Source organism: Semicossyphus pulcher, unplaced genomic scaffold, assembly GCF_022749685.1.
Source record: "Semicossyphus pulcher isolate SPU_LCO1_2020_fin unplaced genomic scaffold, fSemPul1.0.p SCAF_24, whole genome shotgun sequence".
NCBI lineage: Eukaryota > Metazoa > Chordata > Actinopteri > Labriformes > Labridae > Semicossyphus > Semicossyphus pulcher.
Genome location: NW_027211698.1, coordinates 10053713 through 10111892, shown reverse-complemented (window position 1 = coordinate 10111892; position 58180 = coordinate 10053713). Strand labels below are relative to the sequence as shown.

General features: G+C 41.2%; 8 protein-coding genes across 9 annotated transcripts; 4 read left to right on the top strand and 4 right to left on the bottom strand.

Moving 5' to 3' along the window:
• Positions 1 to 2307: 2307 nt before the first annotated feature.
• On the top strand, positions 2308 to 7384 carry cyp4f3 (cytochrome P450, family 4, subfamily F, polypeptide 3). The gene is made up of 13 exons (XM_069675176.1): positions 2308 to 2588; positions 2836 to 2980; positions 3088 to 3141; positions 3307 to 3434; positions 4370 to 4491; positions 4570 to 4716; positions 5021 to 5135; positions 5213 to 5279; positions 6044 to 6173; positions 6258 to 6391; positions 6486 to 6550; positions 6628 to 6710; positions 6783 to 7384. Exons 1-13 carry the CDS (start codon positions 2400 to 2402, stop codon positions 7003 to 7005), a joined length of 1602 nt encoding a protein of 533 aa, XP_069531277.1. The 5' UTR covers positions 2308 to 2399; the 3' UTR covers positions 7006 to 7384.
• A 169-nt stretch (positions 7385 to 7553) lies between these two features.
• Positions 7554 to 13882, top strand: LOC138603767 (lymphocyte function-associated antigen 3). Its single transcript, XM_069675675.1, has 11 exons — positions 7554 to 7790; positions 9890 to 10045; positions 10141 to 10266; positions 10385 to 10533; positions 10608 to 10701; positions 10775 to 10888; positions 10975 to 10995; positions 12391 to 12411; positions 12503 to 12529; positions 12616 to 12675; positions 12755 to 13882. The coding sequence occupies exons 1-11, from the start codon at positions 7715 to 7717 to the stop codon at positions 12772 to 12774; spliced, it is 864 nt and encodes a 287-aa protein (XP_069531776.1). The 5' UTR covers positions 7554 to 7714; the 3' UTR covers positions 12775 to 13882.
• A 1823-nt stretch (positions 13883 to 15705) lies between these two features.
• Positions 15706 to 24995, bottom strand: slc19a1 (solute carrier family 19 member 1). Its single transcript, XM_069675378.1, has 6 exons — positions 24954 to 24995; positions 23476 to 24079; positions 20422 to 21169; positions 20096 to 20288; positions 18872 to 19013; positions 15706 to 17434 (listed from the first exon to the last, which is right to left on the bottom strand). The coding sequence occupies exons 2-6, from the start codon at positions 23752 to 23754 to the stop codon at positions 17231 to 17233; spliced, it is 1566 nt and encodes a 521-aa protein (XP_069531479.1). The 5' UTR covers positions 23755 to 24079; positions 24954 to 24995; the 3' UTR covers positions 15706 to 17230.
• Positions 24996 to 26355: 1360 nt separating this feature from the next.
• On the bottom strand, positions 26356 to 28099 carry LOC138603622 (C-X-C chemokine receptor type 1-like). The gene is made up of 2 exons (XM_069675492.1): positions 28087 to 28099; positions 26356 to 27502 (listed from the first exon to the last, which is right to left on the bottom strand). The coding sequence occupies exon 2, from the start codon at positions 27498 to 27500 to the stop codon at positions 26427 to 26429; it is 1074 nt and encodes a 357-aa protein (XP_069531593.1). The 5' UTR covers positions 27501 to 27502; positions 28087 to 28099; the 3' UTR covers positions 26356 to 26426.
• A 5463-nt stretch (positions 28100 to 33562) lies between these two features.
• On the top strand, positions 33563 to 42147 carry arpc2 (actin related protein 2/3 complex, subunit 2). The gene is made up of 10 exons (XM_069675517.1): positions 33563 to 33770; positions 34921 to 34955; positions 35320 to 35432; positions 36624 to 36669; positions 36935 to 37121; positions 37225 to 37318; positions 38822 to 38948; positions 39031 to 39131; positions 39849 to 39949; positions 41682 to 42147. The coding sequence occupies exons 1-10, from the start codon at positions 33697 to 33699 to the stop codon at positions 41701 to 41703; spliced, it is 900 nt and encodes a 299-aa protein (XP_069531618.1). The 5' UTR covers positions 33563 to 33696; the 3' UTR covers positions 41704 to 42147.
• A 1109-nt stretch (positions 42148 to 43256) lies between these two features.
• On the bottom strand, positions 43257 to 46964 carry LOC138603714 (keratin, type I cytoskeletal 18-like). 2 transcript variants are annotated; one of them, XM_069675609.1, is made up of 8 exons: positions 46593 to 46964; positions 46392 to 46474; positions 46137 to 46293; positions 45898 to 46059; positions 45692 to 45817; positions 45074 to 45303; positions 44424 to 44458; positions 43257 to 43631 (listed from the first exon to the last, which is right to left on the bottom strand). In XM_069675609.1, the coding sequence occupies exons 1-8, from the start codon at positions 46962 to 46964 to the stop codon at positions 43303 to 43305; spliced, it is 1494 nt and encodes a 497-aa protein (XP_069531710.1). In that variant the 3' UTR covers positions 43257 to 43302. The 2 variants fall into 2 exon arrangements, with proteins under 2 accessions (XP_069531710.1, XP_069531709.1); XM_069675608.1 differs by lacking the exon at positions 44424 to 44458 and having other exon boundaries at positions 43528 to 43631.
• Positions 46965 to 47326: 362 nt separating this feature from the next.
• On the top strand, positions 47327 to 51706 carry LOC138603269 (keratin, type II cytoskeletal 8-like). The gene is made up of 9 exons (XM_069674950.1): positions 47327 to 47505; positions 48461 to 48669; positions 48755 to 48815; positions 48897 to 48992; positions 50068 to 50232; positions 50342 to 50467; positions 50545 to 50765; positions 50854 to 50879; positions 51525 to 51706. The coding sequence occupies exons 1-9, from the start codon at positions 47347 to 47349 to the stop codon at positions 51704 to 51706; spliced, it is 1245 nt and encodes a 414-aa protein (XP_069531051.1). The 5' UTR covers positions 47327 to 47346.
• A 3333-nt stretch (positions 51707 to 55039) lies between these two features.
• LOC138603760 (G-protein coupled bile acid receptor 1-like) lies at positions 55040 to 56095 on the bottom strand. Its single transcript, XM_069675660.1, has one exon. It carries the CDS (start codon positions 56093 to 56095, stop codon positions 55040 to 55042), a length of 1056 nt encoding a protein of 351 aa, XP_069531761.1.
• Between the last annotated feature and the right edge of the window lie 2085 nt (positions 56096 to 58180).

The window sequence follows — 58180 nt, the reverse complement described above, 5'->3', positions numbered from 1 at the left end:
ACTTTGTCTAGTTTGACGTTTCCTCAGCCGTCTGTGTTATCTTTGTCTGTAGGATTCTTGACGCCATAATAAAACACGATTCTTGCTGCTACCGGCAGAGAAAGAGTTTGGCAAGTTTGCCGCTGAAGTTGTAGTTTTTATACTAAAGTTTTTGTACTGATGCTGTGAAATTTTAATGTTAGCTTTCCGCTAGCGATTGGGTTACTTTCCGACCTTTGGACAGAACCAAGCTAACTGTTTTCCCCCCATTCTAGACTTTATGCTAAGCTACGATAACCAACCCTGGCCTCTTTTCCATCAACCTTTTCTTCTAATCTTTGTTAAAATATATATTTCCAAGAATGCGGAACTATTCCTTTAAGAGACAATCAGCAAATTATCTCCCACCCCCCCTCAAAACTGCTGTCCAATCAGTTTATCCACAATCGCTTATTATTTTTGTATAAAAAGAAAAAGACAGAAAATTTAACAAACCCCTGCTTGCTTGAGCCAAACAGCGCAGCTTTGCCAGCACACTTCTCAGCTGCTGCGAACTTCTCCTGGCTCTTGTACCACTCGAGTCGGCTCGGCCCGGTGTGACTTCCTCCTCTCAGGACGAAATATCTCCTGTGATTGCGCTCCAGCTTCCCAAGGTAACCCTGTTTGATCACGTCACTCTGGGGCCCAGCTGAGCTGGTCATAAGGGCGCCAGCCAGAGGGACCAGGGCGTTTAAGGTCCGGCTGGTACAGAAGAGTTCCTCATAGAAACGAGGCTGAGAACTCATCCCAGCGTGATCCTCCTCCGTCCTACAATTATTCATCCAGGGGTCAACTGGCAGCCATGTTTGTGTGGAGCTGCAGCCAGGAGAGGAAAGAGGGGAGCTGGAGGCAGGCAGAGGTCTCTGTTGGTTTGCACTCCCCTCTGAAGTTGCATCCATCTCAACACCTGACACATGCACACACAGGGAGATTAATAATTAACATGATATTTCTACATTGCTTTAATATAGAATTTAACAAGTGAAAAAGACACTGCTCAATGTTTTTATGATTTCATTGAAAACTATGATGCCCTAAGTGTCTGATAGCTGCTTGAATCGTATAAACATATGACTGTTTTCATACCATTTAAAAGAGGTGGTCACACTCCAGTATTAGTATCAATGTCTAGTGATACTTGTCAAATAATAAATCAATTTAAAAAATAGAAATAGTACTTATCAAACAGAAGACAAACATTAGGCTTTTGCAGCGTTTCTCTATTTTCAAACGTTAGCATTATTAACAGATATCTTTGAGCGTTAAAATAGTGGTCGCAAAAAAATTAAATGAATTTAAGTACATTTTTCTGCAACCTAAAAAACTAAATTTAAATCGTGAAGAGTATATATGCGGAAGACTATTGCGGAATATGGTCGTAAAATGACGTAGAAAAATATACCCGGCTAATAATAAATTAAGCTAATATGTTAGCTAGCTAATTAGCTCAATGTCTTGTTTTCCCACATTTATAAGACAAATAATTAAATTAAAACTCACCTGACACAGACAGGTATTAATGTTATATCTGGAAATATGCACAGTGTCGCATGCTTTTCATTTCAGGTAGCCGGGTAGGAGTAAAACAAGTTATTTCCAAACTCCGTGTCACTCCCGTCTTTAGCCCGCTAGTAATACAGGTGCATCCGGTGCCAATCAGTGAGGCCTTCAGGAACTCCTCGTAAAAACTAACTCTCAATGACAGAAAAGTTGGACAAGTCGCTCATTTCGGTTTTTGCAACGAAAATAGAAATATCTGTGTACTGTAATATACAGTGATTAACAAAACAATAACTACATAAACACTGTCTTTGTAATTATATACTTTTAGTCCACATATTAAGTTAGGAAAAAAGGAACAAAACATGATTATGGAATGAAAAATTGGCTGCTGATCAATTTAAACAACTTTATTAGACTCCATGATACATGTCCTTGTACTTTAGGAACAACAGTACAAGACAGTGCAGTCTTATCAATAACAACACTAAGGCCCCACTGATAATAACTCAAAGCAACAACAAGGATGTGACAACTATAACATAATAGATAAATAAGCCCATGCAGATCTATATGGTTACAAAAATTAACACACTAAGATAGCTTTAAAGGGGTGTATTAATCAAGTTTGCTACCAGTCAACAAAAACTGAATAAAAGAGAAATCGCGTATAAATAGGTCAGTTGAGGTCGTGGGACATTGCTTGTTGTTCGAACCGACAAAGGAAGTGGTGTCACTCATAAAAGCAGTTGTTCCTGTTGAAAGAATCGCAATCAAGGGTGAAACACTTTGCTTTCAACACAACACAACAGCCTCTCATTGTGTCTGAGCAGGGCGAGTCTCGAGTATCTAGACCTCTCGCTCTCTCTTTCCGTCCCAGGATGTCCATCCTCTCGCAGGTCATCTTCACTGGCCTCTGCTGGGTCCTGTCTCTGGTCGGTGCAGGACTAATAGCTGTGGCTGCTGTTTTAACCGTGAAGCTTTTGGTGCGACACGCCTGGTACACACACAGGCTTTCCTGCTTCAGCAAGCCACCGACCAACTCCTGGCTTTTAGGCCACCTGGGCCAGGTAGGACACTCAAACCAAGCCTGGTAAAACACACACTCACATGCATTTTCAGCCTTATTTATCAGTTGTAAGGTAATGACATTTATCTCTTTCACACACAGGAAATATGTAGATTTCTCAGAATGATACAGGATGTGCTGCAGTGTTGTGAAATAATAGCATTACAAAATATCCTCTTTGAGTTCCGAACTCACCTTAAAAGTAAGAGTTAACCCATCCAGAGTAACAAATGTTGATTGTGCTGTAGATGCAGAGCACAGAGGAAGGCCTCCTGCAGGTGGATGAGCTGGTGCAGACGTACAAACACTCCTGCAGCTGGTTTCTCGGTCCCTTTTACCACCTTGTCAGAGTCTTCCACCCCGACTACGTCAAACCTCTGCTAATGGCACCTGGTAAATTAAACGTGACTTTTTGGCATCATTACTTAAAAAAAACAAAAACACTTTTCCCCCCGACTTTATTGAATACTGTTCTGTTGTCTTTCCTTTCATCCATCCAGCTAGCATCACAGTGAAAGATGAGCTTATCTATGGCCATCTGCGTCCATGGCTTGGTGAGTCATGGATCATGTTAATACACTTACAATTTAATTTTTTAGACCAGTAAATCAATTAAGTCAGTTAACAGGAGCTCCAATTACAGCGTGTAATGTATGTGCTATCTGTGTAATGATTTGAATAACCACCTCCAAACTGTCTCTCTCTCTCTTCCATCACAGGACAGAGTCTGTTAATAAGCTGCAGGGAGGATTGGTATCGCAGGAGGCGGCTGCTGACTCCAGCTTTCCACTTTGATATTCTGAAGAACTACGTTTCCACGTTTAACATCTCAACTAACACCATGCATGTAAGAACACAGACTGTATAAATAACTGTAGTTACCAGGAACTTTTAGTTCTTCAAGTAACTAAATGGTTCCTGTGGCACATTGATGTCTGCGTTTCCACAGCAGATTAAAGTCCCGGGAAAATGACTTACAACAAAGATGGCGCTATAAACCGCGAGGAACGGGCTGGTACATTTAGCCTGTTAGCATGGAGATGCTAACAGGTATGATGATATTAGTGAGCTTGCAGCTGCAGTCTTTTAAACATGGCGGGTGAAATAAAACGCTGCGAGTACTCGACCAGTCACAAACGATCAGCACGACAGGCCCCGCCCGACACATGGCATAGCCGACAGATGCAAACCATTCAAGTAAAACTTTATTCGCATACCGATAAATCACAACAACTGCTATCTCGTGAGACTTTACAATGAGCAACAAGAGAAGTCACTACGACGGAGTATTAGGGCCACATTAAAGAAAAAAAATTAGGATTTCGAGAATAAAAAAAACTTTATTCACGTAAAAATACGACTTTATTCTCTTAATATTAAGACTTTTTTTCCTCGTAAAATTATGACTTTAATCTCGTAATATTACGACTTTATTCTCGTAAAAATTACGAATTTATTCTCTTAATATTATGATTTTATTCTCGAAATCTTAATTTTTTATTTTTTTTAATGTGAGTTACCATGAATTACAGATGAGCCATGTATTTTGCCCTTCAGAAACACCATATTTTCCTCTTGTTAACTTTAGCTGATAAGCATTTGTTAACTGCTATTTCCTCTTCAGCACAACCCTCTTGTCCAAATATAGTCTCTTCCGGGTCCAAACAAAATACAAAAAACTAAATGTCTAAAATGACAAAGTTCACACTTAAAATTGGTCCTGGGTATGTTCTTATATTTTGATTTATACTATGCTATGTCCTTATTCCCTGTGTCTTTTAGGATAAGTGGCGCCGCCTGGTGGCAGAAGGCAGCACTGACGTAGAGATGTTTGATCACGTCACTCTGATGACGCTGGACAGTCTACTGAAGTGTGCCTTTAGCTACAACAGCAACTGTCAACAGTGAGGAAACCCTTAACCATTTTTCACCAATACTTTCTTCTTCTATAATTTTTATTAAGTCCAGTTTTCTGTCTCCAGGTCGACCAGTGAGTACGTGTCAGCCATAGTGGAGCTGAGTGACCTGATAATAGATCGGCGCCAAAAGATTTTACACCACTGGGACTGGATTTACTGGAAAACACGTCAGGGGAAACAATTCAAAAAGGCGTTACACATTGTGCACAGGTACAGCGCCTGCACAGGTGTGGCATCCTGACCTTTATGTTACAGTGGAACACAAATAATAGTCGACATATTATAAACAAAATTTCACCGCTGAATGTTGAAAAAAATCTGTTGTTTTGATTTACTTACTACGTTTTATTATATTGTGTTTGTATGTGTAATACTTAAATATTTTGAACTGTGTACTATAGAAAGATTACTATAGTATCTCATTGCAGTGATACATAATGTATTTTAATAGCCTATTGTTAAGTGTACAGTTACATTATGACTGTATTGTATGGTAATTATTTGTTGTTTACAGTTTTACCAGGGAGGTGGTTCAGAAGCGCCGTGCCCTGATCAGCCAGCAGAGGGCGACACAGACAGATCCACCCCAGAGACGGAAGGATTTCGTGGACATCATACTCCTGTCAAAGGTAGTAGAAGAAGAAACAAATGTTTAACTGATAAACATTAAGAAATAAAAATGTGTGTGAACATGTCTGTGGTGCAGGATGAGGATGGACAGGGCCTGACGAATGAGGAGATAGAGGCGGAGGCCAACACCTTCATGTTTGCAGGTGAGACATTTTCAAACAACGTTTTTAGTGTCTTATAATGCTAAATGCTACAGTTTAGCATCCCTTGATAGTCATTAAATTCAGACTCAGAAAATTAGCGAACTTAGTTGAAATGCCAGTTTTAAAGCAATATTTGCTAACATGCTAAAATTAGCGATCATAACAGACAGCAAAGCTGTCGCAGAGAAACGTCTGGATATACTAAATTAGCTCAACATGTTTTACTGATTATTAATTATTTTTTATTAGATATTGTATACAATTATTATACATATATAAATATATTATAGAGGGGGGGAAAGGTTTGTTCTAGCAGAAAAAAAGGCTTACTTAAGTTAACATAAGCTAAAACTAGCTGTCATACCTAGGAGTGGGAATCGCAGGGTGATACCAGACCAAGCTAAGCTGTAGCAGAGAAACCTGTGGGTATAATGAACGAGCTGTGGCATGTTTTACTGCTTATTAATATATTTATATTACATATTATTATAACATAGGCCTATATATATATATATATATTATAAAATGAAAAAACTTGCTATGTTCCGGAGAAATTTGCTTACATAAGCTAAAATTAGCGGCCATACCAAACAAAGCAAAGCCGTAGCAGCAAAACCTCTGGGTATGAATGAGCTACAGTGTGTTTTACCGCTTCTTAAATAGTTTTCTTTATATATATTATGTATTATAATCAATTTATATATATATGTATATTCTAAAAGAAAAACTTAAAATTGAAATGAAACCGTTCTTTCTCTCCGCAGGTCATGACACCACAGCCAGTGCGATTTGCTGGACGCTGTATAATTTAGCACGCCACGACCACCATCAGGAGAAATGCAGAGAGGAAGTGATGGATCTGATGCACGGACGAGACAGACAGGAAATAGAGTGGTCAGAAAACACACACACATTGCATGAATCAGTGAATCAGGAATATTTAATGTGAATATGTACGCAATATGTTTTTTTCTAAAGGGAGGATCTGTCCAACCTGCCCTTCACCACCATGTGCATCAGAGAGTCTCTCAGGCTGCACGCTCCTGTGCAGGCTGTGACCAGGAAGTACACCCAGGACATGGCACTGCCAGGGGGTCGGACTGTACCAAAGGGTAATTTTTGTCTTGTTTCCTGTTTATTTATTTGTGAAAGTATTTTTTAAGCAATTCCCATTTTCGTTAAACTAGCTGTTTCTTTCCCCTGAAGATGTAATCTGTTTGGTCAGCATTTATGGAACGCACCACAACCCGGATGTTTGGCCAAACCCAGATGTAAGAAATAAAACGTCCCTTTCTTTCACTTTGACACATCTTTGTTATGTTTGAGCTTATTGTTTCCTCTCTCTTAGGAGTTTCATCCTCTTCGTTTTGACCCCACAAACACAGAGGAGCGGGCTTCTCATGCCTTCATCCCCTTCTCCTCGGGCCCCAGGTACAGCCTCCGCGTTGCTTAACATATAAATAAGATCTGAATCAACACACTAGAGTCTGTTTGTGTTCACAGGAACTGCATTGGTCAGAAATTCGCCCTGGCAGAGCTTCGAGTCGTCGTGGCGTTGACCTTGCTCAGGTTTCGTCTGACCTTGGGGGAGGACCCCGAACTCGGGGCCAGCTCTGGAGGAGTCCGCCGTCTACCTCAGCTCGTCCTGCGGGCGGAGGGAGGTCTGTGGCTGCAGGTGGAGCCTCTGACACCGAACAATGTGGAGGAGGAGTTGCAGGAGGAATGATCCCGGAAGTTATGCTTACTGTTTTGTTTTCAAAATGCATTTTTGACTTTGTTTGTACAAAATAATTTGTCATCCTAATGATTAACTATCACTAAATAATGTAATAATTTTATTTATTTTTTTTTTTTTTTAAATTGTCTGTAGGACTTGGGCTGGAAACGACCTGTATTAATAAGTTCAGGTCAAGCTAGGTCCAAAACTTCAGGCCAGTGCTTTACACCTTATAAAATACAGAGCTGCATGTAATTTGACTTAAGGATTATTAAAGAGAATATTCCTGCGAGGACAAATGATGATTTATTGCATTTAATATATCACGTTACAGAGCATCTAAATGTGCTGTTCTTATCAAATGTACCATATTGATTGTTGACTAGAAGAAAGGCAAAAATAAATTATTATTTAAATTATAAGTATTTTTTACACTTTAACAGAAGTATATCGACGATATGTGTTAGCTAGTGTTATACACATAATGAATATACGAATATTTGTGAGTTTATTTTTGTATATTGGTGGGGGGCGGGGACAACATTCCCTGTGGAGAATCCCTGTCGACTTTCACTTTCGGCTGTGGTTTCTTGTAACACTATTATTAAGCTACAGTACGTAGGTTAGCTTATAATGTTATTATCTTTTAATTTAACGTATCTCTATATGGGTATTCACCCTCGTTTTTAACCGTGTAATTTAACTAACCGCAAGAGAAATGTGTTCGCCCGACTCATCCATGATCCTGGCCGGCTGGGTGTGTCTTTTCCTGGCTGCTGCGTCCGCAGACTCCGGTGAGTTTGTTGCTTGGTGCTAACTTTTAGCTTCCTTGTTTTTGTATGTTGTATCTTTTTGAGGGGTTAACACGTGTATATGTGCAGGCTGTGTCGCAATACAGTAGCTTTACACATCCTCGACCCCACCCAGTATAAACCAGTACGTTTATATTAACTTAGATGGTAGGTTTACAGTCACTGGAGCGTTTGCTAATGTCAACAATACAGTGTGTAAGAGGGCTGCTTGGTGTTACTTTAAACTTACTGAAGCAAAGTAAAACAGAACAGAGTAAATGGGACGTATTAAGATGTATAGACTGGCAAAACAGCAGTATAGCAACGTGATATATATATATATGAACATATGTAGAAAAGAAAAAGAGCTGTGCAGCTCTATATCACATTAATTGCGTATAATAGTGTATGTATGTATGATTTTGCAGGGTGGTACAGAATTAAAATGTGCAGGAAAAGATTATATAGTACATACAGCAGGACGGAACACAATGGAAGAGGTAGTTGTGGGTCCCACACTCTTTATAACACGCTGGACAATCTGAAGCAATTTTATCCGGCTGTTCCACAGAAGGATACAGGTGGGGGTTTCCTTCCTGCCTCAGTCAGGCTGTACAACACATCTGTAGGCCTGCATGCCAAACCTACAGCCACTGATCTGGACTCAGTATCTTTGCACTATTCGCCTGAATACTTGAGCGTGTCTGTATATACAGTATTTATATTATAATATATCCTATCCTGTTGTATAATATCTTATATCATATTATAACTATGAATCTAAATGTTTATTAGGCCTATTATTACTTAACATTTACTTAAAGGTATAATAAGTAGGATTTATCTTTGCATTTTGTCAACAACACATTTAAACTAGTCCCCTCCTCCTGGGCTCTCCGTCACCCTCACTCTCTCGTGCGAGGACCCCGCCGAGCTAACACCGACAGCATCACGGTTACCTTTACGCTAGCATGCTAACCACTGGTTACCGTTGCGCTAGCATGCTAACCGCCGGTTAGCTTGTCCTACCCGGTTTGAGGCACCTACCTGCCCAGAAAGAAAGCCAACTCTGCGTCGCTCTTTCGCCATGTTCGCCGGTCTGAATGGGGCCCAGTCGCTAATTTGAACCAGTCCCACACTCACCTGTACGCTGTGATTGGCTCAGGGAACCACAACAGCGCCCCTCCTGAAAACGTCCCGTACAAAGCAAAGCAACAGAATAGATGCAGAGGGAAGGGTCTCACAAGGGTCTGCACACACACTCACCAACACACGTGTGTCTAGAGAAGAAAATCATTTTACAAAATATTGTCACTTCAAAAGGATGATTTTTGTGTTTTTCTCCAATTTACAATCCCAAAACTCAAAGATATTTATTTTACAGTGATGTACCACAGGGAAAAGCAACAAATCATTGCACTGAAAATGTCAAAGCCAGAGAATATAAAGTGTATTTTCTAGTTTTCCCATATTGGCTGTTAGTACAGCTCGTATAGGCCTATCAAAAGTTGGGCAGCATCAGCGTCTACGCTTAATAAAATGCGCTTCAACAGCGTATGTATTTCCTATGCAGACTCAGGGTCTTTGGAGTGGAGCAGAACATTAGGGCTGTCTTGGAAAGTATCATAAGATACGGCATTACAGCCTGGTATGGTAACTTAACAGTGCAGTTGAGGTCACAGATAGCCTGCCTGGTGCAGACGGCCATGAAGATTATGGAGGTCACAAACCACCAGTCCCTCCAGATGCCTTATCAGGCAGGCACAGAAAACTGTGTCAGACCCAGCTGACATGCTATATCAAGACTTCCAGCTTTACCCTCTGGCAGGAGATTTAGGGTCCCAAGGTGCAAGCTGCAGCTACATACATGTTCCCTACAAAAACACACCATCAATCCATGTATGTATTTTATTACATTGTCTTTAATGCTGGCAGCACAGCACTTGTTTACGTAAACTATGATGTCATATAAAGTAGTAAGAAACTTTAGAATGTGGAAGGAAACAGCTTAACCTTCACGACCCTCTAACCAAAGTCCATTGGAAAAAAAAGCCAATTTAAGGAACACATTCGTCACACTGAGCTTCTTCTCGTCCGTGCAGGTGTACAGCTGTACAAGACGGTGGGCGATGATGTCGTCCTCAAACCAGGTGCGGCCTCTCAGCCGATCACCAACATCCTGTGGAAACAGGGTGCCAACATCGCCGCCCAGTGGGATGCATTGGGAGCAGAAATCGATCTCTTCCGTCAGTTCAAAGGTAAACTGACTTGGGTGCCAAATATGAGCTCCATTTACGAGAGATATATGTGTTTAAGTTTGTTCAGGAGTAACCCTATCCGTGTTTGTTTGAAGAACGTGGCAGCCTGAACACTTCAAGTGGAGAGATGACAATCATAGGACTGTCAGGAGACGACGCGGGGACGTACACAGCAGAAATCAACGACATGGTCGCCGGTTCAACGCATCTCATCATCATCTGTGAGTGCAGGAGTTTTACGCAATGCAATTCCTGATGTGTTTTAATCGAGGAAATCAGACAAAGGAAATACACATTCATGACTTCTAACTGCTGTTTTTGTTCTGTTAACAACAACAGCTCCCGTCCCCAAACCCTCCATAATAAAAGCCTGTGACAACGAGGGGGTCCGCTGTGTTCTGAGCTGCGAGGGAGACATCACAAGCGCTGGACCGGTCACCTACAAGTGGAAGTCAGGAGGCACAGAGAAGGAGAAAACCATTAGAAAGGTATTGCTCTTAAGGCAAGGCAAAGAAACCATTTACATCTACAACATGTGGCTAATATTTCCCTCTGCTCTCAGGAGGACACACTAAATTTAACAGAGTTCAGCTGTGAGCTGCAGAATCCCGTCAGTCAGGAGAGCAGCCAACCCATCTCCAACCCGTTCAACACAGGTGAGTTGTTATTACTTTGAAAGAGGAAGCGTCTCTGTAAAGTCCACTCATCGCGTCTGTTGTCGCCTCACAGCGCCTGAGACTCCAGAAGGAGCAGGAAATGTGAACATTTCCGTAGGAGTCACCGTCTTCATCTGCCTGCTGATGGCGGTGCTGCTGCTGGTTGTCGGTCACAGGGTGAAAGCAGGTGAGGCGTCAGGACATAATCACTGTAGATTAATGTTTAATGTAGTTTGTTGATTAACGTGGTGTTATGTTTTATCTTTCCTTCAGGAATGTGGTTCTTCCAAAAAGGTAAGAAGAAGTGAAGTCGTGTGGATAAAAACATTTCACAATAAGCACTAAAGATTTACATTTCTAATGTGTTTGCAGGTCTAAACTCTATGGAGGTTAAAACTGGCCGTGCTTGCAAGGTTTATTTTTTTCCGTTATCCCGAGTAAATAATTTTGTTACCTCAAAAGTCTTTTTGTTGAGATAATAAGATAATCAAGTGACACTGTTGCAGCTGATTTAAGCTGAAAATGTCAATCACACTGTACTTCAATCACTGTTCAGCTTTGAATCCAAACCATAGACTGTATAAAAAGATGGAGGACATAACAGCTCCCTAAAAGTGAAGCCAAACCCTCTCTATCGCCCCCTGCTGACTGGCTGAAATATAGCTCATAAAGCCCGCCTCCTCCATGTTAACAGATGGGACATGAGTCAAACTATTAAATCAAAATACACGTCAAATAAATGTTTCTCCAACATGGTTTCTGTCATTATAGTTAGTTCTTATCATGCTGATTTACGCTCAAGTGTTAATTTTTCTGACAAGTTTATTTTTAATCAGTTATTTGATGCTGTAAAAAGGATGATTGACAGCTCTGTTGACCAATCCGGCTCCTGCAGCCGATCTGTTCCGGATCAGCAGAGTAGAGGAGGAACAGCGAGAGGAAGTTTCCTTAACCATTGCTGTTAAATACATGCGGGATCTTTGTTTTTTTTCGCTAAGTTAACTGTGTGTTTTGGTTAGCGGAAGTGGCTACGCCCACCCGCCGATCTCTACTGTGCAGCTCTGGCTCCAAATGACGTCACCATCGCAAGATGGCAGCGCCCGTCACGGGGGGTATTTTGGCATCAATTTTGTACAATGAGAGCAGATGGAGACGTGTCGTCCATCTTTACGTACAGTCATTAATCTAAACTAATTGCTATGACAACATTTAGAAGGCGTAATCAACAAAGGCAGACACTCAATGAGTTTTAAATAATTACCCTTTGATCTTGAGAATACAAATGTCCTTTCACAGCGAATAAATACGAGAAATCGACTGTTTTTTCTTGACGAAAAAGCATAAATCATCCTCATTATCATGGGAAAAAAAGCGTTATTATTTGGACATTTATCTTGTGATTGCAAAACAATTGCAGCTTGGCCTGTCTGGGCTACCGTAGCAAACACAAGGAGCATAAATATGACGTAACATTGGACAAAAGGCTGTTAAGGTCTCATTTTCACCCACTCCATAATCAGTCAGTTACAGTCCGACTGCTTGAAAATATCATATTCCCTGTAAATCATCTGCTTTTTGTCCATCTGCTTTTTGTCCATCTCCTGTCAAACATATTTCCTTTAGCACTCAGCGACATTTAATTTAGATCTGATATCTAAGCATATCTTCTGCTTCATTCTCTCCCTGCAGCATCCATGCCATGGGAAGCAGGTCGGTATCGCAAATAACTCACACTGTCACACATATTTAAGCCTTAATAACCAAACAGACACAATAACAGACGTCTTCTACACCTCTACAGACTTCTGGACAAAGCAGGAGCGGTCGCGTAAGTTTCCATTCTAGCGTGTTTTTTCATGTAACTTTTCCCTAACATGTTTAACTTACATCCTTCTGTACATGTCGTTAACACAGCACGAGACGCTGCAGAATCTAACGGCACCTCGTCTCATCAAGACAAGGGACAGACGGACGGTACGATGCAACTGAACGAATGACATTGAGATGCATTGTAGCAGAGTGTGACTCTTCTTCTTCTGTGTTTGTTTTGCAGAGGAGGAGCCAATCGCATAGGGGGATAAACGACGACAAATGAGGCGTAAAAAAAAAACAACACTCCAAAAAAGGTCACAGTGAAGCTGAATGTAAAACTGAATGAACCAGACGGACATGTGCACGTCTAGATTTGTCCGTCATGTGTATATAATATATACAGGCCGTTTAAAACCCATCTTTTACGCTAGAAGCTGACATAAGAAAATTTAGTTTGCAAATTTAATTTAAAAAAGCACTTTTTCAGACGCCAGTGCTGCTGCTTGTTTCAAACAGAACACTAGTTTCTCCAGCAGCAACTACTTAACGTTATTTAATGCATTAAAACAACTTTAAAGTGAAACTAAGAAGATCAAACACTACAAAGACCACAAAGATATGTGATAAAAGTACTGACAGAGAAAACACATCTCAGTTCTCCTGTGACACTTCCCAAAGAGGCATTGAGGGGCCTCACACTTCAGACAATACTGGGAAACCCTCCGATGTGTCCTTTCCTGTCCGTACCTGGTGCCTCGACCTCATTAAACCGCCCCAGCGGAGGATGATTTGTGATTGGAAGCATGTCTGGTGTAGATTCCTGTAGGGAGGAACTGGACAGATAACACAGGAGGGAAAAAAAGGACGCCATTGTGTGCTGCTGGTTGCCAGCTCCGCCAACAATCAGGTCATTGTGCAGGACTTGTGTGTGTACTTGCTTGACGATTTTTAACTCAAACAAGGTCGATCAGTTATTTGTGTTTTAACTTTATTCTCATTTAACTCTCCTCTTTGTTTGGGGGTTCTGCTTGTAGCTTTAGCTTTGGAGGGGAAACTTGTTTCTGACACACTAAGGATCTTTTTTGTTTGTTTATTATCCTTGTACTTTTAGATACAAGGCACCTGAATGTGTTAGACTTTATATTACAAGAGTGTCACTTCTAAAGCTCACATTCCCCACTAAGGAGTTTTTGTTACTTTTAAAGTATCCACATTTTGTTTAACAAAAGACACTAGCTTATACGTGCTCCGTTACTGAAGTCTTAGATGTGTTTGGTGGCAGTATACGATATAAAGAATGTAGGAAAGTAAATGTACTCTAAGTGTTTTTAAATGGGTTGTATTAAATAAAACAGGCCCTTAAAATACGCCTTTTTGTGTTTTATTTTACTTGCCAGTTCTTCTTTGCAACAGTAGAATTAAGTATAAGTTCAGCCACTAGAGGGCAGCAACTCAACACATTTCACTGTCACTGAGTTGAGCGTGTTGACGGTTCGACCACTGCTCTAAAACTGCATTTGAGTAAAAAACAGCTGCAGCCTCTCAGAGGAGAACTGATAATGCTTTTATGAAGGGATATCATTTATAAAGTTGATAAATGTCAAAATTACGGAAGACGGTAGCGGACATGTACATCCGTACATTTTATTTACTCCGTTTTCCCGTGATAAAGAGTAATTTCCGGTTGTTTTCTCCAGTCTTTATTTTCTCATTATCTCGAGATAACAAAGCTTGTCGTCTCGTGATAACTGGATAATTTCCCAGCGATCTAGAAAACAAAACAACAGACTGCTCAATGTTGTATTACAGACCACGACATACCATGCTGCCATCGCCTACACCTACACATCGTTTGTTTTGCATCTCCGGAGAGACGAGTTAGGATCATCCGACGTCACGGGGGTGCCGTGTTATCGCGAGATAACGAGATGAATAACTCGGATTCTTTATCGGTTTCTTAGCAGCATTTGTTTTCAAGATTCGGTTCGAGTTTCATATAAACACTATTCTAAATTACGTTTTAGTGCTTTTACATTGGTGTTCTGCATAACTTTAATTTTAAGCTATGTTTTTGCTTTGCATTGTAAGAGTAGATAAGGTCTACTTTGAAATAAGCTGTGAGGATTATGAGCAACATCAAGGGCCTTCAAATTCAGATGCTTTACTCCTCGAAGTGAGGTTTGTGTTGAATTAAAAGGTGTACAAGGCAGTGACTTGGTGAAAGCGTAACGGCAGCCAAAAACATTAATATAAAGTCAGTGTCTTCAGCCTCAACAAAAATAAGTATGAATCTGGTGCCTCAGTGACTGACCATCTGAGTGAACTGCTGAGTCATCGCTTACTCAAACGATATCAAGGCTAAAGGCAAAACCACAGACACAGCTAACAACTCTGTAAGACAGAGTCTCCCACGTTTCCTTCTCTTATATAAATATTAAACTATGGACATACAGTTAAATAAGATAAAGAGGAACCAGGGCTTGTACGTGCCGTCAGTCCAGAGCTGCTTTGTGTCTAAGCAGAGGGGGGTCGTCAGCTGTTGAAACAGTTGAGCTTGAACGACACATGACCTCGAGCTAAACATGAATTGCAGAAAAACAAATAAGAAACAAAAGGGCTCCAAGTGTTCGTGCTGTGAGCGGGAACTGCAGCTGACCAAACAACTCTGTTAACAAACCCATGTCTAAAAAAATCTAGATTATTAACATGTAAAATACCCTGTTCAAAGGAGAGACTGTGCTGGAGAGAGAGATACTAAACAGTATGCTAACAATCAACAACAAAATCTATCCATCCGGTTTCTTTTGCTTATCTGGGGTCGGGTTGTGGTGGCAGCAGACGTCCCTCTCCCAAGCAACATTTTCCAGCTCCTCCTGGGGGATCCTGAGGCGTTCCCAGGCCAGGTGGGACATATGATCACTCCAGCGAGTTCTGGGTCTCCTCTAGTTGGACTTGCCCGGAAAACCTCCACAGGGAGGCGCCCTGGAGGCATCCTAATCAGATGTCCGAACCACCTCAACTGGCTCCTTTTATACTTTTTGCAGTGTTATTTGCAACATTTAGCAGCAGCCTCTTCATATATTTCCGCTCATGTAGCAAAAGCACTATTTTATATTGTAAAACACTTGATTTCTTTCTTCTTCAGGGCTCTAAAATGTGTCAAAGTCAGACAGGAAAAACATAAAGTTATAAAGTTATAAAGTTTATTATCAACCAAAAGCAATTTATTTGTGAATAAAAAATAAACACCTGATTAAAGCCAGTGTTTGTCCTTTTTTACAGCATTCAGACAGGTTCACAGTTATTACATTTGTCAGCCATTATTTCAAATCAAAGTTTAAAAAAATATCGATACATTCTTAATGTAGGTACAACTCAAAGCTATTATACGAAAGATCCTCTCAAGTCAAAAATCGAAGCTTTTTGAAGCAAACGTGTGAATGCGTGCACGTTTGCATCAAGTAACACTGTGTTCCTATTTGTAGAAGTGCGTCCTGCAGTTTTATTAAAGGATAAACAGCTGCACTATAGTTGAAAGTTAAGAGTTGTAGCCCTTTTGTTGTAGTTGGCGCCCAAGCCCAAGGCGTTGATTAGCAGCAAGACTAATAACTTGTTTGCAGGCTTTATATCCACCTGACGGTAACACTTTAAAGTCGGTGTGTTCCTATTAAAAAATATTGTCGAACGGCATCACTTTCACTTTTGATTTCCCTACACATTCAACATCTCAAAGAGGATAATTTCAGGTGATGCTGCTGCTTCTACATTACAAAAAGCAGCAACACTAGAATCATTAAATCTGCATTAAATCTGCAGTTAAAACAATCTGACACAAAGGCTGGGAGAGAATATACCCGTCATGTGTGATTATCAATAATGTAAAAACTAGACCTAAGAAGCTGATATGGTCCGTTTCCCCCCGTTTGAGGGCACTACACATATTAACACGGAGCTGTAACATCAGGTACAATCGGAGTGAACATGCAGACTGTTTAGACGTATTATTATCGATCGCTTTTGTTTGTGTGGCAGTGAAACCGCTCAGCATTTAACAGCTGCGAACTCTCCTCGTTTACTGTAAGAAAACACCACAGAAAGGCTCGACTCCGGCCCTTTAAGTAGCGCTCCCTCTCTGTGTTTAAGATGACTCGCCTAAATATGAAAGCTTAGAACCACTTAGTGCTTAGTATTAAATAAGAAGTGTATTTTTTTTAGAGATAGACCGATATGTTTTTTTTCAGGGCCGATACCAATACCGATTATTAGTAGTCAAGGAGGCCGATAACCGATATTTGAAGCTGATATTCATTTGCAGTAAAAGTGAAAATATTGGCGTCAAAATTTTGAATAATACAAACTCCAACACTTAACTTTGTTTAAATGCCTTTAAGCATATGCATCAGTGCCAAAATAACCCAGATTTAAATTGATCTCTTATCAGCCGTCAGATTAAAAAATAAAAAATAAAATAAAAAAGGCCGATGCCAATATGCGTCAAAATGCCGATAATCGGCCCGGTCGATAATCGGTCTATCCCTAATTTTTTTACTATTTCTGATTGACAAACTCTCCTGACACATGTCAGACACAAGACGCCTTGCAGCCTGTCCGACTGTAGTGCAGCAGCTTTAGGTCTTTAGGTAGGCACTTTTATGATTGAGGCCAGATCTCTCCACAGAGTTCATATGTTTGATCCCGCCAAGTTTTTTTTTTGTCGTTATGCTTTGGCGCTTTCGCCGTTAGACAAACATTCTGCCTCCAGATTTGCAGCGACAGGGCAAAGCTCTGTGGGCGTGGCCTGTTCGTCGGCCCCGCCTCCTCCTCCTCTGGGCTGTGTTCGGTAGTGGCGGATGATGACCACAGCGGCACAGATTAAGTAGACGGCGGTGAGGATGGTGAAGTAAATGAAGTACACCAGGAACTGTAAACAACAACAAAAAAAGCTTTAATTTGTTATCAGTCTGTAAACACACTGAGATTTTCTGAAACAAGACGCCTACATTCTGTACCCCTACACAAATTTAGTTATCACCACCTTGCTTAGCATCATTTACAGTTACAAAAACTCAGCTCTGTCCCTTTAAGAAACCCTGCCCTTCACAAGCTGGCTTTCTTCTGATTGACCAGCTCTCCGAAAGCCTGCTGAGGCTGCACCATAGACTGTATAAAAAGATGGACGACATGACAGCTCCCTAAAATTGAAGCCAAACCCTCTCTATCGCCCCCTGCTGACTGGCTGCAGTATAGGTCATAAAGCCCGCCTCCTCCATGTTAACAGATGGGACACGAGTCCAACTATAAAATCAAAATACATGTCAAATAAATGTCATTATAGTTAGTTCTTATCATGCTGATTTACTTCCAAGTGTTCATTTTCCTGACAAGTTTATTTTTAATTAGTTATTTGATGCTGTCAAAAGGATGATTGACAGCTCTGTTGACAAATACGGCTCCGGCAGCCGATCTGTTAGACTAGGAACGGTGAGAGGAGACGTAACTAAAAAAATCACTACAGTCATTGAAGTTTATCTGTGAACGTCTGCTTCAGACCAACACAAGAAGCTGTTTTGCTGTTAAACACGCCCACGTGCGGGATCCTTGCTGTTTTTTCCGGTAAGTTCAGTGTGTGTTTTGGTTAGCGGAAGTGGCTACGGCGTCTCCAAATGACGTCACCATCGCAAGATGGCAGCGCCTGTTGCAGGGGGGTATTTTGGCTTCAATTCCGTACAATGAGAGCAGATGGAGACGCGTCTATATATACAGTCATTGGCAGCATTTAAAAAAACTGTGTGAAACCTGGCGTTCACAGCAGACTGAGCGGAGAAGCCTGGGGATTACTCCAACATATTTTTACTTACAGATTTGAAACTTCACCCACTTTTAGTCTGGACATCCAACATTGTAAAAATCTATATATGTCTCAATGTGAAACAGCATGATACCCCCTCTTTAAACAAATCAGTTACATTCATGTACATTCTCTTAACTCTCCTGCTATACTGACAGTTAACTCAAGAGCGAGACTGCATTCTTAATAATTGGTTGATTTGAGTGACGCGTTTGCTTTGTAATCATCAAATCTTGTTTGCAGGCCTTTTTTTTCCACAGCAGAGAGTTTGTGTCATCATAGCCGGAGAGCAGCAGGTGGAAGTAATCACACTAACGACGATGACTGCAGAGCAACACAGCAATCAATGTCATTTGTTACACCTGTGTCTGACAAGCCGCAGAGACTGCTGCTCTATTCGTCTGTTACTGCACGCTGTATTTCCCCATAATATTGTCGTTTCGAATATAAATGAGTCTGCGTTCAAACTGTGACATCAACAAGATGCCAGTGTTGTGTGTGACACTTTACCTGAGAATGCACATCCAGCGCAAGGCCTCTCTTGTCTATAAATATCAGGTTGATGATGGTCTTCAGGATGGTCCCCAGGAAGGTGTTGATGCCGAACACTAAGGCGCAGAGCTCCTTGGTGAGAGACGAGGCAATCTGGAAACTATAGAGGTGATAGGACGATCAGAACGGACCAGACGCTCCACAAACACACAGCTTAGTGAGTGACGCTGTTAGTTAATAAGTGTTTAAACATGTCATTTTAATGTACTGTTAGTTTATAAATCACTGCAGCAAAGCGCAGGGAGTTCCGCGGGTCAGCAGCATCTCTTATAAAGTTAACTGAAAATTTAAATAAATAAATAAATAAATAAATAACTTCCTGAAGTTTTATTAAGTAAATAAAACAAAGTTAAATAAAATTTGCAAAGAACTTTTTCTCCTCTCCGCCATGTGTGTGAGCACTCTGCATGCACAGCTTTCACTGCTGATTGGCTGTTACCCGTGCCATGGCTCTGCGTGTAACCAATCAGTGCTGTGGGTGGGACAATGCTGGAGACAGAGTAGTGACTGCAGACAGAGAGGCGCGGCTGCATCAGAGCCAAAACAACCCAGTTTTAAATTGATCTCTTATCGGCCGTCAGATTTTAAAAAAAGGCCGATGCCGATATGCGTCAAAATGCCGAATATGAGCGCCGATAATCGGTCTATCCCTAATCACTGGTCTGGATTAAAAGATTAAAACCTTGATGTTGTGTGTATTTTAAAGCTGCAGTTAACAACTATTCTCGTGAATGTACATTTTCTTTATTCATTTTAACGTTTTCTGTCCATAAAACTTAAGAAAACAGTGAAAACGAGGTGTAAACAAACCGGCCGGCTCTGCTGTTTACACAGACGCCGTTTCGCCTCTGTTACCACCACCGACACCGGCTCAGAGGCGGAACGACTTCGCCCCACCGTTACGCCTCTGTGCGTTTTACATAGAAGACGGAACGTAACAATCCTGCTTTAAACTGGCTCCTGTCTCTCTTCAGCTGTCCTATAAATAAAGGCAAAAGCCAAAAAAACAAAAAAAAATCTTGTGTCTTTGAACAGACATTAATATTGAACAACGTCAAACCCACAAAAGCAGGAAATTCTCACATTTTACCTCCTGGAACTATTCATTAATTTGTCATATTTACTTGTTGACTGTCTAACCTTTGCAACTCTACTTAAGATTAGGATCTATTTGGCACTCACGTGGCGATGGGCACCAGAAACTGGTAGAACCCCCTGAAGAGGACGTAGGCCAGGTAGCAGACCCAGATGTTGTCTGTGGTGCTCATGAGCAGCAGCAGACCCGCCTGCACGGCCGTAATGACGCCGATCACCAGCTCGGACCAGACGTTCCACCGGATCTTCACGAAGCCGGCGGCGAAGGAGGTTATCGCACCTGAAAAACACACGTATTAAGAAATGTCTTAAAACTAATGATGACTACTGATTGCAAGGCAAACCAAGCTGCCGATAATACAACACATATAAGTAGAACTTCTTAGAGTGTCATAGGTGCAGAAAGGTCTCACTCAGCAGGGTAGACGCTGCCTCCACTCCCCCGTTGTAAACGTTCTTGTTCTGAGCGGCCAGGGAGACTTTGTTCCACAGGATGTGCACGTAGAACAGCACCAGGTAGTACCCCGTGGAGTTGAACACCCACCACAGGGACCAGAGCCGCAGTTTGGGTATCTTCATCACGTTTCTCACCTCCAGCAGCATCTGCACCAAGACGGAGTCCCTCCAGCGCGAGGAAGACACGCCGCTCTCTTTCGGGTTCATTTTGTCCAGTTCCGATTTTGCCGCCAGCTCCTTCTGCTCCTGAATCCGGTTGAAAAACAGGGAACGCTTCGGCCACGGCAGGCACAGCGAGAGCAGCAGACCGAAGCTGACGAAGCCCAGGGATATGGCGTTGAGGGTGTAGAAGCTGATGTTGCCGAAAGACAGGCACATCTGGCCCAGAACCGAGCTGGTGAACACCCCGAGGAGGACCGAGGAGCGCGAGTATCCGGCCACGCGCTGGTAGAGGGCCGGGCTGACCAGGGAGAAGATGTAGGAGGAGTAGGCCACCCGGCACGCCATGGTGATGCCGTAGAAGAACTCCATGAACTGCATCTCGATGAGGCTGCTGCCGAGGAGGAGGATGAGCCAGATGACCACCTGGCTGACGCCCTGGATGATCAGGACCGGCTTGTAGCGCAGGAGATCAGTCAGCAGGAAGGCCGGCACCAGCACGGCCATGTAGGAGTACGTCAGCACAGGAGTGATTTCATTGGTCACCTGGAAATGACAGGAAGTCAGTCAGTTGTTCGGGCATTGTGACTACTTAGTATTTTCTGGATTGATTGTTTGGTCAGGTCGGACAAAGAAAGGAAAGGTGGAAAAATGTCTGTCATAGTTTCCCAGAGGCCAAAGTCACATCGATTAGGACTTGATGTTCTAGATGAATCTACATGTCATGTAATCTATGAACAATTTCGTTGCGTCATCAGGTAATATAAAATCTTATCTCTGCAAATGACTAAATAATTAACCATGGCTTGGTAATAAAGAGATGAATATGTCAGTGATCTGTTGACCTTAGCTAATAATAAGACGTCACAAATGTTTGATTTAATTTAAATGAGTCATAATTCAAACATTCGGGGAAAATTTGGCCCCTTTTTTATGCAAATGAGCCTCGTGGCAAAAAGCACCTAATTCGCTAACAGCACCGCGCAGTGAGAGACAAAATATGACTCAACCCCGGCACACGGGCGGACTTTGTTTACATGTGTGGAGACGGCCTGGAGCCGTTACGCAGGGCAGGGCTTATTAAATCTGGATGAGCTCACCTGGTTTCTTTTATAATTAAGAGTTACCTATGCTTAATGCATACATGATAAAATTAACAAGGCTAGTAAAGGGGCGCTGGTTTAGCTCATAGACTGTATAAAAAGAAGGACGACAAGACAGCTCCCTAAAAGTGAAGCCAAAACATTTCGGGCGCCCCCTGCTGACTGGCTGCAGTATAGCTCATAAAGCCCGCCTCCTCCATGTTAACAGGTGGGACGTTTATTTTTAATGAGTTATTTGATGCTGTCAAAACGATGATTGACAGCTCTGTTGACAAATCCGGCTCCTACAGCCAATCAGTTCCGGGTGAGCAGAGCGGAGGACGATCCGCGAGTGGAAACGTAACTAAAACAATCATTACAGTCATTGAAGTTTCCATACCTGTGAACGTTAACCTGAGACCAACACAAGAAGCTGTTCTGCTGTTAAACACGTCGCTGTGCGGGATCCTTGCTGTTTTTTCGCTAAGTTAAGTGTGTGTTTGGGTTAGCGGAAGTGGCTACGGCCGCTTCGCTCGCCGATCTCTACTGCGCAGACTCTGGCTCCAGGGGCTATTTTGGCATCAATTTCGTACAATGGGAGCAGATGGAGACGCGTCGTCCATCTATATATACAGTCATTGGGTTACCTCAGTTGGTAGAGCAGGCGCCCCATATACAGAGGCTACAGTCCTCGACGCACTGATCGCAGGCTCGACTTTCAGTCTGCTGATCATTTGGTGCATGCCATCCCCACCTCTCTACTCCTAACACTTCCTGTCTCTCTTCAGCTGTCCTATAAATAAAGGATAATAAAAAAAAATCTTGGATTAAAAAAATAAAAGCTAGTAAACAAAAAATTCCTCCTTAAATCTTCCCCTTGCATCCCTTGTAGTCTGACCACATTCACTTGTTGTATTTAATCTTTAACAGTGATGAAAGAGGCAAAACGAGACTTACGTACATTTCTGCCACAGTGCATGCTGGGAGACTTCTTACACATCTACATGTATGGTTTCCGATTTCTTCTCATTTTGCCGTAATTTCAAAATAAAAGTTTTTAAAGATAACTTACAAATCAATCCTTAAACTGCATTTTAAGAAGCTTTAAGAATATTTGACTCATGCTAAACTAGCCTATAAATTACCCAAGGTATGCCACGTGGGTTGGACTGAGGAAATCCATTGCTTATTCAGTCACTTATTCACCTACATGGTGGAAATCTCACAGCATCAACATTTACCTTTGCACACACCCCCGTCATGTGCTGGATTTTAATTTCCTTTTCTTACTTTGAAACAGACAATCAATTACAAACGAATTAGCTGGATGTGAATAAACAGGATTATTTAAGCCTGATAGCAGCGTGTTAGCCTGAATTAGCTTAGCCACATTTGAAGAGATAACATTTTCTCCTGTTTGAGCGACACCTTCCGTACAAGGTCATGCTATAGCACCCGTGATCCTGTACCATTCTAAAAACCAGAGCCGCTGATGATACTGCAACCACTCCTCATTATAAACCTCCACAAGCCTATTACACTGACCCACTTTAGAGGAATGTGAACTTTGATCGCAGTTAGGTGGATCAGAAAAGTCCCCACAGGGCGCCCATAACGTCTGCTGTGTGATGACTGCTTTACTGCGAGGAGAGGAGCTTATGAAAGAGGCTTACAGGTTGACTTTCACTGCATACTCTTTTGCTTATTCGCTTTTTTTCGGTTAAAGATAAGATATTTGAAATTTGGTTGCACAAAACGTGACCAACTAACCTCAACCCGGGTGAAGTTCTTCTCAGGGCTGAGCAGGTACGGCGTAATGAAAGGCTCTCCAGGCTTTATCGACGCCATAAACCCGTAGAAACACAAGAATATCACGGCCCACTTCCACGTCCTGGGCTCCCTGGCTTCCTCCGGGGGACCTTCGCAGGAAGACGGAGCCATACCTACTTCTCCGTCTTCAGGTGGTACGCTGTCTTCAGATGCTGGCGCCTTCTGGTCCATCTCCGTGTCCGATTTGTCCCCGCTTCCTGCTGTGTCGTCTTCTCCCATTGTGTGAGCTTGTTGGTGGACCACTCTGTGATGTAGAGTGTGAATGTATACTGCTTTAAATCAGCACATTAAATTTGGTTTCGACTCCAAACGAACAAACCCAACTGATTGGGTTGAATCAAACCGTGCTGTCCTCTAAACTCTTCTGCCTCTCCATGCTAGAAAAAGTACTGAAACGGTGCGAGTGAATCACTCAACAGGGTGATGACATGGTAGTTAAAATGCTACATGCTGCCATTTGCATGTAAGAGAAAACGTTGACCTTTGCTCCATTCATTTCCTGACAGCAGGCTGTCCACCGGCCGGGTCTGGTGTCATTGTTAACCTGAAAAGATAACAATGTTGTCAGTTAGTCAGACTGTTTTGACACTGCAGACGCTGCAGCTGACATGAGAGCCAGGATTTGTTGTTTACTTTGGAAGCAAAACTGTGGCAGCCTATAGCATGTTGCTTTAACTCAAATCAATTATTGTCATTGCCGGTAAATCCGAGGCTTATTTGTCTAATCAATTGATTGCTTTAGTGTAAATAGAATCACAAACAATGGCCGTCACAAGCTTTCAGAGCCCAAGCTGGTGTCCTTTAATAGCTTATTAAGTCCAATACCCTTAAATTCCGACTCCAGTTGTAGAAAAGCATTTTTTCTTTTACAAATCTCTTTAAATAAAATAATAAAAAAATAAAAGATTAACACATTCTACCAAGATACCTAGATAGTGAAAACCTGAGTATTTAACACGCAGTTTGCTTTCTAGAAATAACGTGGCCTGAGCGACGCGTTAAGACTTTGGGGGTAATGCAAACAAGTTACACAAGGCATTCATTGGGTAACACAGTGCGTTAGCCAGCTTCACATGCCAGCACACCAAAAACAAAAAAGCCCCACTAACCGACACGTTAGCTGCTAATGTGCTAAACCTGCCTAATGTCGTTTTTTCTGTCTGCGTGTGAAGGACACACACTTGGCGTAAAATCACTTCACTGCACAATTCACTCTCAAGTATGCAGTTTTAGCTAGCCAACAAGCTAGTTATAAGTCTACAAACAAAGCACTCTTGTTAGCATACATTGGTAACGCAGTCCTTAAAGCAAGCAAATCGGTGGCCGTTTAGACAACAAAGACCTGGTTTTAAATTTAAAAGCATAATATTACTTTATTCAAATTAAGAGTACACAAAATTGAGTCTACTGTCACATACCTCGTGAGCTCCATCTGAAGCTGGCTGCAGCGCTTAATTTGCCAGGCAACTCTTCCCACTCAACGCGTTGTCTTCTGGGAAATGTGGTTCTGCAGTTGACTTCCGCGTCAGAGTTTATAAAAACTTTATTTAACTTGACACTTAGCGCTATATTTAATACTATTTCTTACTGTTTATTAATTTTATTAATTTTTCATATATTCAATTACCTGTACGGCACGAGATAAACACGATAAAGTTACAGGCTACATTTTACATTTTATTTTACGTCTCTATCTTCAGAGAGTGCCTTGTGCGATCGCACCATCTGCTGGACATATAATGTTACTGCTACTATTTCCCTTCTACAACTATTACTACTAATTCTAAGAGCCTGATAAGAAAAGTAATCGACAGATATATGCCGTTATATGATACTTAAATACAAAACATATTGAATGGTATTACAATATAAAACATAATATCCCTATCACTGAACTATTATTAATATTAGGTCATTTGATCATGCTCTGAAAAATATCTTCTGAATCATTTTTGTTGCTAGTGTTAATGTTGTACTTCTTCAATCAAATTCAACAACAGTAATCAGTAAGTGCAGGGAAATTTGCAGAACCCTTTATTTTATTGGCTATTGATTAACTTTGCAAAACCTGAAATGTTAATAGTCTTTGAAACATTTCTGGACTTTTACAGAAAATAGACATATAATTAATATTGTTATTATTATCATTATTATTATTATTCTAAGCAGAATCTATAGTTTCAAAGAGATTTATTGGAATAGAAACGTATAGCACAAAAACAGAGAGCCACTCTTGATTGTGAAACAATTGAAATGAACGACAAAAATGAACAAGGACTTACATCAGAGGCTGGAAATCTGTAAGCTTTCAAGCATTAAATGTAGACAAACAAATATCCAACAGGTGGCAGCAGTGCGCCACATGAACCAGAATGACAGCCGAGCAGAAGACACAAAAACGATCATTAATAACTAAATCCTAACTAAATATCCTGAATGTGTTTTAAAATACTTTTACACCAAAGTTTCCCTGTACATCGGATTTATATTAAATAGTATGATGCTTCAACAATTCAACTCTGTTCAGTAACTCGAATATTGAAGTAAGACCACTTCCTTTTTTCTGGTTTCTGACAACCTAAATCACAATTAAGCTCTCCACCATTAAAGATCCAACATTTGTGGTTGTAAGTGAAAATATCTTGACAACTTTTAGATGAACTGACACAAAGGTTTGTAGAGAAATTCTTTTTTCCTTTTAAGATGATTCCAATAACTTTCAGCATTGTAGCAATCATGCTAGCATTAGCATTTAGCTCCCACAGAGCTGCGGAGTCTTGTTCAGACACTTCTTCTTATGTATCCATTTTAAACCTATTGCGCAGGCTGACTCTGACTCTCAGGACGTCGAAGCTTTGAGACATAAGGAAGAACATTGTGTATTAAAAAGTTCAGAGGACAGCTCCTTTGCCTTCTGAGGTCTGAGACGTCGACCTGCTGAACTTTGACCCCGACGTCCTCTCCTGTCTGGCTTTCCTCTGAAGAAGCAGCGCCATTCTACTTCTGAACCTCTCTCCCACGAAGGCGTAGAGGACGGGGTTGATGCAACTGTGGAGCAGAGCTAAAGTGTTGGTTATATCCAGAGCCAAGTTCACTGACTTCCTCACGGCACAGTCGTACGGTATCACATGAGCCCTCATGAGTGTGTCCACCATCATGATTATGTGGTACGGCGTCCAGCACAGCAGAAACGCGATGACCACGGCGATGATCACCTTCATGGCCCGGTGCTTCTTGAAACCTCGAGTGCTCAGCAGCCGTGTGATGGTGATACTGTAGCAGGTAATCATGACGCCAAGAGGGATGATGAAACCAAAAATATGGCGGAACCCGCGTGTGGCTAGCCTCCACGAGGAGGCGCTGCCGATGTCGAAGTTTTCAGAGCAAATAATCCTCAATGGGTCGGAGTCAAGCTTGGAGGCGTCGTTGAAGAGCGCAGGCAGAGCGAGGGCAAAACCAAGAGCCCAAACCCCCGCACAGAGGAACCAGCTGCACATCCTCTGACGACTCCGCAAACTCTCGCTAGCATGCACAATCACAAGATAGCGATCGATGCTAATACAGGCTAGGAAGAGGATGCTCGTGTAGAAGTTAGCTTCGATGACGAGGTTCAGGAACTTGCACATGAAGTCCCCAAAAAGCCATCCTTGGGGCAGAGCTACGGCCCAGAACGGGAGCGTTAGCGCCATTAAACCGTCCGCTACTGTCAGATGGAACAAGTACACGTCCGAGGGAGTCAGCGCCTGTTTGCTGGTGCCGATCACCCACCCGACCAATAAGTTCCCCGGTATGGCGAGTAAAAAGATGACAAAAAGAATGATACACAGGATCAGAGCTGCTGTAGGATCCAGAGGTTTTACCTCACATGGTAATGTCTTTGCATCCAAATCGAGCGTGACATTTCTGTGGTTGGTCTCATTCAGTATGTCCCAGATATCTTCACTAAAGGTGTAGGTAAACGACATGTCTGTGGAGGGAAAACAGATTGGTACCAGTTCAGAATCACAACTGTACAAAGACAGCTTTTAATTTCAGCTTCTGTCGCGTTTAAAGTAACTGAAATGTAAAATTCTACGCAGTTCAAAGCTCAAATAAAGTATTCAAACTGTAAACAATCACTTCAGGCTTGCAAATTGAGCAGTTTTAGCGTTAGCTTATCAGCGGCTAGCACGTCTACATCATGCGACAGTCTAGGATAGCGGTGAATATTAAAATGTAGAAACCAGTAGCACAGGTGAAGAAGTGTGCAGACCACAATGTGACTTAGTATTCTAAGTTAAACAGCAATTTTTACCGTGAGTTCACTATTTTTATGCTAACATTAGCCGCTAGAAGCTACTGATCATGACAGAGCAAGTATGGCTGCAAAAGCCAAACCCCTGAGTGAGCAGGGATGCGTTTTATTTTATAGGAATCCAGTTTTCACTTGTATAAAGACAATTAGGTTCCTTTTATTTTACAAAAGTTAAACACTAATTACCTAATTACTCTAATTAAGTGTCCCCTCCTTCCACTTATCTCCTATAAGAATACACGGGTTCTCACACTCACCTTACTGTTCGCCCGTGACGTTCAAAAATGCAGCTACACAAATGAGTCTGTGTTGAAAATCACCCTTTAAACTGTGATTTTTTTTTTGTCATGGAGAGTTGACCCAATGTCCTGTTTACTTCCCTCTACTGACAACATGAGCTGTGTCCCTGTTTTAAGTCTTTGTGTAATCACGGATGTGTGGTAAAGTGTTTTACAAATCAGCAGGTGTGACATTTTCTGGAAATGAAGTGTTTTGTTCTCACGTTTGCTGTTGCAAAAGTTCAGAAATATTCCCCCGATGCATCATTCATAACTTCCCATTTATTTAGCTTTTTGGTTTTTGTTTGTTTGTTTTGTCCTGTCGTCTCTCCCTGTATAACCCTGTCATGTTTTATTTATCCTTACGGCACTTTCTTCGCACAATAAAAAAAAACTGACCATAAGGAATGACTCAAAAATTTTAATAATAAAAAAAAATTGAAAAATACTGTGTTACATTTTGAGCTACGAGGGGCCTCACTACTGACACATTCCTCACCTCTCCTCACTTCACCTTTGTCTCCATAAATCACCTCATTCAAGGTCATGAGAGCGAAGATGCACAATTACTACAGCAATGTGTTGCATCACAGCTGTAGCTGTCCGGACACATAAAGCATCCACATCACTGACTGTGTCACCGCAGCCTCCATCAGGACACATGACAGTCCCCCGACAGGACAGGCCTGTTTTTAGTTCCTGCTGGCTTTGGCAAACACGGTCATGGTCAACAGTGTGTGTGTGTGTGTCTGTGTGTGTGTGTGTGTGTGTGTGTGTGTGTGTGAGAGAGAGATTGTGTGTTAAGTCACAATTAGAAAAGAGTAAATATCACTGTTTTTTTAGCTGTTTTGTTCAAGTTTAAAATGTAAAATAGAAGCCAGGATACAGAAAACTCACAATACTTGTCTGATCTATTAATGGTAAGATAAATATAAAAACTAATACAACTGTGTCTGCAAATGAAATTACATGTGTTGTCAGAGTGGAAATTTACATACATAAAATATATGGGTCACGTTCGTACAATTCTGTTAACTGACCGAAATATTGAATAAATTAAAAAAAAAATGAAATAGATCATTTAATTTTTATGTATGTATTACTTTTACATTTTTTCTCTTTTAATAAATTTATTTTTTACTGAGACTGGTATGTATTTTATATTTACATTTTTGCATTCCCCTCAAGTGTCAAATTGTGACGGTGGGGTGTAAAATTTTTACAAACAAATTTAAAAAAAGATTTTAAATTTTTTTCTTATTAGTGTGTCTTTTCTTTTTTTTTTTAACCATTTTTTTGGTTTGTCTAATTTTGTTTTCTGTGAGCTTTTATGTTTTCCGTTTTTTTTAATGATGAGTTTCGCTGTTGCTGATGTTCTAAATTTAAATGTATGTTACAGTGGATATAAAAAGTCTACACACCCCTGTTCAAATGCCAGGTTTTTGTCATGTAAAAAAATTACATCAAGATAAATAATTTCACAACATTTTCCACCTTTAATGTGACTTATAACCTGTACAACGCAATTGAAAAACAAACAGAAATCTTTAAAGGGGAAAAATATAAAATAAAAAACTTAAAAGAACCTGGTTGCATAAATATACACACCCTTAAACGAATACTTTGTTGCAGCACCTTTGGCTTTTATTACAGCACTCAGTCTTCTTGGGTAGGAGCCTATCAGCGTGGCACATCTTGATTTGGCAATATTTGCCCACTCTTCTTTGCAAAACCGCTCCAAATTTGATAGATTGCGAGGGCATCTCCTGTGCACAGCCCACAGGTCAATCTGTGCCAGTACTTATGTACTAACGTACCAGTCCATATTTAAATATATGTTTTTTGATCAAATAATAAATGCAATAAAAAACAGTAAAAAAGAAAATCTGAAACAAAAGTTTTAAAAAAAAGTGCTCTTTTGACAGCCTGATTGTTATTTTTCATCGCTCAGCAGACCTTTCAGTTCTTCAGAAAGCGTGCATTTCCTTAAACCAATCTTGGCACAGACATGTACCTTCTTTGAGCCAGCGACAATTTTCCTCTGAAATTCCCTGACTGACAGCAGGAGTATTTTTTCACCCAGATCCAGTGAAGACAAAATATTTTCTCTTGCTGCAGGAAGGCTGACATTTTCAGGTCAGAGGTTGTCAACATAACATGCAAATCCATCCACTCATCGCATGTGTGAAAATGACCAAACATGCCTGGAATTCACTTTATGATGTGACTTTTCTGTAAAAAAATATTGTTTTTATTGTTTATTTGACATTTTATTGTCTATTTGATAAGATGCTACCTCTGTGACATTAATTCTTCCCCACAGTCAGGGGGGTGTCCAGGCTTTGTTACTGGGGAGGCCCAACTGGGGCTCTGACTAAAGCAGGGGTGGCATGAGGTATGTGTACGTGTGGTCGCCGGTTTTGCTCAGCAGTTGAACTCTGTGCCCCTTGGCTCGACCCTGACCTCCAGGCCCTTTACTGCATGTTATCCCAACTCTCTCTGAAGGTGCTTTTCCACCAAAAGTACAAGGAACTTTTAGTTCCAGGAACTTCTCTTCAAGGCCTAAAGTCCAGGGAAGATTATGCAAATCAGGCCAGTGACGTATGGAGAAGCAACAAAAGTAACTGCACTACACCACCAGTCCAGTAGGTGGTGGTGAGAAGAAGATGAAGGACATACAACAATAAAACGCGATGAACGGGCCGGTATCATCATTTGTGCCACACTACAGTTAGCCTGTTAGCATGGAGAAGATTCAACCTGTGCAGTTTTTTATTGTGCTTTATTGCAATACAAATGGATTCATTGAGCACAAAAACTCACGTCTCCCACTTCCTTTTGGCACACACAACCTCACGCCGTGTGCGCGCTGCAGGTGTAACCGCTGGGAGTAAACACGTTATGTTTCCTGTAACAGCTGCACCTCGTCCCGCTGCTGTGGCTACATGAACAGACAGTTCACGGAGCCGCGGAGTGTTTACTTTTAGCAGTTACACCTGCAGCACACACGGCATGAGGTTGTGTGTGCCAACAGGAAGTAGGAGACGTGAGTTTTCTTTTCTTAAAGTTACTGTCATGGTGCAGATCACGCTGATTAAACATACATTTGAACACCATTAGAAACAGCTGATGACATACCGTATAAATAACACAGCAGCAGCCCACAGGTCTATTTGTATTTGTTTTATAAAGCGTCTGAACCAAGGGTTGTAAAAGTAAAAGGGGGGCTTTGTTGTGTTGAAGGAAATAGACTTTAAAGTCCTAAATAATTAGCAATATAATTATTAATTGTTTATATGGACATGAAAACAAACTGCATTAATCTGGTATAATTTCGTGTTTATTTTAATATTGCAACAAATATCGCAGAACAAACTAAAAGATATCTCCATGTATGTTTTTTCCAATATTCCTTGCGGGTAAAATACAACACTGCAAGTACTCGACCAATCAGAAACGATCAGCACTGCAGGCCCCGCCCTGAAAGTTCCTGGACCTTTGGAAAGCACTACCCACCAAGCAGGGACTTTTCAGGGGGTAAATCAATTACCCTTGAACTAAACTTAGACCCTGAATCCTCGGATTGAAACACACAGAGTTCCTCAAAAGGTTCCTAGTTCCTGTGGAAAAGCACCTTTACATGTTAGTCTTCCGTGCTAAATTCTTAAAGGACTCAAGAAGAACATCTATCTCCAAAAGTCACAGTAAAAAGTAGCAACAGAACATAATATGCTTCATTGACACACGTCCCACCTGACTGAGAAATAAGCCAATCATAGTGTCGGATTTTGGGGTAGCGCCTGAGATGGCCAGTCAAAATTCAGGGGGGTCTTGCCACCCCGGGCCACCCTCTGGACACGCCCCTGCTCACAACTCTTTTTATGACTTGTGGTGTAATATTTGTCCCTGAAATTTTTAAAACCAAAGTGTTGTTTTATATCCAGACACCAGGGACGCGGGGACTATTTCTTTATTTCTTTCACAGAAGTCTCTGCTGGTGTTGTGTTGCTCAAGTAAAAGGAAAAAAACGACAGTAAAAGAGAACAGAACGGAGGAAAGAGGAACCATGTAATTATTTAAAGTGCTCTGATGTCTGACGCTATGAATGCAACACATCAGGTTCCCCTTGAAGTGTTTCTGGTACTTTGTTTCCTCTTAGTCAAATCTGGATTAAATTAAACCTGGTAGCTTATCTCTTTTTTTAAGAGATAAGCCACAGTCAGGTTTATTCACACAATATCAAAGCTCAGGGGTTTGGTCTGGCAGTGTGCTTCATGTGTCGTTTATTAAGCACTGTTAATACAGAAACGGGCCAGGGTTTTTGTTGTGTAATTACTTCTAACATATTTATAGAAAACATGTCAGACTTTGTACGGGAAATTCCGTGTCTCACTTCATTTCAAAATAAGAGCTTAAGAAATAGGAAATTAAATAAAATCTCACACTGGAGAGTAAAGAGGAAGATTTGCATTTTTGCCAACAAACACAACTAAAGCAAAATGTATCTAAATAGTTATTGATTAATCTGCTTATGAATGAATTCTGAAGATTTCTCTAAAACATGCAGAAATTTGTACAGGCTTTGGTACAGTCTCGTTGGCTGCAGTGCTGATAATTTGCTTCGTGTCCCTACATGTCTGTTTTTTCTATTTTATTTTGAAGTTAATATAAGCGTACTTTCTTTATTACATTCTTGAGCTTCCTCTTTCGTTGAATAACTCAACCAGAAAGCTCTAAAATGACGGACTGCTCAGCTGTAACATCCGTAAATCAGTCAGTCAGGATGCTGTGCTCTTGTGGTGTTGACAGCATGTACAGCCGTTACTGATAATTATTTCAACAACAACACGCCTGTGTTTTGTTTTACGACTTTTTGATGTTATCACTGTTAAAGAAAAAATGTATGTTTGGTTTGACAGGGAGAATAGACGGTTAAGATATAGAAGATTTTAGTTTAAAAGGAGGTCATGCTGTTATGAATAGTTTCCCTGCAATACCAAAGAGTTGATGGAAAACAACTCTGATCAAATCTTAAAAAACAAAAACGATTCAACTTTACAAAACAGGTCAGGCCAGGTTTTTTTTATTGCTATTGAAACTTTTTGAGATCAGAGAGACTGGAAAGTATCCCATATTTATTAACAAAGGTAAATAAGAAAGCCAAATATTAATTCTCTTACAATAATAAAGGTCAAGGTCAATAATATGGTACAAAACAGTTGATATTGTACTGAATGTTTGTTTAATGTCTTTATTGTCCTTCATTTCCTTAATTTACAATTAAACAATTAACAGTAACAGTTTCTGTCGTTCATTAGGTCAGTGTCATGCCTGTTTCTTTTCATTCCACCGACCCCAATTATCAGTTTTGTTTTGTCATTACGAATTTATTACTGGCAAAACTGCGGGCACTCTCATCTTTGGGGTCCTGAGTGTAAAATACGCGGAAGTGACAGGCGGAAGGAGCCTCGGCGGAAGCGGTTTGGTCTGTCAAGGGAGGAAAAATTAGCCGAATTTGACACAAAGAGGTTAATCCCACCAAATAGCACCGATCATTCCCCCTTTTCCTCGACACCGGCGTCCGCTGCGATGATCCTGTTAGAAATCAATAACCGTATTATAGAAGAGACGCTGTCGTTGAAGTTCGACGGCGCATCCAACGGGTGAGAAATCATTGTTACACCTGGCTAGCGTCGCTAACGTCAGCTAGCTTCCCTCTTAGCGTTTTAATGAAGATGATGGCTACATATTATTCTAGGGAGGGAATTCCGGATGCAACCGTTAATCTTTTGCAGCATTTCACAAGTCAGCTGTGTAGTTTTATTTTTTATTGTGAAAATAAAAAAAAATGGCGAAAGCTGAATTAGCTTGCTGATCCGCCGTGACTGGTTTGCCTAAAGCTGGGGTGTGTCTGAACGGTCAATCTGTGCCAGTACTTATAACCCCAAAGAATGTATCTTCCCTGGTGGTTTTTCCACAGTCCGTTAAAGGAAAATAACAGATCATTTTACATTTCTGTTTTACGGATGACCTAAAAAACATCAAACAATTATAATTAAAACGTTAGCACAGCATAAAAACTAGCTAGCCGACCGCTACACGGCTAATGTTTATGGCTAGCTTATTTGTAATCAGCGGAGGTTGTTCTGTTAGATAGCCTGATATCAAAACAAAAACATCTTTTAATGACTGGACTTGCAGTTTAATCAAGACATTGAATTAGATTAACAGGGGGAGTAGATCAGGATTCATCCTTTCTGAAAGGGGAACAGTTTTTGACACAACTGGTCAATCAAAATATCACTAACGACTCATTTCCGGTGTCCCTTGCCCACGTCATGAGTCATTAACCGCGGTGTAACTCCATAACATTGATTATATGATTATGAAGTTTGTGTTTCCACTTAAACAATGCATTAAATTGCTGTCCACCCTGTCATAGAAGCAGTTAGCGGCTACTTGTTAGCCAACCATCGCCCCTCTCTTTAGCTTCCGCATTCTTGTCGCCAAGCTGAGTCAAGTCTGTGCAGCCAGCAGCAGCTCCTTGGAGCATGCAGAGTATGCACTTTGGACATGCTGCTGCAGCATCTACCTTTTAAAGTATTCATTTACTACTGTACAGAACAATAATAGTGTTTTGCTGTGATAAGAAGTATAATATTATCCACAAAGAAAATCCCTAATAAAACCAGTGTTAAAAGATTTTTTTATTTGCACATGAGAGGGATTTTGGTCAAATAATACGTGGGCTTAAGCATTATGTTTATTCTCTTAATACCTCATGAACCCCCCAACTTTATTTTGTCCCTGTAGAACCAAGCCAGAGGCCGTCGATGTGACGTTTGCAGGTGAGATTATGAAGTGTTTGTTGTTCATTAAAATGTCCTTGTTTTGCTACCACCACACAGCTTCTTGGTTGCACCTTATTGAAAATAAGTCAGTTTTTAGTACTTAGGATAAAGCTAATATTGGTGGCAGTACTCCTTTTAACTGTGTTTGTTGTATTCAAATGAAGTTGCTGCAAGAATACAGGGTCAGCCCAGTAATCGTTGCAAGGCCACACAAAGTGTTTCATCTCACATATGAAATTGAGGTCACTAATTAAGATTTTTCCAACTATGAAATGTGTCAGTGTGTCTGAGGCAAAGGGTTAGAAGCTTGTCCTTTATTAATCACCTGCAGGCTTTAACGTTGCTCGTTTCTGTGCTGCAGATTTCGATGGCGTCTTGTACCACATCTCCAACCCCAACGGGGACAAGACCAAAGTGATGGTCAGCATCTCGCTGAAGTTCTACAAGGAGCTGCAGGAGCACGGCGCTGACGAGGTACGACACGAAAAAAATTCTTCTCTGTGCCTGCCCGGACAGAAACGGGGGGCCTCAACACTCAAATTTAAATACCCATTTCACATTCCTGAACACAAACTGAAATGCTGGTGTTTTTTAGGTCTAGTTCAGTTTATGGTCTGTAAAAAATGGTTGTGGTTTTCCCAAATAAACCGGACATGCACGCTATCTTCTATGTTTTTTTTAATGAAATACTCTACATTTTAATGCTAACATTTCTTGCTAATCCTGCAGACATCCTACAAACATGCACTGCTGCAACAATTAAATCATTGTCACTGAAAAGTCCAGGCAAGATCAGCATCAAACAAGAAGCTGAATGAGCTCATGATTACTATTTACACACACACACACACACACCTCCACCTCCGCTACGAGAGCTCTGTTGCCATGTAAGGAAGAAAGCAGCTGCAGAGGCTTCTGCTAGAAACAGGAAGTGAGTGTGTGTGACTCACCACAGGCGAGGAAGTGCTGACTGCGAGAAGCAGCCACTGTGTGTGTGTGGATGTCTTGGCTGCCGTCCAGGTCCAGCCGACTTCCCTTCTTGTTCTCTTAAGCAGAGGGATAAATGAACAGTTCAGCAGTGTCACAGCCAGTTATTCATGCCGTGGAAAGTCTATTTTGAAAAGCTTCTTTCTCACACATCCTTATTTATTCTTCATTAGCTAAAATGCTACACTGTCTTTTGTGTGTTTTTCTTATTCCTGCTACCTCACTTCATTCCACAGTGACAGGTATCCATTAAAGAGGCCCTCATGTGGAGATTCAAACCTCAAATTGACACACCTCCTTTCCTGTCTTTTGTTGCGCAGCAAGTTTGTTTAACCGTCTGGCTCCGCTTTGATTAGTGTTGACATTTCTGCTGGTTTCTTCCCATCTCTTCAACTACCTGCTTTGTCTCCGAAGATTCCCCACAGGCGATAAAACCCGAGCGTCCGTAACTGTGACAATCAAAGGGTGGCTTTGAAAGTGCCTGTTAGAAATGTTTTGAGTCTCAAGGGGAATCTGGGAACCCGAGCATCAAAAATACACAACATCTTAAGTCTGATTTTTAAACCACTTCCTGCTTTCGTCTGTCAATGTTATTTCCTTTGATTCCTTTTAAAGCTTTTATTTTGAAAACTGTCTTTAGAGAAGTCTGAAACAAATAAAGGTCCTTTTTGATTTCAGCTGCTCAAGAGGGTCTATGGGAACTTCCTGGTTTCAACAGAGGCTGGTAAGTCCTAAAAACAGTCACTGTTCTTGTTTTAGAAATTACTTACAGCCTGTCATAGCAAGCGAAACTGCCTTTGAGCATCACTGGAGTTACTAACACCGCTAATATTAGGTCTGTTTTAAGATATTTGCAACCATAGTGATCTTAAATATGAACTTACTTTCTCATTTCTAGAACATCTCTTCTGGTATTTGTTTTGTGGTAGCTAAATTGTTCCTTTTAATAGTAAAACTGGTGGCTGGTTTTCTGATCCGTTTCCTCCCAGGCTACAACGTGTCCCTCCTCTACGACCTGGACGCGCTACCAGCCAATAAAGATGAGGTGGTCCACCAGGCGGGCATGCTGAAGAGGAACTGCTTCGCCTCCGTGTTCGAAAAGTACTTCAAGTTCCAGGAGGAGGGCAAAGAGGGCGAGAAGAGGGCCGTGGTCCACTACAGAGACGATGAGTCCATGTACGTGGGGAAACTCTCAGTTTCACATGTGTCCTAAATGTGTCTCTAGTTCTAAATGGGTTAATGTATGTTAAATGAAATGTGACACTTCCTGTCTGCTCAGGTATTTGGAGGCTAAGAAAGACAGAGTGACGGTGGTGTTCAGCACGGTGTTCAAAGACGACGACGATGTCATCATCGGAAAGGTCTTCATGCAGGTGTGTGAGGTTATACACACACGAAACTCAGTCATTTAGCATATGTTGTGAGGTTATACTAGACTGCTGTATCCCAGTTCAATACTGCATACAGCATGCACTGTATACTAATTGTCAGACTTGAACTTGAAAATGCCACTGCCACATCAACAGCACACTGAAGTCCTTTTTTTTAGTGTGTATGCTTGTCCAGGGTGACGCGGCGCTGTTGAGAATTATTACATATTTGATGTTTAACACTAAATTATGAGATGAATTATGATGTGGAAATTAGGGATAGACCGATAATCGGCTGGGCCGAGTATTGGCGCTGATATTCGGCATTTTGACGCATATCAGCATCAGACCTGCTTTTTTTTTTTTTTTAATAAAAAAAAAATATATATATATATATTTTTATTTTTTTTTTATTTTTTCTTTTTTTTTTTCTTTTTTTTTTTCTTTAATCCGATGGCCGATAAGAGATCAATTTAAAACTGGGTTAATTTGGCTTTGATGCATATGCTTAAAGGCATTTAAACAAAGTTAAGTGTTGGAGTTTGTATTATTCAAACTTTTGACGCCAACATTTTCACTTTAGCTGCAAATGAATATCGGCTTCAAATATCGGTTATCGGCCTCCTTGACTACTAATAATCGTTATCGGCCCTGAAAAAACCATATCGGTCTATCTCTAGTGGAAATTTCCTCCAGCCTTTTAGGTCTGATTCATAGTAGGAGATATCAGCTTCAGTCTTCAGTCAAAAAACTGAGGCAATATGGCGTCAACATCACTGAAATAAAATCTATTCTTAATTTAGTCATGTAAGTAAAAAGGAGCTACTACCTGTTAGCTTGTTTCACTTGCTAATAAAGCACAAAAAGCATAGCTTGTATAACTGATTATACAGTGTTGACACAATGCTAGCAACAGGGAAGTTCATGCAAACATTCCAAACTTTAAATAACAGTTTTCCCTGTTTGAGTGACACTGTGTTTATGTAATGTATCTTGTAGTATGTGGAATGAAACGGAGACACAGTTGAGCAAGAATGTCGGCAAGGTGGAAGCTGATATGAATTAGTGTAGCACTGTTATCTGAAAAAGGTAGCTTATTTCATTAGCTACTTAGCCTAGCTAAGATTCGCAAATTCATTCAAGCAGCTAACAAGCTAACAGTTAAAGAACATAAGTACTATAATCATGTACTAATAGGAAAGAAAACATGAATTCTTAATTTTCTTTTGGTTTTTTTAATCTTTAGTGTAAACATTGAGCAGACTGCCATCTTTTCTGTTAAGCTAACATTTGTTCAATTAAGCTAACATCGCCAGGAACTGTCCTGGAAGACCATAAGCTAAAACTCCAAATGCACACAGTTCATTCTCATGTATTTATTCTACTTAGCTAGGAAGTGTAACTTAAATGTATTAGTAGTAACTAACTTTTACTGTTATTTAAAGCTAATAAAGCAAAACTAACACTCTGAAACTGATACTGTAAATGTACTTTTTGTGTGTTTAGGAGTTTAAAGAGGGGCGGCGAGCCAGCCACACAGCCCCCCAGGTGCTGTTCAGCCACAGGGAGCCCCCACTGGAGCTGAAGGACACGGACGCCGCTGTTGGGGACAACATTGGATACATCACCTTCGGTCTGTAACCATCAGCTTTTGTTGCATCTGCCATTATGTACATTGGAAACTGATGTTTGTGTGCGGTTTCTGTTGTTTGCAGTGCTGTTCCCGCGTCACACCAATGCCAATGCCAGAGACAACACCATCAACCTCATCCACACCTTCAGGGACTACCTGCACTACCACATAAAGTGCTCCAAGGTCGGTAAAACCTATTATATGTTATAGAACGCTTGAGACTAAAATTTTAGGTCTGATAAATGTTGCGTAACAGAGCTATATCAGAGTTCAGGCCGCACCTGTCCAACAGGCTGAAAGTCTGTTTTAATCACAGGCTACAAACGCACCACAAAGCCCTCCTCTGTTTGGTGCCTCTCCACAATAGAAAGTCTGGCTCAGTGGGTGAGATCAAAGAGGGTCCCCACCTTGCTCTGCCGCCCCCTCAGTGATCACAAAGGTTTTTGAAACAGTGTGGGCGTCTGTGCACACATTACACAACATGAGACATGCTTCGAATGGTTCCTCTAATGGACTCTTCTCCGGTGCAATCAAAGCCATTTTTTACGTGACTTGGAAATGAGGGTGTGCAGATAATGCATGCGGATGCTGGACGCATCAGACAGCGGGGAGTCTGCGTGGGTGACGCAGCAGATGGATTTATGAACAGATGACATGACAGTAGGTTAATTGTCACTGTTGTCTCTGATGCACCGTGTGTTTAAGATGCCGCAGCTGTCGCAAAATATTCTACCTCTAATCTTTCTCCAAAGAAAAATCTAAACTATGTCGACCTGCAAAAACAAATCATCTCATTATTATATTTGTAAAGATTCCTTCCAGATTAGCTGAGGGGTTTTGTAATAGTTTCGGGCACCTGATGGGATTCTCCTCATGCGTAGCATTCTCTCTCTCCCGCAGGCCTACATCCACACACGCATGAGGGCCAAGACGTCAGACTTCCTCAAGGTGCTGAACCGTGCTCGACCCGACGCCGAGAAGAAGGAGATGAAGACCATCTCGTAAGTAGCCTCGCCTTGTCGACTCCCACCTTTACTTACATCCTTAACTTTGCACATTCAAGTATTTAGTAATCCAAAGAATCCATGTAAGAAGAACAAGATATGGACGAACTTTGAGCTAAAATTTAAACAGTAAAAAGAAAATGTTTGCTAGCCATCCAGCAGACATCACTCATGCTAAACTTTAAAAGAGCATGTGGAATTGTTATAGATGATTTGCACAGACCAACGCCATGTTTGCACACCGTCTAAATATGCACTTTTAAGATATTATAACCACGTCCATATAGTTGTAGTTGTATAACCTTTAGCTTAGCTTTAGCGCTTTGGTTCCACTTGTTTTAGACGTCCACTTTCATCAGCGCTAGCTCACATGAAACTTTGCGTTTGAAAATGGCAGTGTGCTCTGACATGCTAGCTCAAACAGCTGTTGTTGTTTATTTCTGCTGTGTAATTGGCTGTAAATTATCCATATCGATTAAGAAATGTCCAATGTTTGTCACTGTTATTGGTACAAATTAAACACAATCCCTTGCTGAGATTATTTTATCACCGCAGTATAAATCCTTAGTCACATTTTTTAAGGCCTCCTTTCTGCCTTTTTTTAAGGGGAGTCTTAACTCATTTTTCCCGATAAAAGCATTATATAGCCTAACCAGTTTCGGTGCATTTTCTAAGCAGGGATTATATTTCCTTTCCTTGAGTTGACTTCAGTCTGCACCTGTGTATCTTTTAGTGGTTTCGAGGTGTGTGGCTGTTTGCTTGGACTGTTTTCCCAGTATTTGTAGTGAGTCAGGAAGGAATTTTTACAGCTCTCAGCTTTACTAAAACCCCCAAACAGCTGCATTTACACGTTTTTCCCCTGTGAAATTATTGGAGAATATATACTGTCAGAGCAAAGAGAGTCTTTGTTCTGTGGTTATTATGTAACTGGAATAAGCTGGAAACGCACATTAACTGCCAGCTCCTGGGTTTGGTTACAAGGTACCAGGAAACATTTTTAACCAGAAATTCTTACAAACATAGACCCAATAACAGACACGCAAGTATACAAATAAATATAAAACAGAAATATGAGCAGACAATACTTTGTTTCGACACGCAATCTTGTTGTGTCAGAGGTGTTAAGCTACAACAAAAAATTAGTTATAAGCAGTTTTACGCTTTTGGTTCGGCTTGAAGGATATATCAGTACTTTAAAAAAATAAACAAGCTTATTCACCTTCTTGCCCAGAGTTAGACGAGAAGAATGATACCTCACTTGAGTCTGTTTCATAAATATAAACCAGATAGATAGCAGCTAGTTAGCCTAGCTTAGCATACATGGAAACGGAGGAAAACGGCTAGCTTGCCCCCACAAGCAAATGTAAAGTTCAGTTATTCTTGGTATGTCGTAATTGTTCAATCTGAACTCAAACCAGAGTGTCAAAGTGACAAGTTGAGTTTTACAGTGCGGGTATGTGGGGGACTTTTTCTTTGCTGGGTGCAGTGACTTTCTGGAAGTTAATATGGCCACCTGGCAAAACTCACCATGATGTAAAGAGTCCAAATGAGGGATAATGAATGAAACAGTGAGCTTAGGAGGTGCTTGAGGGCAACATTTGTTATTCTGGATAAGAGCCAGTTTCTAGTCTTTATGCTAAGCTAAGATAATCTAATGGGTTGCTGGCTTTAGCCTAATACTTAGCATACAGACATAAGACATCAGTGTGTTTTCTTTTTGATTTTCCAGTGGAAAGACCTTTGCCCGCTGAGGCTGAAACCCACCAGAGATCCAAACCCTTCGAGGACACGCCCAAACGCGCTACACTGAGACTCAAACGCCACATCGGACAGGACTCCAGGACGCATCAAAATGCCCCCGCCCAAACCCCAAAAACGTGTCCAGTCTTTTTTTTTTTTTAATGAATAATAACGTTGGCTCTACGTAGGGAAAGCCACGGCTCAAGATAAATGGAAAAAAGGGCATTCCTTGCTTTGCATAGTTAAAGAGAATTATTAGTCCTATATAAATATATATATGAAAAAAATTGAAATTTTTGATACGATATCTTTTACTCCATTTGGTACTCTTGCTTGCCCCTCAACCCCCACCATACAATATCCATGTGTTGGATGATTTCAACCCCCCTTCCCCCCCTTCTTTCCTCTCTGTGCTTTCATGTTGTCTGTACCATTGTCATTTAAAAAAAAATAAATCACTCTTACAAAAAAAGAATCTCTCTGGTAGTTTTTTGTGCTGCCTCTGACCGTATTTACCTATAACAATATAATATTACATGTTGTTGAAATCCTTCATGTCTGCCATGATCCCTCTGAGCACTGTGAGGAGCAACAGGCACAGCTGTGCTGGCTGGAGTAAATGAGACACAGGTGAACTCGATCTCCCCAATCAAGGTTCTTACAAATAGGGGGAGAAGCCATTGTTCCGTTTGCTCTGCCACCAACCAGACCTGTTTTCTCCTTTGTCTGTCGAGTGCGTCTGATGTGAGTTTAACTGGATAAAGTCATTTTCTGTGGAATCGGCCGTCTCATATGCCATATACCTCATGTTGTTATTCAATGTCCCTAAGCTCCAGTGCTCCTCAGTTAGGTTACACCTAAAACACTTGCCTGCTTTTTTAGCAGCTACTGTATCTAAAGCGAGAACAGTGCCTTATTTAGATGAATAACACTTAATTATGCTCATATATAGTCTTATTAACATATATTTAATGTTAATAAGCATCTTATAAGACTTATAAGGGTCTTATTACCTATTAACTAACCCTTGTTACAAAGACCTAAATTTAAGCAACACTGTTTGGGCCATGCTAGCTGGTAGTTTACTGGTTTAAGGGACAATAAATCTTCAGGCAGGTGCTAAAATGTATTGATTAAAAAATGAATCAATTGAAATTAAATTAACACTTTCAACTTAAATGTGAAAATGTCCTGTTTTTATTGGTCGAGCTTGGCGCAGTCAACTAGAGGTAATAAGATATTTGATCATGTCAAGGTCGGCTGTAGGATATTGTAACACTAGAACACCAAACATGTAGTGTTATTAACAATAATACAAATCATGGATGGTTGCAGACCTACAACAGTAAACACAAGTAAGTTTAGCTAGCTCAAAAATGTTCCATTTCCTGGCAATCAAAAAGTATCCCTGATTATTTACACGTATTTTAAGAAGGTATAATAGCGTGCTGCTACATTAATAATGTATCAATAAAGAGATTAAATGAAACACTGTGACTCTCATATTGAAATCAAATGCTTTATTTTCTGACATATGTGAGAAAATACACCATAAATCCCTCATTGTAGCTTTACAGGTTTAAAAGTGCAGGTCAGGAAAAAGCTTTATATCAGGCTTTGGCCTCTTCACCCTCTTTCTTTGGCTTTTCTTCATTGTCAGAGGAAGAAGAGGAGGAAGAAGACGAAGAAGAAGAAGAAGAAGAAGAAGAAGAGGAGGAGGATAAATCTTTATCTTTGCTTTTCTTGGGGGTTTTCTTTTTAGCCGGGATGGGAGCTCCTGCTTTGTCGACAGCAGCCTTCTCGGCCTTGATCCCTTCAGGGGCAGGGGCATTAGGGGTGTTGGGGGGAGCAGATTTGAAAGAGGGGGCGCCTTCTTGCTTCACAAGAACTTCTTCTTTCACCTGCTGCGTGGGCGCATTTTTCTCAGGCTTTTGCTGGTCTGGAAACAAGATAAATCAGGTTTTACCGTTAATGCACATAAATACATTTAGCAACATTTGATTAGCTTTGTGTTTCTGATAGGGAGAAAACAAGTGTACAGACTTTTTATTAGAAAAAAATACTCTTTCTCGATTGTGATTAAGTTGCTTGTCATATCATGTGGTGCTAAAATCGGGTGTGATAGCATGCAGTTACAGAGTGCAGTGTGTGGTAACGTGCAATTTAGTGACACGGCCAGCTTTCAAGGAATCGTTTGACATTTTGTGAAATACACTGTTTTACTTTCTTGCGCAGAATCTGACGAGAAGATAGACACCACAGTCATATATGTTTGTAAATAGGATGCTAGAGCTAGTGGCCGTTAGCTTAGCATACAGGGGAAAACGGCTAGCATGGCTCTGAGTAAATAAAAAGCTCATCACAAACAAAAAATGAACAAAAGGCTAGTTATTGAGCTTTAGAGGAGCTGTAATCTAGCTGTTACCCTGTTTTTACTTTTGTGCTAAGCTAACTGGCTCTTTCAAGTACAGCCTCGAGAGTGGGATCAATCTGCTTACGTAACATTTGGCAAGAAAGGGAAAAAGTGTATTTCCAAAAACTATTCCTTAAAAAAAAGTGACATGTGAGGGTTAGATTTCAAGTTTAACTCTGCACGCAGCGCTAATTCAGTGAGGGGGGTCATGAACCAAAGTGAAACCCCTCACTAAGTTACTACTTGGCTGCAGAGATAAACTTTTTTAGCTCTCACATGCTAAAGTCTTGTTTTTTTCCGCCCGGTTCCAAAACTTACCGCTGTGCAGCGCGTCCTCTAAAGAAAGCTCCGAGCTGTCGGGGAAGAGCAGGATAAGTATGCTAACGTACTGAGCGGGAAAAGAGGTACACCATGCTACTGTGTGTGTTAAGTTGTGTTTATGCTAGTACTTAAATTTAGAAGAACTAGTTAGACATGTTAAGAAAAGTTTTTTAGCTTACTTTCAAGGGGTAAAGTTAGAGTATGCTAAAGCTAGCAGGTTAGCCAAATCTCTAATCAGGGATGGTTACAAAATGCACCTTCTAGGCTAGCGGTTTCTCCCCATTTCCAGTCTTTCTGCTATGCTAAGCTAATTAGCTTTTAGATATGAGCATTTTTCTGAAATTTCAGACTTTAAAGCTACATTGGGTAAGATTTACGGACATACAGACAATATCAAAGAGGTCAGTTACAACTTTCAGTACCCATGAATGCTTTAATGTCATATTAATACACTATATGATTATGTTTTTTAACCAATGGGACAAAGATAGCAAAAATCTGCAGTGTTTTCTGGATAAAGTTTTCATTTTAAACACCAATTTTATGTTTCCTGTGAGCAAAGACAAATTGGAACCCAACAACAACTTTTAATCTGAGCAAATAGGATGCATCTAAAGCTCTGACATCATATTTCTGACCATCCTCACCTTTCGGGCTCAGCCGTCATGCCGTGCATCAGCTGCTGGTAGTTATCGATTTCCGCCTCCAGCTTCATCTTGACGCACAGCAGGTTCTTGTTGGTCTCCACGAGGCGCTCCACCTCCGCCTTCACCTCTTTCAGCTCGTCGGCCATGTCCAGAATCAGCTTGTTCATGGGGCCCAGGCGCTGACCGTACTCCACTTTGGTGCTCTTCACGGTCTCCTCCAGGTTGTAGATCTGAAAGGTGAAATAAGGTTTTGAGAACAGATACTTAATCCCTGTGACCTCTCAGAAGTTTTGACATTTTTCAAGTTCAAAGTTCTTTTTGTTACGCTGGAGCGCGACCAGGTGGCCCCTCAGATTAAGACAGTCAGTCTTGCTTAAGCAGGTTTACAGTGTAATGACAGGGCAGTGAGGAATGCTCGTAAAAAGGATAGGTTCACTAACACGCCTGCGGGTGGTTTTGACATTCCTGACACGATAAAAGAATTATTTGGTAAATATTTTGCTATGTACACCCCCTGAAGAACTGCCTCAAGGGTTTTAGCTCTGACTGACATCAATTGTACGTCTCGTGTCTCTGAGTTTTGCCAAAGTGTGTGCGATCACTGCTGTGTTTGCTTACCATGCTGTGCACACTCTGGATCTTTATTTCCAGAGTTTGTTTCTGTTTGTGCAGATCCTTGTACTCTGTCTTTCCAGTGTTCAAGGCCTCTGTGTTTTGGGCCTTCTCCACCTTAATGTCGTCAAACTACGACGGGGGAAAAAGACAGAAAATGTGAGATAGCATTTAAGGGAAGCAAATCTTTTGTATCTAGCCTGGTGATATACCTTGCTCTGGTACCAATCGTCAGTCTCCTTCAGGTTCTTATTAGCGAGCTTCTCATACTGGGTGCGGGTCTTGTTGAGCATCTCAGCCAGGTTGGAGTTCTGGGAATCGATCTCCACTATCACCTCGGAGTCCTTGATCTTCTCACGCAGGTCGTCCACCTCCTTTAAGAGCCGTTCATACAAATTAGCTACAATTCCAAACATTTGAAGTTATCACTGTGTTTTTTTTCCAGTCTTACATCTTTGTGCTCCTTCTCAAGGCGAGCGAGCTCCTCCTTCACCAGGTCGATCTCCTTCTGCGACTGCTTGACGTTCAGCTTCGTGTCCTCAATGGTCTTCTTCAGATCCTCCAAGTCTTTTTCCAATTCCTTCCTCGCCTTTTTCTCGTCTTCCAGCCTGCAAACACGAGGAATAACCCGGCAATGAAACACACAAACACTGGGGAATCTCTGTGTTTCAGTTTAATCAGAAAATTATGATCTTAAATAACTCACTTATCCTTGAAGTCATCATTAGCTAGATTGGTGTTGTCAATCTGGAGCAGCAGCTTAGCGTTGTCCATGGTCAGGTCTTTGATCTTAAGAGAGGAAAACATCATGTATATTATAATTAATGTCTATGAAAGGTATGTATTTATGAAATATCAAAGACCAAAAGGAGTAAAACTTTATATTTAACCCGTCAAAAATGCTAACCTGCTTTTTGAGGTCATCCAGAGGTTTCTCCACCTCATCCCAGTCGCGTCCCTCTGGGGTTTTCCTCTTCGCCAAAATATCATTGATCTGCTTCTCCAGATCCCCATTCTCCTTCTCCAGCTGCCTCACCCTGCCCAGGTAGCCGGACAGCCTATCGTTCAGTCCCCGCAGAGTCTGCTTGTCGTCCGCAGAGGCTGCGGGTGGGGCGGCTGGAGCCGGAGCAGGGGCCGCTTTAGGTTTGGCGGCGGGACCGGCGTCTCTGTCCGTCTCGTTGCGAAGGACGTTACGCAGCCCCTCCAGACTGGCCACGGAGGCCCTGGACCCCCGCCCTCCGGCTCCCCCGAACATGCTGGCGGCGGTGTTTGAAGGCATGACTGCTGCTGGATGGAGAGATGATGACAGAGAGTCAAGACAGGAGAGTCACCTGATGGATGCAAGTTAAGGACACAGGTGGGTTTTATACCTGCTTTTCACGCATAAATCCTCCCCTAGGGTCCCATTGGCTCCCGCTGCCCAGCACCACTCCTGGACAAACAGGTCTACAGTCGAAATTCAAGTTTTTCATGTTGACTTTTTTTGTTTTTCTCACTGTAACATTGCACTTGTCCTCTTTTGATTGGCCGCGTGCAGAGTTCTGGGGAGGTGATGGGTGGTCCTTGTCCACCTTAAAAGCAGGTGATGCGGAGGCTGAAAGGTACCTTCACCGCTCACCAGGTCAGCTTTCAGGTGTCAGCAAGCGGTAACAGGTTGCAGTATGTCTAAGGCAAACGATTATAGCAGCCAGTCCTACACCCCCGGAACTACGGGTCCCACGAAGAGCCAACCGACCAAAAAGGTGGACGGAGCGGGCAAGTCCAGGGAGAAGGACGACATGGTGGGACTCAATGACAAGTTCGTCCAGCTGATTAACAAGGTTTGTAAATTATTATTATTATTATTATTATTATTGTTAGTCCTCGTAGAAGAAGCTAGTAGCTGTAAGCTAGTAGTTGAACGAGTTGTAGCAGGCTACGGTTTTTGTTGTCATGTTGTTTTGATTGTTATTAGGCTAATGTTAAATTATTTTTTTGCTGTAACCGTTCAGTTAAAATTGCTAAAAACATAATAACAATTAAGTGTTTTTTGTTTAAATATTTTTTAGCTGATAAATTAGTTATTTACGATAAAAAATCTAATTATATTTTATTTGCCATTTAAAAACATGCTTCACATTACGGCAGTTTAAAAAAAAAAAGGTAATAGTTTAATAAAAAGCTATAGCTATGAACAAATAAATAACAAATAATTTATATATACGTAGAAATAATTGAAACATGACGTGTTAATGAATTTAACGAACTGGGGTTTTTTTTTTTAACTATTTCCGTCTTTCTTGTTTTGTTTTAGTTGACTAAACTGCAAAAAGTTGTTATCGAATTATCAAAATTGTTTTAATACGTTGCTTGTTTCATACGTTTTCATTTGCACATCGGATAGCCTGATGCAAACAGCTCATAATCGGCCACAAAAGTAGGCCAATATTAAGGACAAGTTCAAAGTCAAAAAAACAACGAGCTTTGTGGAGGATAAAACCTGTTTTCAGTCCTGCAGCACGGATTATGAGAGGCCTCTGTGGCCTGTAATGAAATATGTGTCCTGAGGCTATGAAAAGTGTCTCCTTCCGCAGGCTTAACCTCATTTGGTGGATGTGCATGTAAGACGCCGCCTTGTGGAATTGCGCAACTTTAAGTCTACGGTCATTAGTCTGTCAACATGACATGAAATACTAGAATAGCCCTCAAGGTTTAGTGCTGCTTTTTGAGTAAATTAGCTGAAAACAAACAAAGAGACAAATATTTAACAGATTGGACACTTTGTTTCTGTTTCAGGTGAAGGCCCTGGAGGACAAGAACAAAAAGCTGGACACGAAGCTGAAGATCCTGAAGGAGCAGGAGGACTACGACGGGAAGATCGACGACATCGTGAAGCAGCTGGAGAACGAGATGGAGCAGCAGATCGAGAACTTGCTGCGCGACCGCGAGAAGCTGCAGGCCGAGCTGCAAAAGAAGCAGGAGGAGGTGGAGGACACCAAGAAGAGGTCAGCGGGTCACAGTGTGGTTCATTTCTTACAACAATATCCTCTTCTCGCGTCGACATACTAAACTATTTTCTGTTGCTTTCAGCTACGAGGACGAGTACCACAAGAAAGCTGATCTGGAGAATGAGTTCATCGTCACCAAAAAGGTATGACCATATATGTAACAGTAGATGTAACAGCAATTTCCTCACTTATGCATGTGTGTGTTCAATGTCTGTGTGCAACAGGACGTGGATGAAGGTCACCTGGAGGCGGTGGATCTGGCTCTGGAGCTGGAGGACCTGATGGGGAAACTGGACTTCCTCCGGGTCGGCTATGACGAGGTAATGATGGAGTTTATTTCATTTCATTTGTTTCTCTTTCTCTCTGCTCTCTAAAGCTACAATCAGTTTGACATGACGGACACCCTTTAGGACACAACAGATGGCTCAAATCCAGGGCAGTGCAAATTGTGTCTTAGCTAAAAGTAATGGATTCATGGGGAACACATTAAGCTTAGATTAATAGATTAATGGTCCAAATTGCTTAAAAGTAATGAAATAGCTACTTACAGTACTGGTTGAATTATTGAAATAGCTAAAAGTAATGTTAAAGTGTTTTAAAAACTGTATAAAACATCGAATGACAGATATAGGATTGAAATATTTAGCTAAAAGAATTGAATAAAAAGTTTCAGTAGCATATTAGCTCATATAAATACTCAGCTTAAAGAGTCATGAATGAACCTTTTAAACAGTGAGCTGAAATTAATATATACACAGTTGGAATGTTAACTGTTAATTTATTTATTTTAGCTTATAATTTCTACATTTATTTTAGCTACAACGGTTCAAATGGCAAGATAGTTCTGCTTTAAAGAAATAGTGTAACACAGCCATTCCCAACCTGTGGGCTGCTGCCCCCTGGTGGGCCACGAGGGTATTGCAATCGAGCCGCCAAATCATTTGCAAAAAATGTAATTATTAAAAAAAACTTTTTAAATATTTTAACACAAAAATGATTTTTAAAAACATTTCAATATTCAAAACATTTAAAAACTCCTTTCATTGTTTTTTTGTTTTATGCCTATCAGTGAGAATGAGAATGCATTTCTCCATTGTTGAATGATACTTTGTTTATTAGCCTATTGCAGACAGCCACACACTTTTAGTTTCTGATTTCTGTATGGTGATGATGGACAGCTCCTTTTATAAGGAGGTTGGGAACCGCTGGTAAGATGTTTAAAATGAGCTGGACTGAACATATTTGGACACAAGAGGGTAACCTGAGCTCACATCAGGCTATGTGATACACAAAAGGTTAGCAGGATAAAAGGTAATTAAATATGGTGGAAAAACAAGGCACGAAAAAGACAATTGACATTGAACTTAATGAATGAACTCATGCTGCCCCCTGCAGGAGATCAAGGAACTCGAGTCTCAGGTCCAGAACGAGACCGTGGTCCTGCGTGACAGCAGCAAGCGATCTCTGGACATGGAAGAGATCGTCGAGAGTGTCAAGACTCAGTACGCCAACATGGCCGCCCGCACCAGGGATGAAGCTGAGCAGTGGAACCAGAAGAAGGTGAGGACAGGATTTATTTACTCCTGAAGAAGAAGCTGTAGTAACTGCTATTGCTTACAAAGTTCAAAAGAATTTTTCAATTGATTCCACTTGTCTTACCATATCTTAGATGGATGCCATGGTCCTCAATGCCGGACAGTGTGAGCAGGAAGTGCGCGATTTAAGGAGGGACATCTCAGACATGCTGCGCTTCATTCAGAGGCTTACCGGGGACCTGGACGGACTGCTAAGAAAGGTTTGGATCACACGGATAAACACTCACGCCTTATCCACCCAACCAGCCTCTGGACTTCTCTCTGTTTTTCCCGTCAGGAAGAGGCCCTGAAGAAGGAAATCGACGACGTGAGGACAGAAGGCGACACCAACCTGCAGAAGGCCCGGGGTGACATCGCCAAGCTGGAGGAGGCCCTGAGGCGTGCCAAGCAGGACTTGGCCGGACAGATCCGCGAGCACCAGGAGCTGATGAACCTCAAGCTGGCCCTGGACATCGAGATCGCCACCTACCGCAAGCTGCTGGAGGGCGAGGAGGAGAGGTACGTACGAGCTTCTATTCAGTGCATGTTAAAAATACCATTCATTAATGCTTGTACTAAAATTTGTCTCCTCTCCATGTCGGTACAGAATGAGGGAGCTCATGCGCAACTCAGGTGAGAATTATTTACTTTTTCTGAAATCAGCAGCTGTAAAAACTCTTCTGGGTTTAACTGGTCGCTTTGCGGTGTTTTTCACTTTTTTTCTCTGCATGCTGGACAAATATAAACATTTAAACGATTGTTGAAATGATTCAGTAGTTGAAGGAGGTAAATGTTATAGATTAGAGATAAGTTGGTGTGGCAGAAATTGTCATTATTTGGGTTTATATCCTGACGACGCTTACGTAAAACATTGGTTAATTTCTTCCAGTGTAAACACCAATTTAGTCCTCAATATACCAGAGTGCATTGCAGCCAAATGTAGGAAGTATTAGGTCATTTACATTAGAAAAGTATTACTCTGTTATGCATAAGCACAGTAGTTTTGACTTCAACTAACTTCCAGTTTTCTCTGTCAAGATTTTGCAAAGAATTATGGGAAATGTAGGAAACTAATTTATGTGGCGATAGTCAAAGAAGGATCGGATAAGAATATAAGTTAGGGGATTATAAAAGGATAAAATAGCAACACTAGAAAAACACTGCCTTCATTTCCTGCATGTTCAACACTGATTCATGTTTTGCCTCCCGCTAAAATCAAACCTCTCTTTCGCTCAGATTTCTAAAACCAAACCAATCCAAGTCCTTACTCGCTCGCAGACGTTCACCTGTCACGGAAGCCACGAGCCCCTGAACCCACCGTCGCTCCAGAAACCACCACTCTCCCGGAAGACACCGTTATCACGCCGCCGTACCCCGCCTCCAAGAAACGAGTGCTGATCCGAGTGGAAGTGGAGGAGGGCAGAGTCGTGTCTCAAAGCTCCCACTACTCCGAGGTTTGACTTGCGCCATCTGTCGCTCCTCTGTCTGTATTAAATCTGCAAAATGTGAATTAAATTGCTTCAAATTGCATCTTTAAAGTGACAGTTACATCATTGATCATTGGTTTCTGTGCCTTCAGGTCAGGTGAACAATCAAACATCTACATGTAACGTTTTTTTCTACAATCTGTGCTTGAAGTTTGAGACTTTGTTTATGTCAAGCAGTGTTTTTAAAAAGGTTTTTATCCGTGTTTACATTTGCAAAGACTTCCTGGTATATTCAGTGTATTTCTTCAACTTTCTTGCAGTTGTTCTGTCAAACCGTTGTGAGCTAAACGGGGAAAGAATGTGTGTTTTTGAAGTTAATGGTGAATTTTTTTCTAAATGAGGTGAAATATTTGTGTGCAATCCTGAAATGCTCGAAATGTTCTCTTACATGTACCTGCACCTTTTTTACCTCAAACATAAAGTAATCAGAAATAAATATTTTACTGTTTTTGTTTGCAGTGGAATACAATAAATACATAAAGCAACATGAACAAGGCCTGCTCTCCTTTGCTTCCATAGAAACCCACACAAAGAGCATAGAAAGCTATAGAAATATTTAGACATTTGTGGAAATATTTAGGTCTTTTTTCTCTGTACCATAACAAATGCAGCTGGAGCCAAGATATAGTTAGCTTAGCTTAGCTCAGCATATACCCTGGAAAGAGGGGGGAAAGCTAGCTTGGCTCTTACAGAGTTATCCCTTAAAAACCTAATAAGTAGAAGTTATATTCAATTGTTAGAATCAATACAAAAAGATTATGAAGGACTATTATCCATTACAAGCAGTTAGCAACTGTTGCTAGCTAAGAGAGTCAGGCACCTTACTCTACATAAAACTGAAAAAATGTAGTTAACCAAAATACAAGCTGTGGCAGGTGGATTTTGGTATCCGGGCAGAACAAAGCTAGCTGCTTCCCCTTGTTTCTAGGCTAAGCTAAGCTAGCTCCAGCTACATCTGATGTAGAGACATGAGATTTGTATCAACTTTATCATTTCACGGAAAGAAAGCAAATAAGCATATTTTCAAAAAATGATAAAAATAAGAGAAAAAGGTTTCTACTTTATACAGGGAAGTGTCAAGCTAGCTGTTTCCCCCATTTACATGCTAAGCTGATGGCTGACTATCAGCTACAATGCTACATATTTAATGTAGAGACATAAAAGTAATTTTTCTCATTTCGCTCTCAAGAAAATGGAAAAGCATGTTATTGAGAAGGCTGAGAATAAAGACACAATTTGGGCGGGGAAGTGTCAAGCTAGCTGTTCCCTCCATGTTTCCAGAGAAACAAGCAGGCTGTTAGCTCAAGCTAGATATTTAGCGTTGAGACATGAGCGGGCCGTCAATTCTCTTAGATCACTTTCAGAAAGACGGTGAATAAGTGTCTTTCCATAAATGCTAGGATATACACATATTTTAGGCACAGTCATTCTACTGTATGTAGGGAAGTGTCAAGCTAGCTGTTCCCCCTTGTTTCCAGGCTCGGCTGATGGGCTGATAGCTACTATCAGCTATTTAATGTAGTGACAGGAGAGTCATTTTTTAAATTTCACTCATGTTATTCAGAATGTTGAGAATAAAGACACAATTAAGGCACAGTTAAGTAATATAAAGGTATTGTTCTTGATATGCTAGCTGTTCCCCTTGTGTTTCCAGAAGCTAACAGGCTGTTAGCTCAAGCTGGATATGCAGGGTAGAGAGACATGAGAGGGGTGGGAATTTTCTTCACTTTGAGAAAGACAGCGAATAATTGTTGCTGAAAATACAGACATATTTAGGGCACAGTTTTTTTGTTAGATAAAAATAAGTTAAAGACATTCTACTTGATACAGTCAAGCTAGCTGTTCCCCCTTGTTTCCAGGCTAAGCTAACTGGCTGCTAGCTCCAGCTTCATTTTAAATGTAGAGACGTGAGATTGGTGTCAATTTACTCATTTTAACTCTCAGAAAGAGAGCGAATAAAGGTATCCAGACATATTTTGGGCACAACTTCTTTGTTATAAATAAAACAGTAAAGGCTTTCTACTTGATACAGATAACAGACATTAAGTGGAGCCCGACAGTCTCGCTGTGCCTCATTTCCCCCTCTGCCTCCTTTCCTGGCTGTCCTCTGTCGCCTTGTCACATATATGTACACAATATTCCAATGTGGAAAACGTACTGGAACATGCTTAGTTAACAAAGCAACACAGACAGACGGTGTACCCTGACCCCATGATGATATCCCATCTCTCCTCATGTCCTATAACAGTTTGTACCTTGTTTGCTCTTTAATTTGATTAAAGTCTGCTGCGCCTCCTCAGCTCTGCTTTACTGGCTGTCTCGTTTCCACCCACATACTGTAAGTACACATTTAAACCACAGCGTGATCGGGGAAACAAATGGCGTGACATTTATTTCATGTTTAATGAAGTCTCAAATAAAAATGGATCTTTACAGCGAATGAAACTTTAAAGCTTGAATACAAGTATTTGCAAGCAGCAAATGTTGCTCTGAGTCTCTGAGTCTTTACCCTTGCTCTTAAATTTTTATCTTAATATGGCAGAAACTGGAACTCTAAGTCTCAGTCGTGTTCTTGCTGAAACTCTAATCTCCCCATGCCTTACAGATGTATCACAGACTGTGGATTCATCCCTCTCCCCTCTTCAGCTTGCATACCAGTATATAGATAAACACTACTGAGGGAAGCGAGGGAGTAAACATTGCAGTGAAGTGGGTGACAGATGGGGAATATCTACGACCAGTTAAGCAGGCAGTACAACGAGAATTGAGCATGTGCTTTATGTCTTTGCGCTGTATTTATAGGACGTACAACATTGATACAAGGCTCGTTTTATGAGACCCTTCTTCATAATCTTATCATTGCGAGAATTTACATTTCAGCTTCCACATTAAGCAGGTTGTAAGCGTTTATCACAGAGTAATTGAACTGTATTCTTATACCTTCCGGACATCAACACGTTAGCTAGGCACACCAACATACAGGCCTATTTCTAAACCAGTACAACAACAGACAACAATTAAAGCCATCAGAAAAGCAGGACTCCTGTTTAAATGATGCAAATGTTAACTCCCAGAAATGGACAGCCACAGACACGGATGATACTTCATGAAACAATAGTAGACTTCTTTTTAGGAACGTTGATAAATAAGTTGTGAAAGAATCGATGCAAATGTATTTTCAGCTGAAATGCAAGCCTCCCTCCCGGTAGCATCGATCAATATACAGTGCACATGCAGTTTATCAACCCTCGCAACATAATCTCTCGCAGATTTATCTCCATAAATAATCATATTCCTCAGTATTTCTCAGACGGCGACCTCCTCTGACCCCTGCGTCCTTCGCCTCCATCTGTCTCGCAATTTCTGGAGCAGTTTGTTCGCAGGTTCCGTGTACTGCTTGTTAGCTAAACCGAGCACTATCGGCACCACTGCCATGCTCCCGATACCGGTGCACGACAGCACAATGTGGGTGGTGGAGCTCCACTTGGTGTCAATGATCAAGAACGCTATGCAAGCGTGCATGTAAATGAGGTAGGGGACCCAGCACGCGAGGAACGTTAGCGACACGGCTACGACGCAGCGAGTGTAGCGCAGGTTTAGCCTTTGCTCTCGGTCTGAGGCCTGGCTTCCCCGCTCCACCGAACGATGGAGGCGACAGATGTCCTTTAGCTGGCCTCGGGTGATCCACAGAACGCGTCCAGTCATACAAGCAATGGTGAGAATCGCAGGTAAGACAAGTCCGTATACCTCCAAGTAGATAAAAGCGTTGGGGAATACTCGCCTGTACGAGCAGCAGGCGGTTCCGTTTGTCGAGCAGTTCGAAAGCGGTGTTACCTTTAGGCCTTCTGCACAGCAGCCGTTCCAATCCGGTCCAGTCCAGTTATTCCACCCGAACGCAGGTAGAGATGCGTACAGAAGCGGTGGCGCCCAAACCACGAGCAACGCAAGAGGAAAACCGCGATGCATCCACAAGTTATTGTAATGCAAAGGGTTGACGATGCAAATGTAGCGCTCGTAGTGCACCATTACCAGGTTGAAAAGAAACGCGAGGAAGAGGAAGTTTGGGAAAATGTGAGCCACCATGCAGGAGTTCAAACTCAACTCCCGGTTCAGACCCATTAATGGTATGAAAGGTAGCGCCACACCCGTGCAAAGATCTGCCACCAGCAGGCTCAGGAAGAAGTAGTTTGGCGTGTTGTGGAGCTGGCGGTTCCATGCGATGCCCAAAATGATGACGAGGTTCGCGAGGATGATGGATGTCGACAACGGTATGGTGATGGCGTAGATGAGCCGCTCCCCGGAGAGCAGAGATAGGGAGTCGTTGCCTTTCATCACGTTTGCAATCTGCACACTTCCTCCCATTTGAAGACCCGATCCACTCCCATCAAGGTACAGCGACGCTGTTGAGAAGCAGAAACCTTGTGAAAGCAGCTGTAGAGGGAGCCACAAAGCTCAGGATCAAGGTATCAAGTGACTTGTTGTAAACTTCTGGTTTGTTTGTATTGCTCAACATGCACAGTCATTCAGAGGAAATGCAATTGAGATGAAAGATGAGATTCACAAGAAAATGTAGCAACGCAGCAGAGAGAATTCTCTGAAATGGATTGTGGAATCAAACTAACGAGAACGATGATTTTGCAATGGATTCTTGGTTGGATGCCTGAAATAGGGTCAGTGGTTATCTCAAGCTTTCAAGATTTTCAGAACAGTAAATACCTACTTATAACTTCTGAAACCTCATCGTGTTTTATAGAAAGCCGTTTGCTGGGAAGTTGCAAGGTGAGACGACAACAGTTGTCAGGGACCTAAAACGCCAAACAGTGATGTGCGTTTATAGCCGTACGTTAGCTTTTTCACTTCTGCCAACTTCACTCCCTCAAAAATAATAAGTTGCAGATTATTTTATTATCTTACACTTTGGCGATCCCTGTTTATTTTGCAATAATATAAAATCAACTGAACCCTTGAAGATCCCTTTGGTTTTTTGTTTAGGAAACCAGGATGTGACTAAGTTTTGTGTTGGCCTATTAAACAGCATAATTCCTACGTCACTTTAGCCACGCTCATTCTTTCTCATTGGGTGGTTGGTGCGTCAACGTTTTTAGGTCAGATAAATCATAGACACTTAAAAGGTTGCATAGAACAATTTTTCTTTGGCGTTGCGACACAACAGCTAAAGAATGCAGTGTTCCTTCCTGTCGTCCCTTGACCGCTGGAACAAATCTAACCTCTTCGTAGCTAGCGGATAAGAGCACATGGAAATGGACATGAGGCTGCTGCTGTTCAATAATTAATCAGTGGGGACTATGGAGTTACACCTTCCTTTGTGTCTGTTTTTGTTTGAGAAAGTGATACACGTCCTGACTTTATGAAACCAGTCACTTTGTGGTCAGAGGAAATGTTTACAGATTCTCACGGCTAACGGTAAAATGCGACACTTAGTTTAATGTCTGTATGTGTGGTTATTTCCCAATTTAATTCAGCATATGTGCTTTTTAATAGATGTTTCGCCTAGCTCTTAAACTATTGGGAATTTAACATTGAATATGATAAAGGCGTAGAAATAAACATTGCAACATACCAGCGTTTCCAGTGTGCACGTACATCACATACAATTTACAAGCAAGCAGGTTAAATAAAGGGATTTTTATAGTATCAAAGTCCTGTTAGAGTTTCAGCAATTACTGTTTTTAAAGGGTCTTTAAAAAGGTTTTTTCTTATGTGCAGTATAGTTTTAGTTTCTGCTTTATGTCCGGTTGTGTTGGATTTATATTACTTTAAAGTATGTTTTGATGCTAATAAGAGGTTCATTGTGAAATAATATGTTGCTTCTCAATTCAAACAGAGCAACAATGATATGACTTAAAGTATATCCCAAGAAATACATAATAATTTATTGCAAATTATTAATTTATTGAAGCAAAACTATTAAAACTTTTACCTTAAAATGAGCCGTCCAGGCATGTATCCTCTGACAAAGGAAGTTAAAATAAAACACAGCGTCTTCTCACTCTCCGGGTGACTCCGAGCCTGTTCCCCTGCACCTCATATCCACAGAGCAGAAGCACTGTTCTCCAACATAAACCAAAGGAGCTTTATCCTCTAAGTTTTACCTTTCTCAAAGTCTCACCACAAGCTACAAAAGACAGAGTGAGCAGCCAAGTGTGAGGCTGCTCCTCTCGGACACTTTAAAGGGGAAGGGCACACTGGAGGAGGAGGCAGCAGTCCTTCCTGAGAGGTGGGTCATGCTGAGGATGAGGCAGCGCTGTCCACTTCCCACTAATCCACTTACTAAAAAAAAAAAAAAAAAGTTCAACTCTTATTCGTCAACTGGTCACGAGCAGGTTGTTTTCAACACTGTCCAGGGTTGCAGCTCGTATCCATGAATGGAAGAGGATGGAAAGCTGTTATCGCTGCAGCCTGAAAATGATAAGAGCATTCCAGAGT

Bases quoted from the DNA above. Each gene is read 5' to 3' on its own strand.
- LOC138603767 (XM_069675675.1), top strand. From the start codon at position 7,715: ATGTGTTCGCCCGACTCATCCATGATCCTGGCCGGCTGGGTGTGTCTT. The intron at 10,267-10,384 runs GTGAGTGCAGGA...TAACAACAACAG, and splicing joins AACGCATCTCATCATCATCT to CTCCCGTCCCCAAACCCTCC. The intron at 10,534-10,607 runs GTATTGCTCTTA...CTCTGCTCTCAG, and splicing joins AGGAGAAAACCATTAGAAAG to GAGGACACACTAAATTTAAC.
- LOC138603760 (XM_069675660.1), bottom strand. From the start codon at position 56,095: ATGGGAGGAAGTGTGCAGATTGCAAACGTGATGAAAGGCAACGACTCC.
- slc19a1 (XM_069675378.1), bottom strand. From the start codon at position 23,754: ATGGGAGAAGACGACACAGCAGGAAGCGGGGACAAATCGGACACGGAG. The intron at 21,170-23,475 runs GTTAGTTGGTCA...TGTCATTTCCAG, and splicing joins AGAACTTCACCCGGGTTGAG to GTGACCAATGAAATCACTCC. The intron at 20,289-20,421 runs GTGAGACCTTTC...TGTGTTTTTCAG, and splicing joins GGCAGCGTCTACCCTGCTGA to GTGCGATAACCTCCTTCGCC.
- LOC138603269 (XM_069674950.1), top strand. From the start codon at position 47,347: ATGTCTAAGGCAAACGATTATAGCAGCCAGTCCTACACCCCCGGAACT. The intron at 48,670-48,754 runs GTCAGCGGGTCA...TGTTGCTTTCAG, and splicing joins GTGGAGGACACCAAGAAGAG to CTACGAGGACGAGTACCACA. The intron at 48,993-50,067 runs GTAATGATGGAG...TGCCCCCTGCAG, and splicing joins TCCGGGTCGGCTATGACGAG to GAGATCAAGGAACTCGAGTC.
- LOC138603714 (XM_069675609.1), bottom strand. From the start codon at position 46,964: ATGCCTTCAAACACCGCCGCCAGCATGTTCGGGGGAGCCGGAGGGCGG. The intron at 46,475-46,592 runs GTTAGCATTTTT...TCCTCTCTTAAG, and splicing joins TGGATGACCTCAAAAAGCAG to ATCAAAGACCTGACCATGGA. The intron at 46,060-46,136 runs GTAAGACTGGAA...CGGCTCTTAAAG, and splicing joins TTGAGAAGGAGCACAAAGAT to GAGGTGGACGACCTGCGTGA.
- arpc2 (XM_069675517.1), top strand. From the start codon at position 33,697: ATGATCCTGTTAGAAATCAATAACCGTATTATAGAAGAGACGCTGTCG. The intron at 36,670-36,934 runs GTAAGTCCTAAA...GTTTCCTCCCAG, and splicing joins CCTGGTTTCAACAGAGGCTG to GCTACAACGTGTCCCTCCTC. The intron at 39,950-41,681 runs GTAAGTAGCCTC...TTGATTTTCCAG, and splicing joins AAGGAGATGAAGACCATCTC to TGGAAAGACCTTTGCCCGCT.
- LOC138603622 (XM_069675492.1), bottom strand. From the start codon at position 27,500: ATGTCGTTTACCTACACCTTTAGTGAAGATATCTGGGACATACTGAAT.
- cyp4f3 (XM_069675176.1), top strand. From the start codon at position 2,400: ATGTCCATCCTCTCGCAGGTCATCTTCACTGGCCTCTGCTGGGTCCTG. The intron at 3,142-3,306 runs GTGAGTCATGGA...CTTCCATCACAG, and splicing joins CCATCTGCGTCCATGGCTTG to GACAGAGTCTGTTAATAAGC. The intron at 5,280-6,043 runs GTGAGACATTTT...TTCTCTCCGCAG, and splicing joins CAACACCTTCATGTTTGCAG to GTCATGACACCACAGCCAGT.